The sequence below is a fragment of the Atractosteus spatula genome, chromosome 5, assembly GCF_055471065.1.
Source record: "Atractosteus spatula isolate fAtrSpa1 chromosome 5, fAtrSpa1.hap1, whole genome shotgun sequence".
Classification (NCBI taxonomy): Eukaryota; Metazoa; Chordata; class Actinopteri; order Semionotiformes; family Lepisosteidae; genus Atractosteus; species Atractosteus spatula.
In genome coordinates, this window is record NC_142710.1 from 7,262,433 (window position 1) to 7,334,521 (window position 72,089).

The 72,089-nt window shown below is 40.5% G+C and overlaps 3 protein-coding genes and 1 pseudogene across 4 annotated transcripts; 3 read left to right on the forward strand and 1 right to left on the reverse strand.

Moving 5' to 3' along the window:
- The first annotated feature begins 779 nt into the window (after positions 1-779).
- On the forward strand, positions 780-2,374 carry LOC148833904 (aerolysin-like protein). The gene is made up of 2 exons (XM_088915702.1): positions 780-918; positions 1,424-2,374. The coding sequence occupies exon 2, from the start codon at positions 1,430-1,432 to the stop codon at positions 2,372-2,374; it is 945 nt and encodes a 314-aa protein (XP_088771828.1). The 5' UTR covers positions 780-918; positions 1,424-1,429.
- Positions 2,375-9,561: 7,187 nt separating this feature from the next.
- On the forward strand, positions 9,562-10,525 carry LOC148833905 (aerolysin-like protein; annotated as a pseudogene).
- Positions 10,526-15,138: 4,613 nt separating this feature from the next.
- On the reverse strand, positions 15,139-17,356 carry LOC148833906 (immunoglobulin lambda-1 light chain-like). The gene is made up of 3 exons (XM_088917965.1): positions 17,288-17,356; positions 16,528-16,887; positions 15,139-15,476 (listed from the first exon to the last, which is right to left on the reverse strand). The coding sequence occupies exons 1-3, from the start codon at positions 17,328-17,330 to the stop codon at positions 15,139-15,141; spliced, it is 741 nt and encodes a 246-aa protein (XP_088774091.1). The 5' UTR covers positions 17,331-17,356.
- Positions 17,357-58,004: 40,648 nt separating this feature from the next.
- Positions 58,005-60,663, forward strand: LOC148833907 (aerolysin-like protein). Of its 2 annotated transcripts, none has more exons than XM_088916005.1 (2): positions 58,005-58,191; positions 59,636-60,663. In XM_088916005.1, the coding sequence occupies exon 2, from the start codon at positions 59,642-59,644 to the stop codon at positions 60,584-60,586; it is 945 nt and encodes a 314-aa protein (XP_088772131.1). In that variant the 5' UTR covers positions 58,005-58,191; positions 59,636-59,641; the 3' UTR covers positions 60,587-60,663. The 2 variants fall into 2 exon arrangements, with proteins under 2 accessions (XP_088772131.1, XP_088772130.1); XM_088916004.1 differs by having other exon boundaries at positions 58,005-58,113.
- Positions 60,664-72,089: the final 11,426 nt, after the last annotated feature.

Genomic DNA, 72,089 nt, shown 5'->3' on the forward strand with positions numbered 1-72,089 from the left:
GCAATATAGAATGCCATTGCTAAATACCAGATTGCTTGTTGTTGTCTTCTATCATGAAGCACTAATCAATGGCATGGTTATGAGATTTAATGTAGTAGCTGCAGTGTACAGCTCGGTTTCAACTGAAATATCGCCCACCCCTCAGAATTTCAGATGTCTCTCTACAGATTTTTTTTTCCCCAGGGCGCTGGCTATGATGGGCACAGGTTGTCCAGGAAATGATATAAACTTTTCTTGAGAAAATAGAAAATCTAGAGGCATTCAATCATTTTGCAAAAAATAATTTCAGGCAGGTAGCAAGACCCCCTCTACAAAACCACTATGCAAAGCAGTATAAATTACATACTGTAAATATAATTTACTTCATACACTATGCAGATTGTGGTCATACTCCTAGTTGCTGCACACATGCTGTATTGGAGGCATTGTTAGATATTCATAAACACTACATCAAAAAAATGTTATTGTGGTTGCAATTCAATGTTGATTATACATTGTGGCAGTGTGTATATATATATACACATATAGCTGTATTTTCACTGTGATATGTGTATTGGATGCATCACTGCCCACTGGGGTAATTGGGGTTCACCCCAGATTGTGCCTGTAACCTTTTTGCAGTCATGCTTGTTTAGAAATGTTCTAGGTTCCTAGACTGCCCTTGTATTGGGGTCATGTATAAGCCATGGATCACTACTGGAATCTCCATTAATGCCTAATTACTGGTTATGCAGTAATGCATTTTGGGTCACTAATGATACCCAGATAATTGGGGCTTAGACCTTTTGCCTCTTCACATGTTCCCTAGTAGGGTTGAAACTGCTACACCTCACTTGTTCTTAACTTCTCTTCCTTAAAATAAAGGCAAAACCACCACCATCAGGACCATCCCTCCACTGAGCAGCCGGAAAACCTTCTGTAAGTATTGCTGAAGCCACAGGAGCTTCTCTTGGTTATGAAGTTGAGGGATATAATGTTAAGCTTGGATATGAAGATGCACACTAGCATTTTGGGTTCAGCACAAGTGCTGTAAATGTTGGGGCTGAATATGGTTGATGGAAGTAGGTAGCAGAGCCCCACTAACTGCGTCTGAAAATCTCATGCAGCGAAGTGGGGGACTTGAAATTGCAAGAAAAGACTTAAATTGATCACAAGAAATGCCAGCTGGGCTTAACTGGTGTCTTGTCCTAAATTACAATCCAAGTCTTGATGTCTGTAGGAGCCCCTTTAAGTTGATGCAAGGATTGTACAGAAGGCCTTGTGCTGCCCAGTGGTTTTGAGTTGGCAGATGTTTCTTAACAACATGAAGTGTTTTTCCAAAGATGCCTAGGTCTAAATGCTGTGCAAAATTTCTTGCTTATCCCAGGCCTTGGCTATGCTCTCAATATCCTCATGCAGTAACAATGTCCCTTCTCCTTTCCAGGTCTACATGGCTTACCCAACAACTACACATATAATTGGTGGTCATGGAGGCAATGCCTTTTCCTTTGATGGCCAGAATGATGGTGCCACGCTGGAGAAGATCGGCGTGTGGGTAGGGGGCTGGCAGGTGAAGGCTGTGAAGATCTGGCTGACCAATGGGGAGGTCCGACAGTTTGGCGCACCAGGTACAGGTTACCAGGAGTTCAAGTTCGAACCCGGCGAGTTCTTCGCCTCCCTCTCTCTGTGGGGGAACGGAGCCGGGACCCGCCTGGGAGCCATCAAGTTCAAGACCAGCCGCAACCGGGAGTTCTTTGTGAAAATGACCGACTGGGGGCTGAAGACGGAGTACCCCATGGATGTGGCTTCTGGGATCTGCCTGGGGGTCATCGGGAGGGCTGGCTCAGACATTGACAGCATGGGCTTCATCTTCATCAATTCCATCGAGTCCACAGTCATGACCGATATCGAGTACCCCACTCTGAACCAAGTCATCCCCCAGGTGAAAATGGAGGAGATCAAGTCCATGAAGTACACCAACAGCTCCTCTGTTGCCCAGGAGTACACCCTGGAAACCTCCAAAACCATAACCAAGACCTCCTCGTGGTCCGTCACCAACAACATGCAGTTCACCTTCAACATGCAAGTGAAGGCAGGAATCCCGGAGCTAGCTGAGGTTTCCACTGGGTTCAGCTGGACAGTGGGAGTTCAAGATACCTATGGGGTGGAGAACAAAACGGAGACAACGGAGAAGTTGTCATTCAAGATCCAAGTCCCTGCAGGGAAGACCATGGAAGTTGCCATCACACTCGGTCATGCGAATGTTGATCTTCCATACAAGGGAATTGTTAAAGTCACCTGCAGGAATGGGAGTGTGCTTGAGTTTGATACCAGTGGTGTCTACAAAGGCCTTAACTACACCAAAGGGTCAGTAGTTGTGAAGCAGGGACCATAAGAATGATGGATGAACCAGGTCTTCCTGATTGTCTGGTTAAAGCTATGTGCTGGAAAGAAAAATAAAACTTTTGGTTAATCATGCATTGCTGAGCCGTCTTTAATTGTGAACTAGATCCAGTTTCACAGCCTGGACTAGTAAGTGAATGGTAGTGACCTATTGGCCTCTTTGATATACTCCAGAAGTGCACAAGGTTATTCTTTCACTACGAGGCACTCATTTAGCTTGTATGTGGTGGTTGTGTGACAAACAGTCCTGTTTGTGTTGCCTCTGCGTTTGAAGCTTCTATTTGGTTGAGCTATAGCTGAGCAGACCAACCCAAACTACTTCTCCACAGACTACAATGCATAAACTAGCACCTTCCTCATCATGGCACTTAATTGATCTGTCCCATTCTGTAGTAATCTAGCATTCAAATAATGGAGTTGCTTACTTAAGATCACTGAGTGAGCGTGATGATGTTTATCCAGCAATTCCATCTATGACTCTTGCAGGAAGTTTTATTGATGGAGTGAGTAATGTATGGTTGGTGGCTTCTGGCAGCTGATGTTCCTTCATTTGACCTCCCTGGTGTTCTCATTGGTATTAGTGCTATTCAGCCACAGGAGGGGAGTGTGCACACCAGTTGTGGACACTACCCTCATGCACACCATCAGCACTGATGGACCCAGGTCCAAAACTACTTTCCCAGCAGGCCAACAATATAGTTGCTAAAGTGGAAGTTTCTTTAATGGGTGGAGGTGTTCTTCCTGCAAGTAAGTTAAGTGCTACACTTTTTCTCCAAGTGCGTAAGTGTCCTGTTGTGCAACCAGTTCATTTCCAAGGACTAGGCTGTTCTACCACAGCCTTCACTGGTCCTCTGTTTTTCAAACTGGTCTTGCCCAGGTACTATAGTTCTAGATTATGCTCAAAAGAAGTTAATTTATGCCTAAATTACATATTCCTTTCTATTAATTAACTAATTTCCAGGCTAGGGTACAGTACCACCTTGCACCCTGTGCTTTTAACATGGATTCTAGGTTGCACAACCTTTAGAGTAATAAGCTTTTGGATTAATATGTTTATACATAAGTAATGCTAACACTTAAATGGATGTAGATGCACATGCTTGAATTCTGTCCATTATTGCTATGTACTGTAGATGGGTTACCTCTGCTTTAATAAAGCTCCAAGATGTTTGATTTCCCTCTCCTAGTATCTGTGCAGTCTGTGTGATTAAAGCAGAAATAGTTGGTGCTCTCCTCATTTACAGTGAGAAGTTGGTCCTTGGGTATCCTGGATGATACAAATCAATCTGACACTGCAGACGATGTATAGATCTCATGGGAGAAGTGTGCATTTCCCACCCTTGGAGAATCTTTTCAGCTGTCAGACAAATCCAATTTCACTGACATTATCACCCCTAACTGAGTGCTTCAGAGTGACAGGTTGTCCTGGAGACTCGGGGATAACTGAAGGAGACTTGGAAAAAATACCTCCTTAGAAAATGGATAGTAAACCTAGCATATACAGATCCAGCCATTCAAAATGTGCAAAGTACTCTGGGTCCAAACGCGGTCCAAATGTGGCGCTTCATAACACATCATATAGCGTGTTATGATAATGGTATCCAGGAGCACCTTGTAAAACCGCCAAGTGGAGCAAATAAAGCTTAACGTGGCATGTACAGTATTTGAGCTGTTGCCAGAAAACACCCGGTTTTGAATCCCTGGAATCTTTTTCTAGTTAAGAATTTAAGCTGTATACTCTTTACACTTAATTTTAAACAGTGTATTACAGCATGTTAATCTTTAAACATTAAAAAGTCAGTATATTTTGTAAGAGCAAGATTGCTCAGTTGGACAAAAGTACACAACCTTCCACCTTCCTCATAAATATTTTAATTATGCAAGAATATTTCATGCATTAAAGTCTGTATGGAAGATATTAATAGTTTTAGTAATTAATGGCTATGGACAGGCTGTAAGCTCAAAGTATTACCGTGGTCCACATTCTTTGTAACTGTCTGCATCATTCACCTGTGATTATGTGAAGACATTCTGCCTGCCCTTTTCAGTCAATAAGCAGCGTGTTGGTGTAATGGCTGAGGTGTGTGCCTTGCGCTCTGGACTTTGGGGGTTCTAATCCGGCTGTCACCATGAATTTTCTTTTAATAAATAAACATTTCTTTGAAAAACTAAAATAGTAAATATCGACACTATATTGAATTTGTTGGTATTTCTAAATATCACATGTTTAAAGTTAAATGAGTTAAATGATTAACCTTTTCTATGAATACTTGCACGTTATTGCAGTATAAAACCTCATGCTTTTTAGATAGATACTTTATTGGACCTGTGAGGGAAATTGCAGAATAGAATCCACTAAATACGGAATTTAATATGGAATTGCTTGTCAAAATAAATTAATAATATTAATTTAATGATCTAAATATATGTATTTATATAGCTGGTAGTATTACTGTAATCCACTTTCTTTGTAAAAACTTTTTATTTTTAATTTGACTCATTCACACATGATTACTTTAGAAACATTTTTAAGCTGTTCCTTCTATGTAGGTGATCTGAGTTCAATACCGGGCTCGGGCACAAGTTTTTCTTCTAACAAAGACTTTGTAAAAAATAAAATGTAAATATTATGTATACTTTGTGAACATTATTTTGTGTTTTTCATATTCAATGTTAAGTGATCCAGTATTAATAATTAAATAAAATAGTGAATGACACAGAGTCTGCAACCTACACCTCAAAGCTTCTATTTAAACAATATCTAGTACCTGGTTGCATTTTTAGAAACCTTAGTTTGAATAAAGCAGATCTCAGGTGCAAGTGACTTCATAACATGAGAAGGCATTATGCTATATATTTTATATCAGTTAAAGCCTTCTGACTATAAAAAAACAGGGTTCACTTTTTTCTGTCTCTTCCTACTCTCTTTCTCTCTCTCGAAAACAAATGTGTTCCCAAAAGCATATACTGTACAATTATTGCAAGATTTGCAAACATTCCCGATACATAACCACGTTATGTACTTTACTTTGTACCTTGACAGGAGAATACACACTGTACAATTATTGTTGCTGCTGGGCTTCAAGTTTTGAGTCACCTACTTACTTCTTCAACTAACTTGCAGAGAAAGTCATTGCCCTGTTTTTTGCCTATCACTTAATAAAAAAGTCAATGTACAACACGTTATTTATTGCTATGTGTTTATTTTGGGGCTTTACATTTATGTTCATAATGGAGAGTCCTCATTACCCCCAGGAGGCAAGGAGGAGAAGACGTTTTCATACTATTTACATTTATTTTTTATTAATATCCCAAACGCATGTTAAATTAAATGCTTTTATTGATTCACAGTCTGACAATGCAACACAGAACAAAAGCATCTGTCAAATGTCCCCCACTGCGCTCGACAATCTTAGGAAGAACACAAAACAGCCCGTTAAAAAATTGTTGCAGCTTTGTTCTGTCAGCTCTTCCTCCCAGAACTTGTAAATCGCTTTGATGAGTTTGCAATTGGCACTCCGAGATTCTGACTGATTTAATTCCTCTCATTTACCTGAAATGGATAAAAAAATTCTGCAGTAGTTATATGTATTGGAATATGTATTAGTGCATTAGTGCAGCAGTGCATCAGCTGGTCAGGTCACTGGGGGTAACTGACATTCTTTCCCACTGCATTCTGGGGAATGTAGTTTTGACAAGAACCTCCATCTTGTCTCCATCTATCACTCTCTTACAATTCATCATGCGTGAATTAGTCAAATTAAAACTAAAATGTGTTTACAAAGAAAGTGGATTACAGTACAATTGGGTATGTATTATTAGCAACAAGGGGTCATCGTTATGATTTCTCTATTTCTCTTTTTATGCTCAGCTAATAAAATTTCCCTTTAGTTGTAAAATTCCATATTAAGCGGATTAAAACACGCACAGTAAAGACATTAAATGATTAAATCATTTCACTAACGGGGTTTTACCGTGCATTTTGAATGGCTGCATCTGTAACTAAAAATGACCTTGGATTTGCACCCAAATTGGATGGTTTTTGATGACAATTGATTGAGATGCATGGAGTGAGATCCTACTATTGCCTGACTGAAATTTTAAATCTTACTTTGGCCTTTGAGCTTTTGAGCTAGCCTTTGACACACCTATTATGCTGATATTATTACTCTTAACTGAGCACTTCAGAGCAACGAGACTCAAGAATACCTGAAGGAGACTTGTAAAAAAAAATCCACCTTTGAAACTGTGGGCGGTAGAAGCAAGAAGAGAATTAAAGAATACCTTGGATTTTAGTTTTACTGGGGGGATAGCTTATATATTGCCCGATTGAAGTTTCAAATCTTCCTTTGATCAAGAGTGTTTTAAATCCGAAATTATCAAACTGCGCAGTCAACACTATTTTGTAATTTACAGCGTACAGTTTATAGCTACTGCCAGGCGGAGCAAGCGGTACCAGGTGCGTCTAATTGTGTTTAACAGGCGGTTGTCTTCTGTCGATTTAAATACCTCCTTTCAAATCCCCCTACCCTCCAAAATCAGGTAGTCTTGCAGGTGAGGCTTTCGAGGTTTCAATTTTAGTCGGCATTTACAGGATTTAAGTCTCTGATTTGGTCTCAAGCGAAATATGTAGTTGCTGTTCTTTCGTCAGGAAGTAAGTATACAGTAGAATTCTTTTTAGTCGCAACTAAGTTCCAGTATTTCAGCACCTTGAGTCTGCCAAGGCAATGTTCAAGGATGGAAATATTATCCAGTGCAGGTAGGATTTAAAAAAATATATATATCTAATGGTTGATCAAGTAAGCTTGAAAAAGCGATATGAACTTGTTCATGAGTTTGGAGAAAACATAGCTCTTTCCTCCGGTGGACAGAATGCGTCTCTTACAGGATTTTTTTTAGCGCTATAGTTCTGAATTGTTAAAACAGTATTTTTTTTTTCGTGCGCTGGATCGACGCACTTCATTATCTAACTGATGTGAGCAGGGATCTACACTTGTTTTGTGGGCGCCGTATTGAAACACTTCATTATTGGACTGTACTCATAACATTATCTCGACTCTGACTGCGCCGAGGTGTTCGTGAAGGTTCCAGAAAGCGCTGTACTCTCTCCACGTCCCTCCGATTTGACAGTCTTTACCGAAGCGAAATGCAGTCGGGAGTAAACTGAACGTAAGTCTTTGCTTTGCTCTGGTAGTTCTGTTAGTCTTGTATTCTGGAAAAAAAAAACAACACAATCTTTGTTCGGTTGCAGTCATTTCAGTTCTGACTGCTGAATATAAATATAAAACCGTAATTTCAGTCTTCCCTCCCAATCATGTATTGTAATCAATCTGCTTTTCTCGTTCTGAGTGATGGGGGGGGACTGCAAATAGCCGATCACTGATTTAATCAAGTAATAACACTTGAAGTCACTTCTATTGTCTTTGTCTCAAAGTATTTAAAATTGTCATATTTCGGGGTTAGAAAGAATCCGCATTGACGAGTACATTTCAAACCGCAATAAAAGTAAAACATCCTCTAATTGACATCACAATATGCATGGAATTTCCATCTACTATATGTGCAGCACCATGTTCTGTGATTCGAAACGAGGCTACGAAACTTCCGGTAAGGTGAAGCAGCCCCACGACATTGTACACCAGCAGCTGAATACACTTCTTTTAATCCAAGAGAAATATTGCTTTCGTTTTTGTGAGGGTTTTTGGGAAACTCTGCATGGAGATCACGTTGGAAAATGTCTGCATTAATTTCCTTTTTTAAAAAATTATATAATGTTAGCATGCCCAAAGGGGTTGGGCAGCCAGTTGACCCCAGAGTTTTTTTTTTTGGTTCCTCTCCTCCGTTGTCTTCTGTTCTGTATTCACAAAATGTATGATTACTTGCATTGTTAAGCACTTTGTACTTATTCGATCGTACATCACATTGCCTTAGTTACCACAGTGACTAGTGAGCAGGAAGGGCCGCAGCTCATCACAGGTGTTGGGGAAGTGAATGAGAGTTGGAGTACTAGTGCTTTCAGAAAGTTCATGATTTTGCATTTATTTCAAGCTGTCTTTTCTATAACGTCAGTGAATTTATTTTGTTACTGAGATTTAAATAACTGGCCTGAGAAATTGGAACTTGAACTGTGATTTTTTTTTAGCATTTCGTGGGATATGGGGAGTGATCGATGATATGAGAGCGGAAAACTTTGAAGCCTGGTCACCAAAACAAAAATTCCTCTGAACTTGAGGAATTCAGAAAGCTAGTATCGGGTATGGGTTTTAATGTTAATCTCTCCGAAAATCGAAGCTTCATGAACCTGAGTTCATTAGGGATGACAGACTGAAGGCCAGAGGGAGTACCTGCAGGACTGGAGAGTAAGTACCACAACCTCAGAGCTCATTGTCTCCGATATGCTCCTTTTTCTACAAGAGTGCCATTACATAAGTGACCCTAATGGGAATGGTTTGAACTGGTTCCAGATCCATACTAGGTTTAGAGGTACCGTGATCTCGATCATCTTTGTGTGCGAGTACAAAATGCATGGAAAAGTTTTTCTACACAAAGCATGGTGTTTTTTAGCAACACTCAATCCTAGCTAGAATGAACCCCTGTGCATTATACTAGAAAGCCCCCCCAGGACAAGGATTAGTGGAACCCCTTGTATAGAGGTGGTGTTGACCATGGTCCAGTCAAGAAGACCAGTGTGTAAAGATTCCATATAGAGGGTGTTTAATACTGTCCCCTTTCTGAGACCACACATCCACCCTCCCTGACTCAAGAAAAAAAATGATTTTTACTTAAATGCAGAAATTGCACACTGCTGTTCTTGTGTTATCCCAATCTGCTGAGAAATTTGAAGTCCTTTGGGTAGGTAGTTCCCCAGTTAAATGCTAAAAGAGCCACTAAAATCTTAATTGATAGTCTGCTACACCTATTGCAGCTCCAATGTATGGTGCGATAGTTGCAAGAATTGTTGATCAGGAAGAAGTTCAAAGCCTGACCAGTTCTTGTTATGGTAGCAGCAGCCTAGGTCTTCCTTCCTTCTAGTACAATGTGGTATAGGAGAACTAGGTGCTTTGCTCTTCACACACCCTTTAGTCTCCACTTTTAATACTGTTTTAATGGTACAGTCAACTAACTTCATTTCTCTGTTTGGCTTTATTTCATGTTTCTCCTTGAGGAGCAGCCCCTTGGATAGGTACATACATCATGGCTTACTCAACCACAGCATGCATGGTTGGTGGCCAGGGAGGAAATCGCTTCTACTTTGATGGCCAGAATGACGGTGCCACGCTGGAGAAGATTGGTGTGTGGGTAGGGGGCTGGCAGGTGAAGGCCGTGAGGATCTGGCTGACCAATGGGGAGGTCCGGGAGTTTGGAAATCTGGGCTCAGGTTACAAGGAGTTCGAGTTCGAACCTGGGGAGATCTTCACCTCCCTCTCTCTGTGGGGGAATGGAGCCGGGACCCGCTTGGGAGCCATCAAGTTCAAGACCAGCCGCAACCGGCAGTTCTTTGTGAAAATGACGGAGTGGGAGCTGCAAACGGAGTACCCTATGGATGTGGCTTCGGGAATCTGCCTGGGAGTTATGGGACAGGCGGAGGTGGACATTGACTGCTTGGGCTTCATCTTCATGAACGCCATCGAGTCCACGATCATAACCAATGTGGAGTACCCCACTCTGGAGGATGCCATACCCCAGGTTACCACGGAGGCCATCCGGTGCATGATTTACGAAAACCCTTCTTCTGTCACCCAGGAGTACGCCCTCGAGACCTCCAAAACCATAACCAAGACCTCCTCCTGGTCTGTCTGCAACCGGATGGAGTTCACCTTTGACATCCAGGTCGATGGGGAAAGTCCGGGAGATCTTGGACACCTCACCTCGGTTTAGATGGACCCTAGGAAGCAGACGCAGGTATAAGTTGGTGAGTGAAATGGAGACACAGGAGCAGCTGTCGTTTATGGTCCAGGTTCCTCCAGGGAAGATCATGGATGCTGCCATCACCATCGGTCACGCAAAAGCGGATTTTCCTTATTCCGGCATGGTGAAAATCGTCTGCAGGAATGGAAGTGTACATTTGTTTGAAACCAGCGGCACCTACAGAGGCCTGGCTTACACCAAAGGGGCAGTAGTTGTGAGGAGTCTTTGCTCGTAAATGCTAGCTAGATGAACAAACAAAAAATAAAGATTGGTGATGCATGCTTTGGCTTTATTCATGTCTGTGTAATCATAACCAAAATTCAGGTTTGGTAAAACTTTAGCAAGGGAGCAACAGTGCCTGCTCTTACATGTTCAACATCCATCCCTTTTCTAATTGCTTCTTCCAATTCAGGGTTGGTGAGAGGAGCCAAAGCCTATCCTGATAAGCAACTGCCACAAGGCGGCGCACACCCTGTATGGAATGCCATCCATTACAGGGCAGGTACACACACTGACATTTAGGGCCAGTTTTCCCAAGAGATTAATTAACCCCCCAAAAAGACATGCTGGGAGGTTCTGTCCAACATATCCTCTCAACTGTGCAAACGGGATTTAAAGCTCTTCTATCTGGTCATTACTTTTTCAATAGGCAGTCCTGTTGCTGTAGGCTCTTGGCTTTCACCACAGCAGGAACAGCTCAAGCCAAATTGGTCCTCAAGTGGACCAGGCAAGGACTTCTATAAAACAGAGATGGGCACTATCCAGTAACTGAGTACTGCAAGATCCTTCTGTTTCTTCATAGATCTGGTTTTTAGAAGCTTATTCTGAAGTTGGGTAATCATATCTAATCCATCATGCTGTTCCATGAAAACAATATATAAGTGCTTAGTGTTGTGCTACCCTATGTTAACTCAATTATTTTCTTTCCCGTTAATTACTAGCTCAGGGTAAAACAATTTTAATTTTTTTAAATTATTTGTTTCACAACACTACTCGTCATTGAACGTGAGCTGCCGGCAGTGATGTAGCTGGTGTGAGCATTAAACAAAGATTAGCAGGAGCCCAGTGATTTCAAAGTAAATGTAACATTTCTGTGAATGTAGACATTTTAAAAGAAAGGTGACCAAATTGCGAAAGGAGATTCCCCTACTTCGATAAAATGTATTTGTCCGAGTCTGCACTTTCTGTTCATGTCATTCAAAATCAGTAAAGACCTATGACCAAAGAAAATTAGAGGGGAAAAAATATACTTTTAATGCAAAGGGATTGTAAATACAACTTTGCTCATTTCAAGTCATTTGAAACAAATCTCAGCCCTTACGTGCAGTAAAATCTTAAAGTCTCTGTAGCATTCAGGGTCCACCAGGGGGCGTTCACTACCCGAGTGGACTAATGCATCTGACTGGAGTGTTTGTCTGGATTTGTGCTTGGCAAATCTGATGTGGAGCAGGTGAGTCTCGGTTCACATACTCTCCAGAAGGTGAGGAAGTGGGCTTCAGGTTAGTGTCCAGTCAAGGATGTAGTCCCAATTGATACGCTGTGCTTGTAAAATGGGGTTAGGGTAACATAGTATTCCTTGTAACTACTCCGCCTTGGGCCACTGCGTATGGTAAAATAAAAAAAAAGCTAGATTACATTAATTACTTTTCTGGGCCTGAACTCTAATTGGAGTATATACTGGTGGACTGAGCTGCCTATCTGATCGAAATCTTAATTTTTACTTTGATCAGCGTTTTTTGAGGAGTTTTTGTAATATGCGCTTTAATTTACTCCAGCCTTTTTATTTCCCGGTGTTGTGAATTTGAAGTTACCTCTTTGTGTATTCGACAGTATTTTACATTTTGTATTAGTAAAATAACGAACTGCTTTGATATTATATAAAGGTGATACCAGGTAATTTAGAACAACATTTTTACTTAAAGCGTACAGTTTATATTGTAATCTAATTGCCAAATACATGCAAATAAGGAATATACAGCGTCAGGCGTTTCTAACTATATGATGAATTGTGCTTCGTCGCCTTATAAATCAGGTTCAGAAAATCTGAATTACGTGTAAGAATATTTCATTCTTCCGGAAAGATCAGTGTTGTTTTGAAATAAGGCTTTCCCTAGTGAATATGTCACTATTTTCTTTTCCCAGTTGCAAATAAGTATAAGACTGTAGCAGTTTATTTACTGTACGTGCATGAAGAAAGTTCGAAGGTGGATCGCTTGAGAATTTGCTCTTCTTTGGGACTACAATGGTGGATTGTGGGTTCAGGATAGTCTAGTTTTGGAAGCCGTATTGACATACTTTTTGTATGGGTGGAGATCTTCAGTCAAACCTCATCACTATGACTTGTTAGAGTACATATGGGGATCTGGAGAAAACAAACGGGGGTGATTCCCCTATTTTAACTGCCTTAACTCTAGAGAAAAGCAGTCATAGTTTATACAGCATGATTGTCTGTGGTATCATTTGTGGATTAGTTGTGATCTGTTTTTACTAAAGTGCGCTATAATTTCTGCAGTTCTGTCAGCAGTCTAATAACCCTATCCTTAATTTCACACTCACTTCAGATCAAATACTGAAAGTAAATGGCTCTTCTCGGTCTGTGGACTAGAAGGTTATATTCCAAAGAAATAAAACCTATTTTATGTCCGTTTTCTAGATAATGGTTCAAGTGTTTGATTTCTGAGCACTTTAGGCGTCTGACGCTTGTTGAATGAGCTTGGCAGGGTGCGCTATCACTCAAGTTGAATTTGGTGGTTGAATGTGGAGTTCAAGGAGTTTAACCTTGGCTTACACTTTACCACTCACCTGTGTGCCCCTCAAAGCTGTAGGCGGAGAAGATAATTTAATTTTGCTCTCCCTTGCTCTGTTTGAATTGATTATATTTTGCAAGCTATAATCTCTCTTCTGTTTATTTAAGGCTGCATATGTTCTCTGGTGAACTGCAGCAAAACTCTCCATTACTAGGCAGCCAGAAAACCTCCTGTAAATAAGATAAGATCACTTTATTGGCCATATGCAATTTCTTATATTAGGAATTTGTCTTTTTGCATACCCCAGCTTGCTCTCCGTGAGATGCACAGACAGGGAGAGAAGTTTGGGGTCAGCGTGCAGAGTCAGCCATTTATAAGGTGCCCCTGGAGCAGTTGGAGTTAAGGGCCTTGCTCAGGGGCCCAACAGAGTAGGATTCCTCTGCCGGCCATGGGATACGAACTGGCAACCTTCCAGCCACAGGTACAGATCTTTAGCCACAGATTTGAAACCTGTGGCACAGACAGAGGTCTCGCTTACACCAAAGGGACACTTGTTGTGAAGGAGCTATTGAAAATAAATACAAGCTAAACTAATGAAGGTTCAGGTTTTATTTTGACTTCATCCCCAGCAGCTTTTTTTTTGGTGTGTTGGGGGAGGGGGAGATGCTGAAAATAAATTAATTGGAAACATGCTTATTGTCCAACCAAGGTCCTGAATCTTTGTGGTCATTAAAAATCCCAGGACGTTTCTCAAAGTAGGGATGTTCCCCCAGTGTCCTAGCCAAATTTCCCTTTGGCCCTTACCAATCACGGCCTCCTAATAATCCCCATCTGTGAACTGGCTTCATCACTCTGTTCACCTCCTTACTGGTAGCTGATGTTTGGTGATTTTGGTGAGTATGCCAAAGATAGTGGAGGAACTTTGGCTGCTGTCGCATCATCCAGGTGGGGGCCACACACTGGTGGTGGTGGAGGGGAGTCCTTATTACCTGTAAAGCGCTTTAAGTGGAGTGTCCAGAAAAGAGCTATATACTGTAAGTGTAAGGATTTATTATTGCTTAAACATTAGAAAATGAAAGGCTGAATTAATTAACATTGAGTATTAAATACGTCATCTATCCCTTTATGTATGGAATGTAAGGATTTACTTTAAACATAAGCAGCAACAAAGTGGAAGAGTTATAAAGTTAATTGGCTCAATGTATTTTATTCAGCTGGACCAAAATCCTTACATTTAATAAATCGGACATCTGTTATGCAGTAGGAGTGCACAAGACCACTAATTGTTTTTGGCTCGAAAGTAAATTAATATAGCAATAAAAATATTATTCAGCTTACCTACCTACCAGAGGACATTATTAGGTGTTTCTTCCTTACTGTTTTAGTGATACAACTGGTGAGCAGATATATGAATAATACCAGATAGTGCAACTTTTCGATCAAAACTAAAGCAATAACTGTGTTATGATTTCAAAATGGAAGGTTCTCTATAGAACAGGAGTTCCCAATTTGTACCTCATCACTGAAACATCATGTTAAGTGATTGGAAATCAATAAGGAGGGGGTGTATAAGTTAGTATTAATTAACCATTAACCAGTCCATATCCAGGGGTTTCCCATTATGTGCCAAGTGCTTGTGTTTTATTTGTATAAACGTATGCAACATATGTCCCGAAAGGCCATAGGCCAGTAGATTTCACATTGACATCTAGGAACCACCACCAAAACAAGACACAGTCGAAAAGTTATTGTTTCCTAGATAATCTTTTTTCTAGATCATTTGATTATGCCTGAAAAAATACGATCTGGATTGTGGCCTTTGGTACTAAAATTGAAGAACTGTGCCAAAAGAGTCTGTAACAGTTCATGGAACCAAACACTCTACTGTTTCCCTTTCATGGTTAAAGTTGTGCATAAAGCAGCTTGCTCATTCATAAAATATTAAGCAGAAAACTCACATTAGTCTGGATTCATATGTCTTTATCGTTCTATACTTGAAGCGATACATTAGAAGAAAGCATTTTAATTGCAGAGATCTTACATCTTGACATTTGCGTTCACATAGCAGCATGCTGAAGCCTCTCGAGCCACCAGGGGGCGCTCAGCAGCCCTGCGGGGTGATGGATTCTATGATGGGCGTGGGGCTGGACTCGTGCTTGGCGATGCAGGAGTAGAGCGCGTGAGTCTGCCACTCCGCCGCGGGCAGCCTCATGGAGCTGCTGGTGACGTAGGTGTTCTGGGCGGCGTTGGCGCTGTCCAGCCACACGGGGGCGCTGTGCACGCCGCTGGTGACCGGGGCGCCGTCCACACTCCAGCTCACATCGACGAAGCCGGGGTAGAAACCGCTCACCAAGCAGGTGACCGTCACCGAGCCGTTAGCGGAGACCTCTTGTGTGGGCGGAGGGAAGAGCTGGAGGACAGGAGGGGGGAGGCCGCTCTCTGTAGGCGCAAGGAAATGGAAAATAATTCTCTTTACCTGTGTGACTGTACTATGTGGTGTGTTGTAAATTCAGGTTTGTTGTGGTGAGCGAGCTGCTGCCTCTTAGCTATTGGATCGTGAGTTTGAATCTATATTGTTCTTCAAGGTGGTGTTTGCACGTTCCTGTGGATTTTCTTGTCCGATCCATAGACATGTTGGTCGGGTTAATTGGCATCTTTACATTGTGTGGATGTGAACCCAGGGATGGAGCATACCCCTGAGCCAGGTTGCCTTGACCCTTACCAGGGAAAAAAAATAGCATATTCCTTATAATGGAATAATAGAGTTTACAATAATTAATTCTGCTTCGTTATTATTTGGGGGGAATATTCTTAAACAAAAATATGATTTATCAACTCATTTTTGTGGTGATCTTTAAAATTAAAGTGGGATAACGTGATGAGCTTTTTTTTTTCAATCAGATGCTCTTTCTTAATTAGGATTAATATTTTCAAAAACATGGGTGACCATTTTCTTCGGTGAGCCTTGTAGTAGATACCCAGTTGTTTTAAAATATTTTCATCATGACCATCATGATTGCAAAGTATCGTGATTCTCATCTGGACAAGCAAAATGGAAGTGAATGGATTGTTGGAGTATTATAGAGTTTTAACATCAGAGTATAATTAGACTTGAGATGTTTTACAACATTAATCACTTTGTTTTGTTGAGAAAACAGCATAGGAATTAACCAGAGCATTTTTATTCTGTGGCAGCAGGTAAAGGAATGTGAATAGTTTTGAAAGCTACACAATGATGTCAGCATGTATACTGTATAATTGAAATGTTTTTGATTTCTTCTGTTAACTTCCTAGTGTGCCAAACACAGCTGTTTTTTCTCAAGTTTTTAAATATTATTTGGCTTTTTAAAAATAATTGTACACATTAATGTCATAGAGCATAACCATTAGTGACCGTGAATATGCAGTAGAATATTAAGCATATGATTTATATGGATTTAATATTCTCCACACTTGTGTTTTTGCTGTTTTAGAAAGTTAAGACACTTACTGAGAACTTTGATGCGAGTTCCTTCTCCCCATGTCTGTTCGCCAGAAGTATAGTACAAGAAACAGAAATAGACGGAGTCGTCTCCCTCCTGAATGTTGCTCACTGTGAGAAGATAGCTGTTCTTGGATTCATCCCTGGACGGCACAAACCGATCGGGGATCGCAGAGGGTCTGTAGATCTTTTTATCAGAAGAAAATCCCACTACCCCTTCAGGTTCTTTCCCAGGGGTCTGACGGATCCAGCTCATACTTAATTTGCTGACATCACCACCCTTAGCTGAGCACTCCAGAGTGACAGATTCTCCAAGAGACACAGAGACGACTGAGGGAGACTGGGAGAAAACTGCTCCTCCTTGGACAACTGTCGATAATAAAAACAGTTTAACATTTTGCTCTACAATACTGTGCACATTTCCTAATTCTCTTTAGAAATGCTGGAGTTGTGCAAAATCCCAATGATTTTTCAGAAATGTCTTTTTCTGATGCACCTGCTATAAGACACCCTTTTCAAATTCAGGCTTGAGATTTCTGTAATTTGACAACATGGCAAAAACATTTTATTGCCACTCATAATCCACATATTTCTCGAGTTCAGTATTGCCTTGGGTCATTGTCCTCAGTTCGATTTTTTCCTGTTTAAGACATTCCATTGATTTCTTTCCGTTTCAAGAAGTTTTTTCTAATGACTGCTTCTCTTGCTGGAATCATATACTGTTTGAAAAAAAGGAATGTGAGTTTTCTAGTTAAAAAATAATACTTACGGGTCACAGAGACCAGAGCAACCAGGACTTGTACGGTAAGCATCTTGGACGTCTTCCTCAAGGTGTTACAACGCTCAGTGCCCACAGCCGTTATGACCAATGGAGCTTATGAAGGGCTGTTTATGAGGTATCCGTGCGTCACTCAGAGAAATCAGGGACATTTATGTAAATCAGCAGGCTGTGATTGGCTATGGGAAGGTTTGTTTTCTCCTTTTCCGAGCATGTTTTTGACCAGCTATTTTTAGAGGTAAGGTCAGGTGTTTCAAATGACCTCATGGGTTTTTCAAGACACGGAGACAGAGTTTTGAGAACATTTGCCAGGAGAAAGATTTCTGCTTTGAGGAAAGATTTCTGAAATGAGCTGTTGGAGGATAATTCTATGAAGGCAGAAGATGGCCCTTCCCTATTGATCTGCATGGAAATCATAGACATACACAGTAGGTCTCCAGTGCTATGCTGATGAACAATAGTCTTCTAAAAGGGTCAGTAAGGCCTGTGAATTAATTGTAATTAATCTACTTAGCTAGTGCTGTCATCCAAGATGTTCTGCCTACACTGTGGACAATCAGTGATCTACAAAAAAAACAATACTAAAATACACCATGAAGAAGGGTTTAAACAAAAACAGCCATGGAAATCTCATCTTAATCCAACAGCTGAAAGAATATAGGAGGCACAAATTACTGTAATGTTGGAACATATCAAATGATCTGCAGCTGTATTTTGGACAGGTAGAAGAGGGGTGGAAAGAGGACAGAGACATGTGGATCTACCACAGGATGTAAAAATGCTGCAGAAAATGTTGCAGAAAGAGGAGATGGAACAGCTGAAAGACCAGGAAACAAGGAGCAGAGTAGGAGAAAAGAGAGGAACTGGAGAGAGAACGGAGGAAAGTGATGAAGAGACCTTCCACAGTGGTTACAGAGGGGAAAAGGAGCTGTACAAGAGGCAGGAGAGGGAGAAGGAGCAGCTGAGAGACCAGCAGATGAGAGGAGACCAGGAGATAATAGACACTGTAGAGAAAGGAAAAGGAGCAGCTGAGAGACCAGCAGATAAGAGGAGACCAGGAGATAATAGACACTGTAGAGAAAGGAAAAGGAGCAGCTGAGAGACCAGCAGATGAGAGGAGACCAGGAGATAAAGAGACACTGTAGAGAGAGGAGAAGGAGCAGCTGAGAGACCAGCAGATGAGAAAAGACCAGGAGATATCAGAGACTGTAGAGAAAGGAGAAGCAGCAGCTGAGAGACTAGGGGAAGAGGAGCAGAGTGGAAGAGAAATGAAGAGATGGAGAGAGAAGGGAGCAGAGTGATGAAGAGACCTTCCACAGGGGTTACAGAGGGGACAAAGAGCCGTACAAGAGGCAGGAGAGGGAGATGGAGCAGCTGAGAGACCAGCCGATGAGAAGAGACCAGGAGATAATAGACACTGTAGAGAGAGGAGAAGGAGCAGCTGAGAGAGCAGGAGACGTAACTGCAGATAAACAGGGAACAACAGCGTGGTGAAGGAAACCTTAAATATGTGATTTGTGAGATCAGTGTCAAATAACTGCTTTGAAATACAGTTTTTTTCTATTATTGTATGGTTGTCAAAAGAATGAAGATAAATTTAGGGGTTTATCTCAATTTGTTGAAATACTATATATACTATATATATAGAGTGATGAAGCCAATTTATAGATGTAGATTATTAGGAGGCCATAATTTGTAAGGGCCAATGGGAAATTTGACCAGGACACTGGGATAACACCCCTACTCTTTTCAAGAAACGCCCTGGACTTTTTAATGACCACAGAGAGTCAGGACCTTAGTTTTATGTCTCATCCGAAAGACAGTGCCTTTTTATAGTATAGTTTCCCCATCACTATACTTTGGAATTAGGACCCACCTAGACCACAGGGTGAGCGCCCCCTGATAAGACCTGATTGATCTACACAAATGGATTCTGAGGCATAAATCAGGCTCTTACTTCAAGATAGTTTTTAAGTAAGTGTAATCTTAAAGTTAAATCTTAAACGCTATGTGTAATGTGCAGTAATCAAATCAAGAGAATCAAAATAGTTTCAAAATTGCAAAATCTTCTTTTGCATAATGTTATGTCTAGAACTAACAGTCCTGCTGCCTGTGAGTTGTCTGTGATTAAATTTTAAGGGGATAGTTGTGTGAAGTCATCCCTTTGTCATCCATGAACATGGGTTTATGTCCCAGCTGGGTCACTGCTGATACACCCCAGAGTCCCATATTAGAGGGCTCAGTGAATATAGTTACTGCATATGAGAATGGTTTAATCATTTGAGTTATCTGGATAAATATAAATATATATAAATATATAAAAATAAATCAATTACTATATCATACATTTTACAAGCTTTCCATGTGTCAGTGCTGATATATCAAGACTCTTACTCCCCCACCAATGGATAAAGCCCAGGGCTCTATGATAGAGGGAGAAGACTGAAAGTGAGACTTTGCTTGCAAAGTACCCAGAAGCGCAGGATGGTCTCAGGAGAAAATGGTCATTGCAAACTCTCTACATTCCAATGGAAAAACACAGAAAAAATTGAAAGAAAAAATCCCCGTTTTGAAAATCAGGTCTAATACGTGTGGAAGCACCACCTATTTAGTTCCAATGTAAAAGCCGAAGTGGTTTTCGTTTAAAGTTCAGCATTGAAAAGAATTTAAATTGAAATTCTAGTTTAATAAACTATGACAGAGCTGTCCCTGGCCAAGGGCAAGGGGGCAGTCCCACTGAGGACAAAATAATTACCTCTGTGTCCCTCTGGAAGTGAGACACCCCATAAAATAGATTTTTCAAAGTTTGAACAGAAAAGAAAATAAAAAAAATGTTGTTTTGGAGAGGGAATGATTCCCTCATACTGTATATATATTTCCTTAATATATATAAAAAAAATTCACACAAATTGTGAAAAGCTGTTGGTAGAAACCATTGCACATTGGTAATTCGCAATCACCAAATTTTATTTTTTCTGGGTTTTCTCCTCTCCATCTATGGGGTGAATATAAACTCATTACCTCTTTTCCTCTTTCTCTACCTGTCTGTCCCTTAGGAATTAATACCTCCCATTCCCCTTGAGTGAAATAATCCGCTGTGTTCTTACAAATGGGACTTAAAACCATGTAGCAGGTCTGGCACTTGTCAAGATCTGCAGAAGACTCCTTTGACCCAATAGCATTGCTTAATGGGATCTAAGAAAACCAGATAGTAAAAATGTCAGGGGTTGCTTGCTAAGCCCTACTTTGAGTTCGTTTTGACGTTTGACAAAGCAAAAACCAACCGACCTAAAAATAAATTACAACAATCATTTTGATGGTGTTAATTCTTCCAGAAGAACTCAAGCCTTGTAGGCAGTGCTGAAGTTAATTTTGCCAAATAAAACATGATTTGGGAGGTTCATTTGCTCCCATATATTAATCACAGGAAGACACAGATACAGCAAACTCTACATAGGAAGTGAAGGAAGGTCCCGCCCACGCTTCCTGTTTTGCTGAAGGTCCCGCCCACCTTCTGTGGAAGCTTCCTGTTTTGCTTTGTTTATGAGTTCTGTTAGTATATTTCTGTCCTGGGGTTTCCCCATCGATGCCTTTTTGTTCCAATTAGAGAGCGTTTCGTAAACAGATTCATTTAGATGGACTTCATATTCTCAAAAACAAAGCGAAATACAAATTTAGTCTATTTAATGTTGTGTTTTGTATTCCTACACCGAAAGAAACTTACCCATACACCTGTATGGATTTTCTGAGTGCATTTACACAACAATGAGTGAAAAAAAAAACATCATCTGACCGTACAAAGAAAATATATTGATTTATTTAGTAAGAGTCAGACGGTCTGTGGTTCAGAGACAAAGAGTGTCGGACAGGTCGGTTGCTAGCCGCGCGTTAAAATGAGAATTAATTTATCCTAAATGAACTAGTACTGCATATATTCTTGGAATAAAACGTGCAAATATGCCAATTTAAGAGAGCATAAATCTACAACTAGCTTTATAAATCCCCGCGTGAAAGCCCAGTGTCTTAAGCGTGTTACTACAACCCACATTAGAGAAAAGACTGGAGAAGTCCGTTTTTTTGTCTTTGCAAATGATGTACAGTACCGAGTACGCAGAAGGTCCGGCTTCAATGCCAGGCATGCTTTGAACGCAAGGATGAGTCTGCTTAGCAACTTTTAATTTCACTCATAATCGTTTGTGTAATCTAACGCTATGTGTCCATTCCATCTTGACTGGATGCATTGATGAAATGGGACTGATTCTCGAGGGCTTTTTCCTTACAGTAGAGTACAGATTGATTTGACTTGTTTGCGCATTTAAAAATCACAGATAATCTTTTTTGTAGCATTCTGTGGGCATGTACTGTATATACTGTATTGGTTTGGACGCATTATGGAGGAGGAATTAAGATTTCCAATGGGCGTGCTGAATTGAAATATCACCGGCAGTACACGTGTGTGGATACGGTGTGTTGTCTGATTAAAGTATTTGGTGCTTACGTTTGTATTTCCACACTATTTGTTTTTGTCAGGCTTGGTGAACGCGGTGGACTGGTTTTGTTGCCTGCTTCATCAGTTTGCGTCTAAACTGGATGGGATGAAAACGGTGTGCATATTTTTCGGTTAGTAAGAACGCTGAATTGTTTTGCATACCTTGGTGAAATAATTTGTCCTATTGTCCGTGTTGAATTTGCATGTTCAACACACAGATTTTCTGCAATCATGTGGTTTAGTGGTCTGGACCCTGATTGGCCAGAGCCTTGTGCTGATTTGCGTATTATCCGCCCTGGATCAGCTTGTGGGCATCAGCTGTGTGTAACTGAGTTTGAGTCACATTAACAGAGCAAGGAGTTTACACTAGAAGCTGAATAAAAACACATATTAAAATGCAGCTTTCAAGCCTTTTAATGTTTTTACAAGTGTTTATAACGGGTCGTGAATACATGTTAAAAATAAAGAATTAATTTAAAGCATTACTTTTATAAGGGTGATAAACGTTTTCATTGGTTTCTCAAGAGCTCAATGCATCACTCCTACGAAGTACCTTTGCTTTCCTTAGTATGATTGTTTAAGCTATTAAACTGTATTCACTTTTGGTAAGGTATTATAAATAAATACAAAATTAATGTTTATTTTTATAATGCTAATAGAAGATTGAATCGATTATACAAGACCTCACTCCTACTAAGTAACTTTGATTTCTTTAATATTACTGTTGGAGTTATTCAATTGTATTAAACAATACAGTAATTAAAATGATGTTAAAAACAAGGTCTGAATTGTACTCCAGATATCATGTAAGTCTCCTGATGTTCCTGAAAGCGTAGTGTCCTGACGATGACCCCTGAGAGACTGTCAGCAGGCTCAGCTTTCTGAACGATCTTGAGCGTGAGTGAATATCAGGGAACCGAGGTCAGGATATTAAACACACCCCCAAATAAAATATTAGCGCATCGATTCCGAATAACGGGAGGAACTGTGCAGGCAAGTCTCTTCTCTATTTCTCTTGGCTGTCCTTACAAAGACCAGAGTTATTGTTGTTATTACAAAATGAGGCTTTTAGAAAAATGAACAAACGTGCTGAATTTAATCGTGCTTATGGTAATCCATACACCAGTGTTACTGTACAGATGTGTGCTTACACTTCATCACATTCCTATTGTTCTAATTCCAAGCAAACCTTTTCCAGTTCATAATTGTTCTGAACAATTTACCAAAAGTGGCAAACAGTTGTCATATACGGTACCTAAAAGCAAAGAACACTTTAACTGTAGAGAAATTCTCTCACTCTCCATGACCTGCAAATCCAACCACCACTTGGTTGATATATAAAATATAATCTAAATATTAATTTACATTATATATAGTCAACAAAAGTGCTGACTGTTGTTCTGTGTGCCTGATTTAAATTGAGCTCTTTTAACCTTAACCACCCTCAATATTAATTATTTTTTCTGGCTATATGTGCATTGAAGGTATTTTATTTTTATTTTATGTTTTATGTTTACATAATAAATCAATGTGTTTACATGTTAACGTTCTATGTATTTACATTATTTCTATACCTTTAATAGTTCATACAGTGTTGGCTCAAATGTGGCTTTTTAAATTTGACTTTGTGGTACAGTGTTCAGAAGGCATTTTGATGTCTTATATCACGTAAAGCACATGCTGGTAATGTTTTGGCTCTATAAAATGCACGTGAAACATCAGCATCACTCTTTCCCTGACTGAGCTCTCCCATCAGGCCCCATTCATACAAACTCAGAAACTCAGAAAAGGCGTTTCATTGTGAGTCTGAGCCTCAGCCTCTGAAATAGTCTGTTGGATCTGGGAGTGTGGTGATAATACAGTACATCACCTGCAAGAGAGAATAAAGAAAACTGGTCAGTCAGGGAGTGAGGCAGTACCCATGAGTCCATGTGCAGTATAAGATGTAGCAAGAGTCTAATAAACATATTTCAGCCTCTTTTACTGCTTAAAGCTTTTGTATTTAAATTGTTATCATGTACACTATTGTCACAATGCAACACATTGTATATGGTGTTGATAATGGCTTGTTTAAGGGGTGTATAGTTCACAGTGATGAAATGGAAAAACTGTCAAGCCCGAACAGATAGGAAAATTGCTAAGAGAAAGGGTTTGCCCCCAAACCATCTTGCCTGAGTTAAGATAAACTCTAGTTCTCTGACATTTTTTACTTAAATTATATTTAACCTTAAATCTGATCATATCATATTTTAGCCTAAAAGGTGTGCATGCCAATAATACATTGAATTATTATTACACATTATTATAAAGTATTACATGGAAATATGCAATATATTAATATGGAACATACTTTATTTTAATTACTGTAAATGTTAGTAACAGAACCCTAATCCAGACCATAGCCTGAACATCACCTCTTACCCCTAGAAGTTAGCTTGTTCATCTCTAATATTTTATAAATGTAAAAACAACTGGCTGACCCATTGATAAAGAGAATTTAAAGTGTTTAAGGATGTGTTTAACACTTTACCATAGCGGCTGCAAATCCAAATACAAACACCTTCTTTTATTTGCACTGCGCTATTGTTAAATTGTATTCACTACGATTTAACGGCTACTGGGTGCAGTGTATTGTGTGACATATTCAATCACTTTATTAATAGCTACTTCAGCATTAACAACTGCGTTTTCCCTGCATTAATGAAGTGTCATGCTAAGACTATTTTTTAATTCTTCCTAAAGCAGTGTGGTACAACCTGAAAAAGGCTTGTATGTCCAGGGCTGAGTCATTTTTATGGACAATCGACGAGTATCTTACTTATATTCGTTTTAACTTTCTATTAACTATTAACCTTCTATGGTTACAGCAATGTTGGTAGCGGCTCCTGTATTTTGAAGCGTGTATGAAAATCGACATGTAGCAAATCGATTAATTTATTATCTAAAGTAAATTCATTGTTAGATGATACATGCTCACTGAAAGAAGGAAAAAGGGTTGAAATGTTCTAACTGTGCCCACCGTGGGACAGATAGGATGCAGCTGCGATCTAATTTCAGAAACGCGGCAATGTTCAGATCTGGCTTTCTAAAAAAAAAACGTGCGTTTGCATCGCGATTAAAAAAACAATACGTACCAAATTATTTAATTAAAAATGTACTTAATATTACACTTGACCCAGATTCTACAGGATATGGGTTTTACCGTTGTTTTTTCTTACTTTTATTCACTGCGAGATAAAACCCGTCAGGGTTTCAGGAGATTTTGCAGCTGCCTCTTTCAGCTTTGTGTTTTTTTTCACTAGTGCATTTTATTCAGATCATCTGTAAATTGCAGAACTTTTTTTTCAACATTCACGGTATCACCTCAAGCTGGCACACTCATCCTGTGCTCTTTCGGTGGCTTAGAGACGCCTCTCAGGCTCACAAAGAGAAGCGGGCTGCCCCCCCCTGCGGGCGAGGGCCGGAGACCCGCTGTTTCCAGGAAAGAACCGGCCGCGCCGCGTCCCTGCTCTCGCCGTCCTTCACCGCGGAGTATCGGTTTCCAGGCTGGAAATACCTGTCCCAGGAGAGACGAGCACAGCTGGCAACATTCAACCGATCACCGAGTCTTTATTTTTTATAGTGATGTCTTTTCTTCACGGTGAGCGTCGTCCGAAAGGGCACTACCTCGAGAGCCTGTCTTAAAGTGCAGATTCTTGCAATGTTTCACTTGACGAATGATCTCGGTATGAGGAATTATTAATGTGACTTTACCCCCTATGCTTACACTTTCTGTTTTGTGTGTCTTTCAAATGTTGTTTTATACTTTACAGTACCTCCACCTTTCCCATGTTTTTCCCTGTCACTACACTTAATCCTCACCGCAAGAAATACCGACCTGTTGTTGTATTTGACATGTAATTAACCGCTTTTGGTAATGCAATGTTGGACAACAATAGTTTAAAAAATACTGCAGAAAACCGTGTTTTTTTTTCTCCAATTCAGACATTGATGCAATAGCCTAAATGTAAACATATGAGATTTTAAACACAAAGATCGTCTTTATTTTCAGGATTGCAAATTCCATTTTAAATCCTGTACAACTTGAGTAGATCATTAATAAACATCAATAAACATTTGTCGGGACCATCAATGGCAAATCAAGAATTACTAGTTCACTTGTAGGAACTACCGGTGATTTATTGTATGGTTATTAACACAGATTGATCCGATATGTACAGCATTTTTACTAGTCTTTATTTCAGTTTCTATATATCGTAGCACATAATTGGCAGCTTGAAAACTGAAGTATTTTCAATGCAGTAAATTTAGCGCAAACCTGAATTTATGTTGAAGGCTTTCCAGTGATCGGGAGATCAGAAATCAACAGCATAACTAAGGCCAACATGTATGAAAGTGATAATTTTATGACATTGCTGAAATATAGTGACTTTATGGATCCGAACCAGGCAACATGACGTTTATATTGATGGACATTATGGAAAATAAAACCTCTGATTCTTATAACATAAACTGCTGTTCAAGAACGCTGATTAGACAAAGGACATCTTCTTGGTGAGGAAAGAATGCTGATTTAAAGGGAAAAAAATACTTTTCAGTGAGTTTGGAAATATTTAATCGTTCCTTGGAATTTACTCATTATGGAAGCGCATCGCTACCATCAACGAAAAAAAAATATTTCAAGGGCATTTTGCAATTACTATATATCATGAATTGAATTGTTGTGTAATTTATTCGTTAATCACGAAACGCCGCGATTGTCATACAATACCTATATTATCTTTAGATGGATTTCAATTTTAAGCAGCGGAATCGATTGCAAAGTACAGTCTCTCCTGTTTAAAGAGAAGTCTGAGAGTTTGCATGCTTTTAAAGAATGTGTTAAAATTAGTTACTGTACTGTATAAAGTGTAATGTGTCATTATGACTTAACCCCAGTGGAAAGTCAGTCCGTGCGCATTCTGCGGTGCTGCACATTGCCAACAGTTACAGCTGAGCTCTCCACAGCTTCTTCTGTAGGCACGGCATTGCACGATTTTAAAGTTTCTTCTTACACGCCGATGATCAACTACGAGATTCATGTACTATCCCGTGCTTTTCTTCAACAAGATCATCTTGCAATTACGAGATAACACATTAAATATTTTTTCCCTTGATGGAATTATGCGCTTCCGTTACTTAGTGCTCCTGAGTGAAGATAAAAGATCTAAAGGGCAGGAAATTCCACATGGACGTTCCTTACTGTATTCAATATCCAGTATACAATAGTCTGAATATTAAAGAGAAGTAACGAAGACCCGCTAATGATCAGTTATACCGTTTTTAAAAGCAATTAGAATGTTCTCAGTTTATAAATGTTTCATTAATGCATTTTTGTCACTTGAAGACCCTAAAGCTTAAAGCAAAGTTAAAAAAACCGAATAATATTTATGACGGTATTTTAAATGTGGCAGATAAAGACGACCAGCACTTGGACCTGTAGCAGATACACTACAGAGGCTGCTGCAGTTCCTCTTAATTAATAACCCGAATCAGACTGAGCACAGGCCAAATGAAACGGAAGATGTTGGTCCTGGAGAGGTTCCATTGACAGAGTTCTGTCGGATTTTACCTGAGCCTGCCTGTATGTCTTTATCTTAAAAAGTAAAAATAAACAGAAAAGAGCAAATCCTCATGTTGGGAAATGTTGTGTGTTTTCTTTTATCTACATGTGAGAGGTGTTAAAAGAGAAAAAATAAAAGTTCTGTTTTTGGAAATCAAGGTATTCATGTGAATTAAAGTTTTGTAATTAAAAGGCTAACGAATACTAAGGATGAGTGTTAATTAAGACTTGTGAAGAAACAGACACAGCTTCATTGACATTCTCCATGGGAAAAATACATAAGCAACACCATCGCTTATTTTTTAATCATCATTATTACAAGCTGGTGATGTCTTTCTTGCTCGGCTGCGATCTGGAAGGGCGTTGCTCTCTGAGGAAGTGGTTCAGCTCTGATGAAGGTCACTGTTGTGTGAAGAGGATGCACCTGCATAGCAACTGACTCTCATGACTCTATCTTTAGTTCACGATGGGGACGTACAGTACAGAGTCTTCTGGCATTTGCTGAGCCTGATCATTTTAATGATTTAATCTTGAAGTAATGGTGCAAGATCACCGAGTTATCTTTACAGCAGCCACACGTTAATGTTTCTTTGATAAACGCCTTTTTAACAGAATACAGGTGCCAGCTGGGGCAATTATTTGAGTTTTCAAAAATGTTACATATCTGATGCACATACAGTATCTATCCATTTTAGCAGTGTAAGGAGATTGTATTGAGCCCATTACAGTATATCCATGCAAATATATATACATACAGCATATTGTAGAAACAATAGTAAATAACCTTGAGAAACTATTTAAGCTCTCTGTTTGAAAATCAACCATAAGTTTAATAAAAAGGTTTTTGGAAGCTTTACATTTTACCAAGGTATTTTTTCACAATCACCTTCAGAGTTCAAATGATCTTGTCCCTGTGAGTATCAAATGATATGTTAAAATTCCACCTAGTCTGATCAGCACTGTACTCTCTGATGTTTTCCTTTACTGCAAGACCATTGTGCCTTCAGCCACACTGTGCATTTAGTTTACATGAAGTAGTGGAGAACTACTGCCTATTTCTTACACTCCTTAATTCATATTGCTGGCACTTACCTCTGGGCTTTGCCACATGGTCCTGTTCTAATGCCACTGATTTATCTGATTTATTGTGTCAAATCTGTATTAATGCTTGGGTAACATCGAGCTCAAACTTAAATACCCATAGGAAAATTCAAAATGTTATTGTAACAGGAGGTTGAGGTCATCATTGTATCCAGTAATGATCTATATATAGAAGTCTCGGAAGGATAACTTAAATGTTGTCAGCAATAAAAAAATAATCCAATAACTCATGGTAGCTTGACAGTGTTCAGGGGAGAAAGCTTGTGAGGCTACAGCTTCCCTGGAAGAGACAGAAAATCACAGCTGGTAGGAGCTGTCCCCCCACCCACAGCAACCCCTCGGACACCCCAATCTCATCCCTCCACTTTCCTGCCTGCTCTGTGTTCGGATCTAGATTTTGGAGCCGAGATAGGTTAGATCTCTGCTGGAATGCATCCTTCCAAGTTTTACTAACACACGCAGCATAAATTATTAAATTTAACACATATCATGATTGCACTCAGAAAAAAAATCTTGATTGCATCAACAGGACATGAAAATTTCTCATTGTTTTTAAATACTTCAGCAGCTCAAGAAAAGCTTTTTGGTTCATGTGTGACTTGCACTCCAAATCCAAAACTCCGGCTACTTTTATTTCCATCAGTCTTCCGACATTAAAAACATCTTTCATATTCACATGATCTCCGGATAAAACTTCACATTGAAGATTTAGGATGACACTTAGTTCAAATGAGAGAGCGGAAAGCCTTGAAAAACATCCTCCAAGCTTAAGTTGCTCAGTCAGGTAGCTCGTATCAGACTCTAGTGTGTTTTCTCTTGGTTAACTGTGAAACAGCAGGGAGGAGGAGACACCTGGAAGGCATGGGCTGAAACTGAAACAGTTTGCTGAGGGCTAGTAAATGCTTATCACCGGATGAGCCTTATTAGTGATAAAGGAGGTCTGTGTGTATTTTCACAGGGGTATTCCAACATACAGAATTTGAAGTGCTAATGTACAGTACTGTATATGCATAGTGTGTGCACAATGTATATACAACTAACATATGACTTAGGAGTGTGTCCCATTCTAAAGCATTACAAGAAAAAGACCTGTTTTTAAAATCATTGAATGTACTTGACGTGTGTCTGAATGTATGGATGTAAACCCTAGTAGATTAGAAGCTTGCAGTGTCCTTTAAATTAGTCCATTCATTAAATTATTAATCTTTGTGATGTTTGTATGTTTTCCCCGTGTTCACAAGGGTTTCCTCCCACAGTCCAAATTTTTTTTTTATTACAAAAGTACAAAAATCAACAGAACAACATACAGTACAAAATCAGGACCCCAACAGAAATAAACCCTTCCATCTCTCCTTGGCTGCAGCAAAACCCCACCTTGTGATGTCCCATTTCACCCGTCTTGTAATATCAAACACAACTTTCCAAATAATAGAATCTACTGTGACCTCCCTCCCATGCTCAATAAGTTCTTTGCGAGATGCCCAAATTTGAAACTTAACCAAACTGATCAATAACAAAAGTAAAAAATTACGGTTCCATTTCTTTGGCTTCGACACCCCCTTCATGACTTCCCACAGTCCAAATACTTGACTTGATGGGTCAATACACTTCTGGGAAAATTGGCCCTGATGTGTGTTCGGTCTGTATCTGTCCTGTGGTTGACAGGCATCCCATCCAGGGTTTAATAGGCCTTGTACTTATTGTGTACCAGCATTGGCTTTTGGTCCCCCATGACCCTGTACTGGATAAAACAGTTACAAAATGGATATAAGCACAGTACAGTATTAATAGCCAGCATTTATAGAAACTGTGTTGCTGACAAATCTTTATAGATCATTATAGATCCATATACTGTATGTTATTTGTCATAATGAAAACAAATGACAGCACCATCAGGATCAAGAGTGTCAGGCAAGGAAAGAACAGAAACACACTTAGCCGGGACCTGTTTGCCACAAAATAGTTTTGGATTGTTTAGTAGCCTGAGCAGCCTGGTTCAACCAGATAAATCACAAACATGAATAAGTACTGTATATTCCAAACCAATAGAAAAGACCTTGCAGTGTCTTAAGTAAGACAGTTCTGAAGTAGGGTTCACCTGTTTGGAAGGAAGGCTCCTATAAAGTTGGTGTGCCGAATGAGAGAAGATGTAGGATGGGAATTCCTGAAAAAACTGAAATGAGGTATTGGAATGGCTAAAGATATATCCCATGGTCCATGTGAGAAAGAGGTCTGTAGCCGGGAGTATTGTTCTGAACTCTGAGTTTGTAGTTTGCCACCTGGTGTCAACTACAAAGAGCTGCCAGCATTATGCACGATCACATTAATGCGACAAAGGAAGATCTTAACTTCTGTGCCATTACAGGTGTTCAGTCAACAGAGCAGTGAAGGGACCAAGACATTCTTTAGCCAGCATATCAAGAGAGAAGCAGTACTACAATCACATTCATAATCTTCTATAACTTCCTTTTTCAACATTCAAGAGATGGTACTATAGCCTCTAATCTGATGTATTATTATGAATACATACTGTGCACACCAGGTGTAAAAGTCATGGTGGATGGTATTATAGCACTATATATTGGTATTGCTATGAAGGTGTTGTGCTGTTTAAGACCACATCCAAAAGAAATGTGACCAGATTAGGAGCCGGCTAGTAATAGTTTAAATTGTGCATTTTACATTTGACAGCTGAGGTTTGCACAGGTTTCACAATTGCAGATCAGTGTTTTAGCTTCACTGGTGTCCACCAGAGGGCGGTGTTCTCCAGAAACAGCAGCAGTAACAGAAGTACCGTTACTGCCAACACAACAGCATATTTTTACTGACTCTTGCGTTTGTAATTGACTTTGCATGAAACATTAGATATTTGAAGGACAGCTAGTTTTTTGTGGCTATATGATGAAGAAACAGAGTTCTTAGTGGAGATATCTGACAATATTCTAACCACACCAAAACTGTGAAACTAATATACTGTATAAATTATAGATAAGATCACTTTATTGGCCATATACAATTGATTGTATTAGGAATTTGCCTTTTCACAAACCCCAACTTACTCTCCATGAGACACACAGACAGGGAGAGAAGCTTGGTGTCAGAGCGCAGGGTCAGCCATTTATACAGCACCCCTGGAGCAGTTGGGGTTAAGGGCCTTGCTCAGGGGCCCAACAGAGTAGGATTCCTCTGCTGGCCACAGGATATGAACCAGCAACCTTTCAGTGACAGATGCAGATCCTTAGTCACTGCACTGCAGTATATAATTATTATAAATTTTTAAATTATTACATTCAAATACGTTTTGTCAGCCCTGCAGCTGTGACATGCAGCTTTGCCATGTTAAATTGTAAAATAATAGCAGATATGCTCAATCTTGTAATTTGCTGATATGCAGTACTTGCCTGCACACGTGGTGTTAAGGGGTGTGATGCTCGATTTATGAAAGGCTGCTACTGATGCATTTTGCAAAATGTGCTGTATGAAGACAATAACTGGGTTTGGCCACACGTGGGCAGATGATGCAAAAAACTTCACACCCTTGTCCACAATAAAACCACAGTGCTGAGAACGAGCGTGGCTACAGCGATCGCCAGCTGCCAGAGATGATGTTCCTCCTCACGAGTCTCGCTCTTTATCTGTGGGCACACTGCTCCCTCTGGACATGTGGGTATCAGCTGCAGGGCATTTCCTCTGACTGTCGTTATTGTCCTCAAGGCTTCGCCAACGCTTACGTTAATTAAGGGGGTGCTGTGTGGTTTTATTTCTACTTATTGTCCTTCTGTACCCCCAGGTGCTGACTCCAGCATCGTGCTCAGTCAGACGGCCTCAGAAGTCCCGAGGCCGGGAGAGGCTCTGAAGCTGTCATGTGAAGTCACTGGGTTTGATGTCAACAGCTATTGGATGGTGTGGGTTCGACAGACAGCCCCAGGGAAATCCTTGGAATGGCTGGCCAGTGTAGGCGCTAGTACTAGTCCAGAGTATCACTCTGATGCCATCAAAGGCCGTTTCAGAGCCTCCAAAGACTTTTCCCGACATATTTTCTTCCTGCAAATGAACAGCCTAAAAGCAGAAGACACAGCCGTCTACTACTGCGCCAGAGAGTCACAGCGAGAGACGTTCATCCAGGAACTGTACAAGAACCTCCCCAGTGACACAAACTGAAAGCTCAGCATGGCGAGGCAGCATGTGCCAACACTGCTATACTGATGACTCAGACAAGGGCATGTAAAACTCCTTACTGGACATCCACACAGTCCAGCTGGGTTGGCAGAGTAGATGTTGCCTTCAGCGATCCGTGCCATGATGATGCAAGCGAAAAGTCATGATTACTGTGCATAAGTACCCCTGTTACAGTACACTGCTGCTCTGGAAAAAGGCTGGTTATAAACTGTAGCATGTTAAAAGCACACTGACATTATAGCAAAAGCAAAGTAAGATCTTGGTTAAAAGCACAGTGATGGTAAAAGCACAAACGTCCAGCATCACATTCTACCTTCGATTGCCCCTCATTGCAGCATTAATATAACTATAGTTTTAGCTCCTGTGTTTCTAAAGTTTTCTCTTTGTATGTTTTTTGCTTAGTCATGGTCATATTCAGAGCATCCATTGGATGAGGAATTAACTGGCTATTCCACACCTGCACAGCAAAAGGGCTTCAGATGTTAGTGATGAACATCAAAGTGATGTTCATATTATACCTGAAAGCAAAAGCAAACTATTCTTGTTTTGTGTCTGCTCTTGGAGCAGAGTTTGTGCTTTGATGAAATCAGAAGTGAAACCTGCAGCCCCAGGGGCCTAAACCAGGGATTGTGGGTTCCAGTCCCATCTGGGGTGCTTGCCTTGGGGTGGTGTGGTGGCTAAGGATCTGTGCCTGTGGCTGGAAGGTTTTCCTGCTCATATCCCATGGCTGGTAGAGGGATACTACTCTGTTGGGTCCCTGACCAAGGCCCTTAACCCCAGCTGCTCCAGGGGTGCTGTATAAATGGCTGACCCTGCGCTCTGACCCCAAGCTTCTCTCCCTGTCTATGTGTCTCATGGAGAGCAAGCTGGGGTATGCGAAAAGACAAATTCCTAATACAAGAAATTGCATATGGCCAATAAAGTGATCTTATCTTGTCTCAGTAAGAATTGTCACATTAATGGAACAGGACTAGGGGGCAGCATTGTCCAAGACTTCTTTTAACATTAGTTCAGGTGGGGAGCTGCGTCAGCATGCGTAGGCTGCAAAGGAATGGGTTTATTCCATGTTGAAAAGAGAAGAGAGAAAACACAACGTTTTGGATGTGGAGCCTTCTTCGGGTGTGAGGAACCCGAAGAAGGCTCCACAGCTGAAATGTTGTATTTTCTCTCTTCTCTTTTCAGCATGGAATAAACCTATTATTTGTTCCTTCTTTTAACATTGTTGTTCAGAACAGAGAGAGCCTTTAATAGTATCCCCAGGGAGCAATTTGTTTCAGAGAACACACACCATTGGAATGGTTACATATGATTGAATGATTCTATCAAAACTGTAAGCGAAAGTAAACAATAGCTTTTTTTTATCAAGGCTTTTTCTCTTCCAAGAAAATCATCTGATACTATTCAAAGACTTATGCTCAGCCTCACGTCTAATGTTAATCACCTCATCTGACATTTGTCTAGACAGAGATTCTAGTATGATGTCATCATGTGCTAGTATCCCAGCCTGACGTGGTAAACGAATCATCTCTTCCTGAATATCTGAGCTCCTCTCTGCAGAAACCACTTTACCCCTGAGAGAGAGCTCATGGTTGCCGACTCAGGAAGCCGTTAAACTGCCATACAGGGGCCAGTGGAGAAGTGAAACACAGACCCTCAGTCACTTTCACTGGAGAACAGAGGAAATTTGCTGCAGAAAATCTGTAACCTGCAGTAGTTCTCAATGTTATAGACCTCATGTGCCACAGCAGACACCTTGGCAGAGAAGCAACTGTGTCAATAGTTAATTAAAATTAGCACAACTTGAATATAAATGATCAGAATTAAAAGAAGTGTTTAATAATGATGTATCATAAAAATGTCCTTTAACAGCAGGTTGAGGAGAACAGAGAAAGAGCAGACGATCTCTAGGAAGATCTTCAGTGCAGTGGTGTGACTTGACATTCATTGGTTACTACAGGGACATAAATCTGCACAATCCTGGTCCAGTTGCTGCTCATGGTCTTCAGTGCCTGTTTGTTCTGGGCTTTAATAAGATCTTCTAAACATCCTGGAGAACCTTGTCCTCCATTCCAGGTCCAATTCTCTCTTGACTTCAGTGACACAATACGAGCCCATCTCTATGGTTTTATTTCATTCGTTCTTAAAGCTGATGTGTACCTTCATTTGTCTAACTATGGGCTGAACTGTTCACATTTAATAGTATTCATATTTCTTCACAAGGTTGTTATTGTTAAAGACATACAGTATGATAATATATTATTTGCACTGTAGCCAGGCCCTCAGAGAGAGCAACTGTTTCTCCTCATCGACTGAATAAAGAAATGGGGCAAGACAAGATAGGATGAAATCCATCCAAAAATCTTCAGTAATTGCCTTCTAGAAACATTGTAACATGACCTAAAGGCCTGGCTTTCTATTTGCAAGGACCTCCTCCTTGGTATGTGTATGCAAACTACAGAGCTCTCATCCTGTTTAATACCTGTACGCTGACATGCTCACTTAGGCACACTGGGTTGGGATATTACCAGACAGGCGCAATTCTGAACTTGTCCACTGAGCTGCTGAAAATGAGGATCCTTCCAGTGTTCTTACTGTTCTCTCTGAAGTGTAAGTCAGAGACATTTCATAGTTGAACTCGGATTTGTTTCTTTTCCTTAAGCTAACTGATTTGTATTTTTGTAGAAATGTGATCCTAATACCAACTTATTCTTTGTTTGGTTTCAGATGTTCGCTCCGATGTGGTGTTGACCCAGTCAGGCCCAGAAATAAAAAAGCCAGGAGAATCGTTCAAAATATCCTGTAAATCCTCTGGATTCACTTTTACTGATTACAGTATGAACTGGATTCGACAGACTCCTGAGAAAGGATTTGAGTGGCTAGGGTACATTAACAATGCCCTTAATACAGGCTATGCAGATTCTGTCAAAGGAAAAATTACTTTAACCAGGGACAATTCCAACAGCATTACATATTTACAGATGAGCAACCCAACATCTGAAGACACTGCTGTGTATTACTGTGCTCGATATGCACAGTGAGAGAACTGGAGCCTGAGCCCTGACAAAAACCACCAAACCACAGTGTCATGGCTGCATGGCTGAGCCTACAGCACTTTCTGTTCTTCCTATTTTTATGAGTGAAATACCTCCCCAGCTTGAAGGCCCAACTCTTACAGGAGCTTCGAAGGCCTGGTAGGTGTCACATATGTTCGAAAGGACGAACCCTGGAATGGCAGGAGAGCGACAGAGACCCTATGCGTAGCGGCAAAACGGGGGTTAGCCCGGGCTCAGCTGTTCAGTAGAAGCAGTATAGAAACCTATGCCCTCAGGCCAAGGACAGGAGTGACCTGGTGCTAGGCGGGTCTCAGGGCAACTGAACATCAATGCTGAGTGAGTGGTAGAGCAGGAGCAGGAAATAAATAGGCTACACAACAAGACACACCAGAGAGACATGAATAATCACAGGGAACTAGGAACAGGAGGAAAATAAAGCGCCCTCTAGGTGTAGTGAGCATGACATGCCATGAATTGAGAAGAATCATGGTTACTGTACATACAGTAAACACTCCAGTGCAAATCACTTCTTCACACACCTCTTCCCACTTACACTGCTTCCGTGGAAAAAGAACAGTGAGATCTTTCTCATACAGCTACATACCATTGTGAAAGCACACTAACATCCTTGTGAAAACAAAGTGATGGTTAAAGCACCAACATACAGCCTGGTATTCTACCTTTGATTACCCCTCATTCTAACATTAATATAACTGCAGTTTTACCTCCTGTGTTTCTAAAGTTTCCTCTTTGCCTTTTGTTTCTGCTTGCTGATAGTCATATTGAGAGAATCTTGTGGATGGGTATTCCACAAATGAACTTGGTATTCTGCACCTGCACAGCAAAAGGGCTTCAGATGTCAGTGATTTTACAGTGTGACGTTCTCATTATACCTGAAGACGAATCTAATCTGTTCTCGTTTCATGCCATCTTGTGGAGCAGGGTTTGTGCTTTGATCAAATCTGAAATTAAGTCTGCAGGTTTCAGCGGTGTTCCAGTGAGAATGCTCACATTTATGGGCTGTGATTGCACCACCAGGGGGGCAGCATTGTCTAAGACTTTTCTTTTTCCCAGCATAAAATAAAGCAGCATTTCGTTTTGCTGAACACACACCACTGGGATGGTGAAATATGTATGGATTATTTATTCAAAACATGGTACTGTAAGTGATGATAGTTTTTTTCCATCAAGACTTTTACTCTTCCAAGCAAACCATTTAATAATGTTTGAAGACATTTATTCTCAGTTCTAATGCTAGATAAAGGGGCTAATTGATGCTAATAAAGGGACGTAGTGGTGGCACTGTGGCTAAGGATCTGCACCCACGCCTGTGGCTGGAAAGTTGTCAGTTCAAATCCCATGGCTGACAGAGGAATCCTAGTCTGTTGGGCCCCTGAGCAAGGCCCTTAACCTCAACTGCTCCAGGTGCTGTATAATTGGCTGACCATGCACTCTGACCCCAAGCTTCTCTCCCTGTCTGTGTACCTGTGTGTCTCATGGAGAGCAAGTTGGGGTATGTGAAAAGAAAAATTCGTAATACAAGAAATTGTATATGGCCAGTAAAGGAATCTTATCTTATCTTAATGCTGCTCTGACATTTGTCTAGGCAGAGCTTCTAGTATGATGTCATCAAGTGCTTGTATCCCAGTCTGACGAGATAAACTAATAATCTCTTCCTGAGCAACTGAGCTCCAGTCTGCAGAAACCACTTTACCCCTGAGACATTGCTCATGGTCACAGACTCAGGAAGCTGTTAAACTGCCATACAGGGCCAGTGGAGAAGTGAAACACAGACTGTACTCAGTCACTTTCACTGGGGAACAGAGGAAACTGGCTGCAGAGAATCTGTTACCTACTATACAGAAAGTATCAATGCTACAGACCTCATACGCCACAGCAGACACCTTGGCAGAGAAGCAGCAGTGTCAATTGGTAATTGAAATTCGCACACCTCAAATATAAATGATCAGTGTAAGTAATGATATTGTAACGCAACGGGGGCTCAGGCGGGCGCCCTTGCCGCATCAGGTCGGCCCCGCACTGTCCGGGGCTCGAACCCGGGACTTCCGCGTCTCTCTGCAGCGACCTAGCCCCGTGAGCTAAAGAGAGATCTCTCCACAGCCCAGTAGCTGTGGTCCTGCTATCACAGGGAAGGGCGGTGACGTCACCTGCTCTGGTACGCCGGCTCTTACACAGTACCTGTCGGCCGTAAGCGTTACACTCTCCCCCGCTTAAATCGCCGTCCCCGGCGAAGGGCTATCCCATCCCGCTTCTGACACCAATGTAACGCAACGGGCGCTCAGGCGGGCGCCCTTGCCGCATCAGGTCGGCCCCCCACCGTCGGGGGCTTGAACCCGGGACTCCCGCGTCTCTCTACAGCGACCTAGCCCCGTGAGCTAAAGAGAGATCTCTCCACAGCCCAGTAGCTGTGGTCCTGCTATCACAGGGAAGGGCGGTGACGTCACCTGCTCTGGTACACCGGCTCTTACACAGTACCTGTCGGCCGTAAGCGTTACAATATATTATAAAAATGTCCTTTAGCAGCAGGTCAGTGGGAGAGCAGAAGGTCTCTAGGAAGATGTTCAGTGCAGTGGAGTGGCTTGATGTTCATTGCTGCTAGAGGGACACGGGTCTGGCCAATCCTGGTATAGCTGCAGCTCATGGTCTTCAGTACCTGTTTGTCCGAAATCGTCGAAACTTCTTGGAGAACCCTGTAGTCCCTTCTCTGCCATCCATTCCAGTTCCAATGCCCTCTTGACATCAATGACACACCTGGATCGTTTTACTTCATGGCTTCTTAAGGCTGATTTGTACCTTTAATTTACCTGATTTGTCTAACTATCAATATATCTTCTAAAAGTTGTTATTGTTGACGTATCAATATTGTGGGGACGGTAGGCAGGTTCTGACAGAAAGCAATTGTTTTTCCTCGTTAACCGAATGAAGAGATTGGGCAAGACAAGACTGGAGGATAAAAAACAGCCAAAAAACTTTGGTATCTGCCTTCTTTGAACATCTCAACATGACCTAAAGCTGCGTTTCTATTTGCAAGGACCTCCTCCTTGGTATGTGTATGCAAACTACAGAGCTCTCATCCTGTTTAATATCTGTGCACTGACGTGCTCACTCAGGCACACTGGGTCTGGATCTTCCCAGCACAGGCGCAATTCTGAACTCATTGAGAACACTGAGTTGCTGACAATGAGGATCCTTCCAGTGCTCTTACTGTCAATGTTCTCTCTGAAGTGTAAGTCAGAGACATTTCTCAGTTGAACTTGGATTTATTTCTTATTTATTTATTTTCCTTAAACTAACTAATTTGTATTCAGGGGAAATGTGATCCTAATACCAGCTTGTTCTTTGTTTGGTTTCAGATGTTCGCTCTGATGTAGTGTTGACCCAGTCTGGCCCACAAATAAAAAAGCCAGGAGAATCATTCAAAATATCCTGTAAAGCCTCAGGATACACTTATGATAAACACACCATACACTGGATCCGACAGTCTCCTGCGAAGGGATTTGAGTGGTTGGGATACATTACTAGCAGCTACAGCACTGGCTATGCGGCTGCTGTCAAGGGGAAAATTGCCTTCACCAGGGACAATTCCAATAGCTTGGCTGATTTACAGATAAGCAAACCAAGTCCTGAAGACTCTGCTGTGTATTATTGTGCCCGAGAGCCACAGTGAGAGAACTGAAGCCTGAGTCTTGACAAAAACCACAATGTCATGGCTGAGCATACAGCACTTACTGTTCTCCCTTCACTTAAGAGTAAAAAAACCTACTGCTTTAGTAGGATTTGTGTTCAGCTGTATAGAAAATATACAGTACCAGTAGAAAACGGAATCAACAACTTTTTTTAAAGTGCCCTTTTACCTCACTCCCACACTATCTAATTGTAGAGTTTTATATGAAAAAGGAAGACATGCAACGACCTAACTCTACATGTCATTTATGAAGCCTCCCAGCAGTTTACCCACATCAAAGCAAAGTTAACAGCTGTAAAGCATGGTAGAAACAGATCATACAGACGGTTGATTTTCTGTCAGTCCCTTCTCTCACTAAAACACGTAACAAGCAGAGGAGAAAAAAGAGTGTTGTTTTACAAACAAGAATTCTTCGTGTACTTGAAAACAAAAACAGTGTATTGTGTTTTGAACCGTTTGACACAAATTTTTCACGTCCCGCTTGCTGGAGCTACTTTACCCATCGCAGTCAGTTCCAATGTTCCCTTGACTTCAGGGACACCTGGATGGTTTTATTTCGTTGGTTACAAACAACAGTCCTTATGGTACTTGAAATCAAAACCAGAGTATTATGTTTTTAGCCAGTTGACAGGAATTCACCACAATTTTTACTTCCCTCTTGCTGGAGCTACCCGTCACGATCAGCCTGTGATGTGTCGGTTCCAAAGGTTTCACCACAGGGGGCAGCATTGCCTAAATGATTGCAACTTGTCCAGGCAATAAAGAGGCAGAGAAAACACACATGTATACAGCTCAAAGGTCAAGAATAATAGTAATAATATCAGGGCCTCCCAGTCCTGTTCCCGGAGATTGTAGTGCCCATCGGGTGTTGATCCTAATGGACTGTTCGTTGGTTAATCAAGCTCTTAATTAAACTATTTGCCACCGGCAAAATCACCCTGCAACTCACAGCTGGCAGCCCCACTGCAGCTCAGCAGGTGTGAGCCTGGTCAGTACCTGGATGGCAGATCTCCTGTGATAAACTAAAGTTGCTGTTAGAAGAGGTATTACAGGGCCAGTAGGGGGTACTTACCCTGTGGTTTGTGTGGGTCCTAATGCCCCGGTGTAATGACAGGGATACTATAGTGTAAAAAGGTGCCTTCCTTCAGATAAGGTGTAAAACCGTCTCTCTGTGGTCATTAAAAATCCTGGGGCATTTCTTGAAAAGAGTAGGGGGCACCTTGACCTAATTTCCCATTGGCCTTTACCAATCATGGCCTCCTAATAATCCCCATCTTTAAAACTGGCTTCATCACTCTGTTCTCTTCCCCACTGGTAGCTGATGTGTTGTGAGTGTACTGGCACATTCTGGCTGCTGTTGTTTCAGCCAGGTGGACGCTTCACATGGAAGGGAGTCCCCATTACCTGTAAAGCACTTTGGTTGGAGTGTCCAGAAATGCTATATAAGTGTAAGGAATTATTATTATTATTATTATTATTATTATTATTAATCATTTGATTGCACTATTATCACTGTCTACAGATTTTTCATCTTTCATATTTGCATATTTCTATAGGTGACCTGTTCAGTTTCAGAATTGACCTCAATAAGATCATTAAAATACATTTGCAGTTGAATTTCAGGGTTCAATTGAATAATTAACAATCCAGCTGGGATAAGCTGTGCAGAAACCACATTTCCCCCGAGACCCTAATGTCAGAATGTCGTTAAACTGCCATGATGATGCCTATAGAGACGTGAAACAGAGCTTTCATTAAAAGCAATAGAGAATCACAAGCGTGAGCCCTGATGCTGTGTCACAGTTATCAAGCTCCTAATTAAACTAATTATTTAATTGGGCTATTGTCATTGTCTACAGATTTAGCATCTTTTGTATTAATATATTTCTGCAATTTATATTTCATATTTTTATTAGAGTTAATACATTATGGAAGATTAGAAGAGTAGAATATAAAGGTATGTTAGTTTTAAATCTCAAATATTGACTGTATGACATTCCCAGAATTAAATTAAATACTGAATTTACAGAAATTGGTACCATAAGAAGAAAGACAATATTTGTTCCCCCAGTTAATAATAATAAGTGTATAGGAAATGCTGATATGAGCAACAGGTTTGTTCACTGTAAAAACATGATTTATAGTTATTGCACATTCCACATTAAGCTTGTCATATAACTGTGCTTCTGTTATCTACTGGAACCAATAAAAGTATTGAGCAGTTTCTTGTTTGTTTCCCGTTCCACTAGAGGCAGGGCACTTGAAGAATGGTCAATCAGAATTACATCCTGCTCCTGCTGGGAGGATCACACATGCAAATTGAGACCCCATATTTATGTGGAGCTGCTGTTAGTACTGAACTGAACTCAGCTCACAGCCTTCAGGATGACAGCAGCACTGAAGTGGCTCTTGATCGTGCTGTGTCTGCCTTGTGAGTTCTTAAAACCGCACTACTCCTTCATCAGTTGAGAACATCTGAGTTTGCTTGCGTACAGATGATTTCATATGAATTTGATGTCTTTTTTATTTTGCTCAACAGGTGTAAAATGTGACCTGGAATCTATTCCTTCCAGTCCAGAGGTGAAAAAGCCTGGAGAGACTCTCAGTCTCTCTTGTAAGGGATCTGGATTTGACTTCAGCAATGCTGGCATGCACTGGATTCGACAGCCCCAGGGAAAGCCTTTGGACTGGATGGGAGTTATATGGTATGATGCCAGCAAAACCGTATATTCTGAGGCTGTGAAAGACCGGATCACAATAACCAGAGACAATCCCAAGAACATGGTGTATCTACAACTCACAGGGCTGAGACCTGAAGACTCAGCTGTGTATTACTGTGCCAAACCCCACAGTGAGAGGGTTGTATAGCAGAGCTGTACAAAAACACAGCAGAGCATCAAAGTTAGCTGACAGCTGGGTAATGGTCTGCTTTACTAAAGTGAAAAAATTAAGTCTGGTTTGAAGTAAGTTTTTCAGCACGTCAAGATCAAATAATTGTAGGAAAGCAGACTCTTTTGACCATCACACACTACCCTCCATTTTACAGGGGTTGCTATAAACCTAACAAAAGTCCAGACAATCCCTAAAGGTACAGAATTTCGTAATTATATGATTTGATTTTTTTTTCTGACAAATGTGTAAAATCCATTTACATTTAAGTGTGTGAAATAAAATGCAATGCATGAACTGTATTTGGTCAAATAAATTCAGAATGAAATCACAGAAATGTGAAACAATGTTACTGATACCATACAATTTAATTATTTGTGCACATATAGATGGATGTATGAAGACAGGGGGTCAAGTAGTTAAGGTGTACAGCCTGTTGTGAGGACATTCACTGTCTGAGCTCTGTCACTACTTCGCTCTCTGTCCTCCTCATGCCCCCTGTCATCAGAAGGACATCAGAAATAGGGGTCCTACAGTCAGGGGTTTAGGAGAGACTCTGATGGGGCTGGCCTCCTGATGGACAGGCCACTCTCTAGCCACTCTGGACATGAGTACTCTCTGCTAAATTATTGTTATCTAAGAAAATTACAATAAGATGTACAATAAAAGTTGAATAAATGTCATCCCTGGTGGACAGACAGACTGGTCACTCTTCCTGTCTCAATAACATCTAACTTCAATTAAAGCTTCTAAAAAGACATCATGCAAAACACCTCCACCCACTGACATACACACACACCTTCCTTCACCTTTATATAGAGACTGAGAGCTCTACAGGGACTCACCAGACAGCAAAACTGTCTTTACCCTCAACATCTCTTCACTCCTCACTTCACCAGCTTGGGCAGTAAACATGATTCTTACATGTCCTGTTCTGTTGGTGTTGCTTCCCTATAAGTGTGCGAACTTAGCAAAAATCAAGTAATGAGCACTGTTAAATTGAAGGAGAAGCCAAGAGATCTTTTTACAGTTAAAAAAATGTTGAGCCATTTTTCTTCATTTTTACTCTATGTCTGTTTTTCATTTTAATTAGCTGAGATACAATTACAAGTTATTAATTTTTTAGTCTCCTTCAGTCTAGATAGTATACAATTCTGCTTGTCCAAAGGACCTTCTCTTTTGTTGTGCTTTACGTTTCTTTACCTCTGTCAAAGAGAGGATTTCGGAGAGTTACGTCTGATTGGTGTGTAAGAGTGTGCATGCTTATTTACAAGCTGCTGTACAATTTGTATGTGAAACACAACACCAAACAAAAACAAATTAAGAAAACAAGTGTGACACTTTAAATGAAATGAATACAGTTATTATAGGAAGAGATCCTTCAGTTTGCAGTCACTTTCTATGGAAAAATAAGACATAATATATGATTTAAGTAGGACTGTGTTTTCATTTAGACTTCTCCGATAATGATGTAACAGGCAGTAGACATATTAAGTGACTAATTACACAGCCTCAGGATTCACCGTGATCAGAAACTACATTATATGAATTGGATTTGCCAGGCTCCTGGGAAAGTGCTGGAGTGGACTGGTGCAATGGGAACAAGAGCAATTTACTCTGATTCACTTAAAAGCTGGGTGACATCACCCGTGACACCTCCAGCAGCACAGTGACACAGTCAAAGTGACAGAGTCATTGCACATGAAATATGACATTTGTATTTTAATTTTCTACTTTCCTGACTTTCCAGATTCTCAACTGCATGACTCTGACCCCATTGGATCCTTAGGTGAAGAGGTCTGGAGGCTCTGTGCAGATATTCTGTAAAATATCTGTATCCTCATAACCAGTGATCACATACTGGATACGTCAGCATCCTGAAAGTAAAATGGAATGGATTAAGTTTATAAAGAATAATAGAGTCAAGACTTACCAATAACGATGGGGAGAATGCAGACACCACCCCAGGGAACTGAATCTAATGACTTTGAAGTGTGGGAGTAAACCCATGCAAACACAGGGATCAAATACAGACCCACACAGATAGCATCCCAGGAACCAAACCTAGGGTCCCAGCACTGCAAGGCAGCAATGCTAACCAGCGCACCACCATGCCACTCTTTCAGTTGATCAGTGTTATTTTAATGACTTTAAAGGCAATTAATTACTACTTTATTATCTTGTAAGGGAGGGCTAATAATTGATCTTCAAATATAGCTTTTTGTTGGTTTTATTGCCATGTAAATATACATTTGAAAATAAATCAGTGAAGTAACAAGTTTTCCTCGCTTTAGTGTGTATACTGTAATAACAATGTAATAACTGTACACTTATTAATTTCTAAACTTTCCATATTATATATAATCTATAATATATAGTGCAGTACATTATGTGATGGTATAAGGGTGGTGTTGGTCACATGGGAATTTGGCATAAAACACTGTACTGTATTTCCCCATTTATGATTGAATACATCATAACCTCATTATAGACATTATATAGTCATAATATTACTATTATAACCTCATTTAGTAACATTTATTGTTCTTCAAGTTTCTGTTAAATATATATCTAATGTACAGCACAAACCATACTTTCAGCTTTCTTTCTTTTTAAAATTCAGTCCTGCTACAGACTTCGCAGTGTAAAATCAGAATGTGACAGTGACATCATTACCCAGGTCTCACTCAAACTCTCCATTGCAAGAATAATCTGTCTAAGAAGTGCTCTTTTAGTTAAGGGCCTCAAACTGACGATGTTCAGTTTCTGACTGGGATGGACTGCTTAGTTAAGACATTAAGATGTCTTTTGAAAAGAAAGACAAAAACTGAAAAGAAAGTGAAAGTATCAAAAGAAAGTTCTATTTTCTTTGTATTGTGACTGGAAAAAATATGCACATAAAGTCACTTCCACTCTGGATCCTATTTATTGTAGTAACTGAAGGTCTTCATGCAGAGCAGCCCAGAGTCTTCCTGTTATAATACAGCTGCTGTCTGTGAGGAGAGACACTGGGGAGGCAATCAGGCTTTACTGTTGGTGTCTGTACTGTACTATACTGTTGGCGTTCGTTCAGCAGTTAGAGTATAACCTCTGCAGTGATCATGATCTTCAAGTACTCCATTTGTTTGGTTTTATTGCCATGTAAGTACAGGTATAGCTTTGAAAATAATTCAGTATATTAAACTTCAGGAAGTACTGTATAATAACACTGACATAACAATAATAGCAATGCTATTAGATTATTGGTTCTTTTCTGTATTCTATTTCACTTTAATTTGATGATCACTTAATCAATTATCAAGTGACATACTCCCTGCTCTTGCTTTCAGAAAATGCAGTGTTATTAATACTTTTAAAATGTCTACTTTCCTGACTTCCCAGATGCTCACTGCATCATGCTGACTTCGTCGGATCTGCAGGTGAAGAAGCCTGGAGACTCTGTACAGGTGTCCTGTAAAATCTCTGTCAGGTCAGGTAGACAGGGTGTATGGATCCTGTGCAGGACTCAGGAGAGAGAAATCACCAAGCCGAATCACTAAGCGAAAACAAAAACCAGGAAGCGAGCAAGTAGGTCTGTACACGGGAGAGACAACGAGAGGGCAACAATCCAAAATGAAAGGCAAAGTTGATAACGAGGAGCAGGCTGGATGATCAAATACTGAGGTTTAGGTTTAGGTTTAGAAGAGAATAACGCACACTTGGGAGCTCTAGGAGTATCCGCTATAGTGAACGGGGAAGTGAGGAAAGAGGAGAACTAAAATAGTGTACAGTGTACATACAGTAGCAGGTGTAGCTTCCGAATTTCCACCGTAAGAAAGGCAAGCCTTTGGCTGACTGTGCCTCTGTAGACTCCACAATAAACTCACAATAAACTTCGTCGGGTTTAAAAAATGAAACGCATTGTAGCGCCCTCGCCAGGTGACGAAGCGTAGACACGGTGCAGGCTGGGAACTGTAGCCAAGAGATCGTCTGAGGGCCCGCTCAGTGACTACTACATCACTCAGCTTATGGGAAATTGTTACTATGACATCTAATGTAAATAGTAGTTGTTTACTTAATTGTTTACTCCTATTCTGTCCCTTGTGTTTAACCACCCTACACAGGCGTATATGTCTGATTCACAGCTTCTGTGTGTGCATGTGTGTATGTGGGTGTGTGTGAATCCTAAGATAGTTGATGTGTTTCTTGGGATTTGACAGTAGAATAGCTGAGACAGGTTATGGAAAGCTTACAGAAAGGGAAACTTCCAAGTGCTGCTGGGCTCCTAAAATAATTTTATTGCAGCTTTTGGGATCTGCTTAAGGATCTGCTACTGCACCTGTACGAGGAATGCTTCAAGACATGATCGCTGCCTGGTTCTTTAAGAGAAGGCACTATCTCTCTCTTGTTTAAGAAAGGATTATACAGAAAATTATATAAAGAATTGGAGACCCCTCAACCTGTTAGTCGTGGACTCTAAGATCCTGTCTAGAGCCCTTTTCCTGAGCCAACAAAATATAGTGGCCTCGCTAGTACGGATAGAACAGACTTGTGAGATAGCAGGACACCTAATGAGTGACAACCTGGCCTTGTTGAGGGATGTCTGTCTGTACTCAGAGGACCCTCTCTTCCTTTATGCATTTTAAGTTTAGAAAAGGCTTTGACTGCCTAAACCGGCAGTACGTAACATGTGTACTTGACCATATGAAGTTTGGCCCCATCATTAGAAAATGGATTAACCTGTTGTACACAGGTAGCAACTGCAGGATAATGGTTACTGGCTATAAATCACGCCCCTTTGAAGTCTGTTCTGGGGTGAGGCAGGGCTGTGTGCAAAAATGAATAAATCCAAGAGTGAGATGTTTTATCAGAACTGGAGGGAGCCAAAAGAAGAACATGATCTCAGGCTGCAAGAGAAGAGAATTGAGGTCCTGGGGGTGTATTTTGGAGAAGAGATGGAAAAAGTGAATTGGCAGAACAAACTGCCAATCTTAAATAAAAGAACTGATGCAATGGAAGGACAGAGACCTCACCATGACAGGGAAGACGCTGGTTATCAAAGTCGAGCTCTTGCCTGTCTTAATTTCTAGCTTCTACCTTCCCAATCCCACACAGTTTTGCGGCGGTGCCGTGGAGATTGATGTTTCAATTTCTATGGAGTGGGAAGCAGGAAAGACTCAGGAAAGAAATAATGTACAGGCCGCTAACCTTTGGGGGGTGGCTCTGTACTGAGAGGTTTTGCGACAGAACCTGAAGTGCGTACCTGGACTTATTTCGCCAGGCTTTGGGTAGGTAGGGAGGTGTTCAGAGTGTGGGGTATCAGACCCAAGCTGGATATCCCACTCTCTGGCGCATGCCCTGCAATTTATGGGACAGTTACAAGTCTTCTAAGATCTCATCAAATATGCCATATTCCCTTCCGAGATGTCAGTGTCCAAAAACTGGAAGACGTCATTGTACCTCAGAACAAAGGGCAGACCCCTGTGGGCATTTTAACACCAGCCCAAACAAGAAAGGTGGGGAAACACACAACCTCTAAGTTTCTGTGCAACGTTCACAAAGCCTGGAGTGTCGTCCACCAGTACTTACCGGTCCGAACCTTCTTGTACCGCAGGGGCCTCACCCCCAGCCCTCGCTGTGTGAGGGTGGGCTGTGGTGAGGAGGAGACTGTGACCCATCTCCTGTGGTCCTGCCAGTTTGCTAAGGCTTTCTGGGCCCAGTTTGAAGACTGGTTGCAAGCCCTTTCACCCCACTTTTCCCTGACTGCTGCTTTCGTTATATACGGCTTCTCTCCTGCCAAACTTCCTTCTGACGTGTTTAACAGGATTTGGGCCATGGTGAACAGTGGGAAAGACGTCCTGTGGAGAGTGAGGAACATGGGGGTGTTCAAAGGCATTGAGGTTCCAGTCAAGGCAGCTGGTAGCCTGGCCCTGCCTGTTATTAGAAATATTACCTCCATCTCCATAGATCTGTGGAGAGGAGGGAGGAAGCAGAAAATCTGTGGAAAATAGAGGGCACAGGACTGTACCTCAAGAGTCTGTGATATACTCTAGATTATCATGTAAAGGTAAACCATGGGATTTGTCCTGTTTTGTGATGAAAATGACTAGGAAAAAATGCACCTGAACAAGATAAATTATTGTTATGTAACTGTTACTTTGTCTAACCTTATTGAGATGTGTTCATATACAGTATACTGTTTTAAATATTTATATTAATGTAAAGCTTTCTATTTTGTGATTATCTGTATTTATTTGTGAAAAGAAAATAAAGTTCTTAAAAATCAAAAATTCAAAAAAAAACGTTGTTTCCACATTTCCTGCACAAACCTCACAAATGTTACAGTATTATATTCACATTGGTTTAGTTAACAAAACAAAAGTGGAAAAGGAGAAGTTTTGGGCAATACCAAAACTTTTCCACAAACCTCAAATAAACTGAACACACACCAACACAAGCAACCATGCGACTCCAGTTTCTTCTTTCCAGTGAAACAAATACTTCTAAATTTTACGTACTGTATATGATCAGTGATTGTTTAACATATAAGGCTGTCTTGAAGGCATAAACGCAATTTAAGTAAAAACAAACAACGTGGTTTTCAAATAGCAGAACATCAATGTATTTATACTACATACTTAAAGGATTGTTTTTAAAAGAATACGACCAAAAATTAAAACACCACATGACTGCTACAGCAGAACTGGTCAGCCCAATTTCCAGGGCTGGATCATTGCTCATATACTGTAAGACACTGCCTTTTCGATGGTTTTGTGAGAACAGCGGTATGGATCCCTTTCCATTTTGAATGCGCTTGATACGAAATATTTGAAAGGCAGATTGCGCCGAACTGTTTTCTGCCTTTTGAGGTTTAATTCACATTGGGGAATATTATCATGTTGAAGAGTGCGAAGTGGATCGCAAGTGTAAATATAATGTAAGCATACTGTATTTAATCCTTTGGAAAACCGTGTTCAAATCTTTCCCTCTCCTTTTTCACAAAGAGTATGGGCAAAGAGACAGACACAACCCCTCGTTGGTCTAGGGATATGATTTTCACTTAGGGGTGTGAAAAGTCCCTGGTTCAAATCCCAGATGCGCCTGCTTTTCTGCTCTGTGTCTTAAGAGTTGTGAGAGGGATTCCAGCTTGTGCACTGCCCATATTGAAGACAAAGTTAAGGCTCGTCCTGGTCCTTCCACTTTAAATCTTTATTATTCGAGCCCCTGGAGGTCTTCATGCAAATCAGACCCCTGCCTTCATGTTATAATACAGCTGCTGTCTGTGAGGAGGGACATACAGATGCAGCCATTCAAAGTCCGCGGTACAAACCCGTACCGCACACAACTACACACGAACCACCACGCCGTACCGCGGTAAGTGATTGGCTGGCCAAAATGACCGACAGGGGTACTCGAGGTGCATTGGTCGGTAGTGGAAAGATTTAATCATTTAATCTCTTTACTGTGCACATTTTAATCCGCTTAGTATTGAATATTTCTATGAAATTTTACAACCAAAGGGAAATTTTAGTAGCTGTGCATAAAAAGAAGAGGAGCATAACGCATCTGAAGGTCATGAACGATATTAATTTAGGAACATAAACATATTATGTAAACTGTATATTGCTGGTCTTGGTAGTTTAAAGAAAAAATACACACCAGTCTTCCATTTCTCCCTAAACATTTTAAGCATCAAAGTCTTACATGCGGTTATTTCGGAAACATTTTTACGTGCTCCTTCTGACCATATTGCTGTACATTTATATTGATTGTTTTAACCTTTTCTGCAAATATGCTCGTTATCAGATTAAACAAAAGCATACTTTTAGAATTGGATCAATAGGGAATATAATAATGATTTACGTATCTAAATACATTAATAACGGTATAACTATATCCATGTACTATTGCACAAACAGTAGTATAAGACTTTCCATTGATATGTGTATGGCTGTTTCAGTGCTTATCACATGACTTGCCTTGGTGGTATGACAGCTTAAGTGACATATTTATAACTCTGAGGTTGGGTGCTTAAACCCAGCTGTCGCCATGAGTTTTCTTTTAACAAATAAACATTTCTTTGAAAAACTAAAATAGCAAATATTATTGGCATTATATTGACATTTTTTATATTTCTAAATATCACAACATGTTCGTACTGTATGTACACAGCGGTACCGTAGGGTGTAGGGCACAAATCCACGTGTGCCCGAAAGCCCTACATTAATGTTGTGCATTCGCCTAGTGCTGCACAGTTTTTGCATCTTTCTCTCTCTGCGGGAGTGCTGGCTGTGCCAAATTTCACTCTACAAAGTCTGAGTCTCTGTGTCTACATTGTAAACAAACCAGTTCCACAGGTATTTTCAAAGTAGAATAGGGCAAGTCTTCCAATGAAAGACAGTCCACCTTCTCCCCACTGACAAATGTTTTCTTAGAAAAACAGATTCACAACATGAAGCTGTGTCAGTTTTCTGAGTAAAAAAAATCGGTTTGAACACCATGCCGTTTTTAAGAAGCTGCTGAGTAGAGAATAGGAATTTTCCTGCTGTCAGCAGTATTGTGTATGTAGTTGACCCTTATCTGAATGAAAACGGGACATATAGAAAGGGTTTCAGAAATCAAACAAAGCTTTATTCCCGTGCTTACAGTCTTGGTAATTGGACACTGCGCTATTCTGCTTCCTATGGTGATATATGGCTTTTCACACGAAGCCGTATTGAGCAGTATTTCTTGCGTTGTGAACGTGTGTACACAGCAGTCCCCCCGGCTTCCAGTTAGTGCTTAATTACGCATCGATGAAAAACCAGAGGTTTAAAAAAAGAGAATTAGCTCACTGATAGTTTTATGTGGAGGCTGTGAACATTTTCACAAGTTGTGGTCTTTAAAATGCATTTGGTTAAAGGCTTTATGTGTTTCCCTTGCGAAGTTATAAACAAAAGAATATTCGAGTGTGGTAAAAAAAATGGCTTAAAAACGACATAGTGAAGGCTGTGAAAACAGTCACAATGTACTTCGTACACACAGCAAGTGTTTTCGTAACTCTAGGAGGTTTCGTGAAAAAGCTACAGGCGTGCCAAAATCATTTTCAAACTTCAAGCTAACTTTACCCCGGTGTGGGCACCGCATTGTTATCTCAATCACCTGCTAATTCATTTTACACAACAGGAAGACAAGAGAATGTGATTGTACTGTATCTGTATGGAATGTGTGTTGCGTTTTCAAAATTAAAGTGTTTAAAATGTATAAGTAAAAAAAAAACTTGCAGCTTCCTCAAAGATTCTAAGATGATCATGAGGAAGTGTATTGCATGTCTAATGGTCTAACAAAAACTTAAGAGTTGCTTAAGATGTTGTTTAAGATTTGTTAAACCGTTTTTTTTTTCGGCACAGCCAGCTGGCCCGAACCACACAGACACCAGCTAGCCTGCTAGAGTGTCACAATTCACACTCAACCACATCACAGATCACGGATCAGTCCCAGAGTATGAGATATTGCTGTTTGATCTTTGATCTGAGCTTTAATAGAGAGCTTATCTCTATTAATATAACTATCGAGTGGTATTAAATGCAAGTTTTTTGTTTAAACGACACTTTTCTAAAATTTATTTAAAAAATAAAAATGATTACAATCTAATCTTTCCACATTTGATCCCATGAGGAATTACTAAACATACTATATAGTACTATACATATACTATAGTTATATAGTTATACCGTTATTAATTTATTTAGATACGCGAATCCATATTATATTCCCCATTGATCCAATTCTAAAAGTATGCTTTTGTTTAATCTGATAACGAGCGTATTTGCAGAAAATGTTAAAATGATCAATCTTTAAAGTATATAAATGTACAGCAATATGGTCAGAAGGAGCACTGGTGTGTATTTTTTCTTTAAACTACCAAGACCAGCAATATACAGTTTACATAATATGTTTATGTTCCTAAATTAATATCGTTTATGACCTTCAGATGCGTTATGCTCCTCTTCTTTTTATGCACAGCTAAAATTTCCCTTTAGTTGTAAAAATCCATATAAATATTTAATACTAAGTGGATTAAAATGTGCACAGTAAAGAGATTAAATGATTAAATCTTTCCACTATCGACCAATGCACTATGAGTGCCCCTGTCGGTCATTTTGGCCAGCCAATCACGTACCGCGGTATGGCATGGTGGTTCGTGTGTAGTTGCGTGCAGTATGGGTCTGTACCGTGCACTTTGAATGGCTGCATCTGTAGGGCAAAGAGTGCAGCCTAAATATTGGTAACTGTTCATTTATCAACAAACTGTACAGCAAAAATGTTCAGATATTCCCTTCTGCTTCCCTTACCACCATGTACAGTAAATATATCTTTATCATTTTTAAAAAACAAGGAGAAGCACTAATAATTGCTTAGAAATTAGTAATACAGATTCTAAGATGTAAGTAGTAGCAATATTGATGCTAATATTTTAGTGCTCGCCATTGATTGTATTAAAATTGAAGTTTAAAGGTAATAATTTAAGGTAGCAAAGCTCACTTTGTCTCCTGCTGTTTTTACAGATGCATACAGTGATTCACTGACCTCATCAGAACCCCAGGTAAAGAAACCAGGAGACTCTGTGACAGTGTCCTGCACACTCTGGATTCACCATGATCAATTCAATTCAATTCAATTTATTTTTATATAGCACCTTTCACAACAAGGTTGCCCCAAGGTGCTTAACAATGCAAGTGACCAAACATGTTGTGAATACAGAACAGAAAAGACCAGAAGACAACAGAGGATCAGAAACGATATGCACTGGATTTGCCAGGCTCCAGGGAAAGGGCTGGAGTGGATGGGTGCAATCTGGTATGGTAAAGACACAGTTTACACTGATTCACTTAAAAGACACCTCCAACACTGTGCTGTATTTTGAGCTGAACAACCTGAGCACCGAAAGACTGGCCTCTGATGTTAGAACTTTGACAGCTAGGAACAAATGTGAACTTGAGTCACTTTTTTACTGTTTTAGGATTTTATATGTAAAATGTATCTTGTGTGTCAAGATAAATGCTTGTACCTTTAATTGTTTTGTTGCAAACCTTAAGAAAAATGCAGTATGGTTTACTACATACATGTACCACATACAGTACACACTTTGGTTCACTACACAGTACACAAGCACTGTACCACATGTGGGACCTGTGTCAATTATTACTGTTTTCAAAGTTTTTTATACAAAATATAATAGTATTTTGACGTCTCACATTTCTTGTGAGTCTTGTTAGGCCCTTTTTTCAGTAAAACACACAACTCTGGAAAATCAAACTGGAGATTTCTTTATTGCAATAAAGAAAGGAGGACAGAGGAAGTTAACAGGTTAACTTCGTCTCTCACTCACTTTCCTAAGGACACCAACAGGCTGAAAACAATTTTCATAAAAAAACATGCATTTATGATTGGCCAGTAGAGGTTTCTTACCATATACAGTAAGGTAACAAGACCAGAACAGCTGGAGTAACCTGTTAGGTTACTCTTGGGCAATCAACCAAGATCCTAGTCAGATAAGAACCTTGTTCCCTTTCCTGTTACTAAACACCTTTAGGATACATAAGTTACAACTCCTCTCAAGATACCTTGAATAAACCTCAGCCAACTGGGAGTGTACAAAACAGTAAAACAGTTATTGAGGACTTAATTGTTAACTCTTAACAGGCATAGCTCCCTTCAGTCTAAATGAAATGTATGCTTATACCTTTAATTTTTTTTGTTGCAAACTCAGGACAAATATATGAAGGTTCCAGGACACCCTTATAAACAAAGCAATGTAATTCATACAGTATACTGTAAATAGCACCCTGATGAATTGAACCTAGGGCCGTGATGCTACCAGGCATCAATACTAACAATTGTTTCAGCATACCACCAACAATTCTCAACAGAAAACCAGAAAACGAACCTGTGGCTCATTAACAATTCAAACACTTTCTTTTTTTGTTTCACTTCCCCAAGAAAAATAAAAAAATATCTTATTTTAAAAGCTTGTTTACAACAGTGCATTCAGGCTACCATTGACTGACATTTCAACTTTCTTGATTTTTCAGATGCTCTCTGCGTTATGGTGACTTCATCGGATCTTCAGGTGAAAAAGCCTGGAGACTCTGTACAGGTGTCCTGTAAGATCTCCGGATACTCTCTAACCAGCGATCACACAGCCTGGATTCGTCAGGCCCCTGGGAAAAGGCTGGAGTGGATTGGAATAATATATAATAATGGAGGCACAGCTTTTAAAGATTCCCTCAAGAGTGGGCTCTCCATCACCAGAGACACCTCCAGCAGCACAAGCTGCTGTACAAGCCTGTGACAAGCCTGTACAAGAACTAGCTGTGCACAAAATCTGTATTGCATTTATATTTAATTTTAAATGCAATACTTTAAAGTAACAAAGTTCAATATGTCGTCTGCCTTGTTCACAGATGCTAGCAGCTTTTCACTGACATCATCAGAGCCTCAGGTGAAGAAGCCTGGAGACTCTGTGAAACTGTCCTGCACAGTCTCAGGACTCTCCATGGACAGTGTCAATATGCACTGGATTTACCAGGCCCCTGGGAAAGGGCTGGACTGAAGTTCTCTATTACGACGAAGACACAACTTACTGATTAACTTAAGAACCGGGTCACCATGAGCAGAGACAGATCCAACAGCATGTTGTACATGCAGCTGAACAGCCTGACGACTGAGGACACAGCTGTGTATTACTGTGTAAGAGAGTCACAGTGATTTAAAGTAATGACAAGCCTGTGCAAACATTAGCTGTGGCGAAAGACTGGCCTCTGATGTTGGAACATTGACAACTAGGAAAGGAAGTATACAATAAACATGTAGGACATTTTTTACTATTTTAGGATTTGTTTTATAAAAAGTAATGGCAATTTTGACATTTCACACTTATTTTCCTTGCCGTTCCAAATTCAGGCTTATACAGTATCCTTAATTGTTTTTGTTACAAACATAGGAAAAGTTCACTAAGAATTAGTAAACAGTACACAAGTTCACATGTAGGACATGTGTCATTTATTAATATTCATGTTTTTTTACACAAAAAGTAAAGTAAGAAAAAACAGAACATTTGATTGCTGGTAACCTCATATTTATTTAAAAAAATGAAAAAATACAATGACATGTTCCTGCCTAACTCAAACATTGCGTGACTTTCAAAGCTGTAAAAAATGGTTTAGATAGCAGAAAGTCACCTTGCTCTTACAAGCGGCTGTTAAGCATACTGTAATTTTTGTTAACACAACACAACTTTGTCTGTCAATGAAAAAAATGACCGCAGGCACTTTTCCTTCCCCCTTATATTCTCATGTATGAGTAGAACAGAGAAAACTTTCAAAGAAAAACAGGTTCCTTTTGCCCAAGGGCAGAAAACTGTCGAAACTCGCCACACCCAGACTGTTAACTCAATCAACCAGTTTGACATGTTCCTTTTAACTACATTGCTGTTGATATTGTAGCAATAGACAAAATGAAATACTTGTAGTTTGTAATGTAGGGATTTCTATATGTATGTCTTTAGTTAGTGGTTTTATTAGTGACAAAAGCTAAACTTTCTTGGGAAAATGTCTTTAATGTGTTGCAAATAACATTTTTCGGTGCCGTCGTCTTTGCTTTAAAAGTACCCCCCTTGTGGAAGAATTTGACCTTGAATGTTTGCCCAGTGTACGAGTCCCCCTTCCCCCCACGGACAGACTGACAAAGCAATTAAGAAATGTTAACTATCCAGCCACAAATAAATAAAAACATAAACCTTTCTTTCTCCAGATGGTAACTGTAACAAATTGTCACGTTTCACATTCTTGTGAAACAATCATGAAGTTCTCATCCAGTCAAAGGTTTGATGTTTTTGTTTAATTTGAAACCATGATCTTGACTTGCAGGTGTGAAGTTGAGTTAACAGCTTAAGATTTTAAAGGTTAATGTGACGCATGCGGCCAACATTACAGGCTGTGCGAGCTGGCTTGCCAGTGCCATTTTCCGTAAATAGTGGGGACCTGAGCCACCAGGCTAAGGGGAGGTCTCCCTTTAGCTCAACTGGCTGGTTTCCGGTTGAGTGATGCTAAAAGCCTGGTTTGAATTCCCCAGCAGTGTAGGGCGTATACCCATGTGAGTCTGAAAGCTGTGCATTATTAAAAATATGTTCTGTGTTGCATTAACATTGGAATGTTCTCTTTTACAAGTGTAAAAAGAGGCAATACACAACGTGTCTCTTCTATAACTGTAATTATACTATAATTCTAATTATTAATTATACTATAATTAGTGTAAAACACTATAATTCTGCCAGAGCCTCACAGCATTGACCAATAATACTCTTCTTGTGTCAAATTTTTAGTTTAGCAGGATTTGCGCAATAAGCACATTGTTTAATGGGGATGACATTACCCACTTCTATATCACTGTACAACACTTGTTTGAGTCGGAGTGTCTGTTAATAAAACAGAGCGCTTTGCAATACATATACTGTAACTACTTCAGGTGGGTGGCTGCGACAGCATGCATAGTCTGCAAAGGAACAAGTAATAGGGTAATACCTCACACCTGAAGAAGGCTTCACAGCCGAAACATTGTGTTTTCTCAATGTTCTCTTTTTAGCATGGAATAACCCTATTACTTCTTCCCTTACTGTACTTACTTATCCGTTTCAGCTAAATGAGGGGAATTAAATCAGTCTGAATCTTGGAGAGCCAATTGTAAAAATAACCCTTCTACTTTCATTTGTTTAACTCAAAGAATTTCACGAAGAAAGTTTGTAATGTAGGACGCTCTAAACGAGTTAAACTTTGCTGCAGGTCAAATAAATGTATTTCCCACATTCTATACTGTAATGGCAGTACAGTAGCAGTTTGAAATTATTCGTTGTTGTTAATAAATCACTTTCTAAATAAACATTTAGAAAATCTAAAAAATTTCAACATAGTGTCCATAATATTTGCTATTTTTGTTATTCAAAGAAAAGTTTAAAAAAAATCTCATGGGGAAAGCTGGGATCAAATCTCTGACTTCTAGCATACAAGGCACATCCCCAAGCCATTACACCACACACATAATAACAGGAAGGAGTTAAACTGATTCAGACATTTACAAAGAAAGTGTACTCCTGTGCTAATTTATTTGAGCTAAATGAATATAATTATATTGTTATCAATTTCTTTAGATATGAGATTCCATATTATATTCCCTATTAATCAAATTCTAAAAAGTTTTTTTACTGCGAAAATGAGCAGAAACATTCATAATAAATATTAAAACATGTTAAAACATTATAAAGCCTGAGTTATCAGCCAAAGTAACACACTCCTTGCACCTGAAAATGTCATTTTATTTGTAATTTCCACTTTGTTGTAAGGAAGAATTTTAGCATTTACCTTTTAAGTGTACAAGATCGTAACTATTTGTTCTTGCTAACATACAGTACCTTTTCTGTCTAGTGACAGCAAGAAAGAATAAATTGCAGACACATGCTTGTGCTTGTGCTATAACCACAAAATGTTTAACTGAACTTTGCATGTTCTGTTTATATACTTCCTTCAGATCAAATTAAAGTTGAAGTTTAATTTCTTAAATGAAGTGGTCAGTTACAAAGCAGTATTTGTATGAGGAAAAACAACTCCTTATATGGAACTTTATGCAACGCTACCACAAACCTGCTGTATAAAACCCATTATCTTTGACATCATCATTCACAGGCTGCTCTCCTATCTGTATGGTTGTTTCCTTTCCATGCGCATGAATAAAGGACTCTGCTGAACCACACCTAACCTGAGTAAAGAGTTTTCTTCGACACAGGTCAGTACTAAAACCCTGAAAAACAAGAACAACATCAGTGGGCTGCTGTATTGTAGCATTTTGCTGGTTCTCTGTGAGGTATGCATTGTCATCACTTTGTTTCAAATGCTTTCACGCAGTCACTCCATTTTCCTCTTATGAGTCTAAATCATGTTAAAGCTCTAGATTAGTGGTTCTCAAACTATGGTACTTGTATCACTTCTGGAAATTTCTTGTGTGCACGGAAAAATTGGGACGGGTTTTCATATTTTCTATTTTAATAAAATTAGTTTGTGTCGAATACGTACTACGATACAGCGTGCGCTAATACTTGAGAGGACACAAGAGCTACAGTGTAATTCTATACCATTGTATAGGAATGTGTGCTATGAATGCAAGTGACCAATTGTATTTTAAAAAAAGTTATCTCCATAAAATAGGAAAGTAGGAGAATGTGCATGATTTTGGAACAATGCCAACCTTGTAAGCACGGGAAAGCAAATACATACTACAAATGCAAGTAACCAATTGTATCTTAAAAAAAAAAGTTATCTTTAGCAAATAAGGAGGTAGGAGAATGTGCACGGTTTTGGAATACTGGCAATCTTGTGAGCACAGGAAAGCGTGATAGATAATAGAAAATATTTAAGGACTGTTCTAGGTTAATTTGAAAAAAAATACTCCTACAGTATGTGAGTGTGTGCACGCACGTGTGCTCATGTTGGTTATTGAGATTTTCTGGGGTTCCTACGAGAAGATGACTTGTAGGTGGTACTTGGATGCTTTGGTTTGATCAGGGGTGGCATTTGGTCCAAAAAGTTTGAGAACCACTGCTCTAGATTACATGTGATCACCTTGGTAGTTTTTGTTCTGCAGCACATATCTGTGAAACGGAATTATATTTCTATAAACCTTCTAGAGGCAATACTGTATACAGACAGTTTATCTGAAATTGTCTCTTGCACTGAAAAATATAGCAAAACAAATAATGAACACAATACATGGAGAGAAAATTGGTTTATTTATAAAAAACAATCTCTCCAAATTTACAGCAAATAAAGTTATTAATGAAAAACTAATAGAGAATAATCAAACAGTAACCTGGCTCTTTTGAATTCTTATTTCTGAACACATCAAATCAAAGTAATCAAAAACAAAAGTCCAATGATGGTGAAAAATGAATAAAGCAACATCATTTCACATTTTCTTATTCATCTGCTCCAGGCAGTCACATTCTAAAGCATACTAATTTATGCCTTATTGAAACATTATTAAAGACATTATAGTGCATTCCTCTTCTAGTAGGTATTGCCTTTTCTGGTATTATTTGATTTAATTTGTAAAGTTTTGGAAAGTTGAAATAAACAGTAAAAATGTTTTTTATGCACAACTCTGAAACTGATATGGCATTAATGAGAGGTATCCATATTATTTTGTTGGCTTGACAACTCATTAAATGCTGCACACATTTTCTTGTTTAACCCAGGCATTGGCTATGCTCTCAATATCCTCATGCAGTACCAATGTCCCTTCTCGTTTCCAGGTCTACATGGCTTACCCAACAACTACACATATGATTGGTGGTCATGGAGGCAATGCCTTTTCCTTTGATGGCCAGAAGGACGGTGCCACGCTGGAGAAGATCGGTGTGTGGGTAGGGGGCTCGCAGGTGAAGGCTGTGAAGATCTGGCTGACCAATGGGGAGGTTCGACAGTTTGGCGCTCCAGGTACAGGTTACCAGGAGTTCAAGTTCGAACCCGGCGAGTTCTTCACCTCCCTCTCTCTGTGGGGGAATGGAGCCGGGACCCGCCTGGGAGCCATCAAGTTCAAGACCAGCCGCAACCGGGAGTTCTTTGTGAAAATGACCGACTGGGGGCTGAAGACGGAGTACCCCATGGATGTGGCTTCTGGGATCTGCCTGGGGGTTATGGGACGGGCAGGCTCAGACATTGACAGCATGGGCTTCATCTTCATCAATGCCATCGAGTCCACAGTCATGACCAAAATAGAGTACCCCACTCTGAACCAAGTCATCCCCCAGGTGAAAACGGAAGAGATCAAGTCTATCACGTACACCAACAGCTCCTCTGTTGCCCAGGAGTACACCCTGGAAACCTCCAAAACCATAACCAAGACCTCCTCATGGTCTGTCACCAACAACATGCAGTTCACCTTCAACATGGAAGTGAAGGCAGGAATCCCTGAGCTAGCTGAGGTTTCCTCTGGATTCAGCTGGACAGTGGGAACTGAAGACACCTATAGTGTGGAGAACAAAACAGAGGCAACTGAGAAGCTGTCTTTCCAGATCCAAGTCCCAGCAAAGAAGACCATGGATGTAGCCATTACACTTGGTCATGCGAATGCTGATCTTCCGTACAAGGGTACCGTTAAAGTAACCTGCAGGAATGGAAGTGTGCTTAAGTTTAACACCAGCGGTGTCTACAAAGGTCTCACCTACACCGAAGCGAAAGTAGTTGTGAAGGAGAGAACATAAAAATGATGGATGAACCAGGTCTTTCTGATTGTCTTGTTATAGCCATACTGCAAATAAAACCTTTCAAGTTAAACACACATTTCTCAGCTGTCTTTAATTGTAAACTAGATCCAGTTTCACAGACTGGACCAGTAAGTCAATGGTAATGACCTACTAACATTTCTCCTCTTTTAAATACTCCAGCTGGAGTGCACAAGATTACACTTCCACTACAGGGCATTCATTTTAGCTTGTATGTGGCTGTTATGTTTTCAACAGACAGTCCTGTCTGTATTGCCTCTGGGCTTGGAACCTTTGTCTTTGTTTGAGCTATAGTTGAGCAGACCAACCCAAACTACTACTTTTCCACAGACAAAAACACTTCAGCTAGCACCTTCCTGATCATGACACTTAATTACAGATATATCCCATTCTGTAACTATAATCGGTATTCAAATAACAAAGTTGCCTAATTAAGATCATTGAGTGAGCATGTTGTTTATCCAGTAATGTCATCTGACTCTTGCAGGATGTTTTTTTTTGTTGTTGGTAGAGGACTGACCAATGTACTGTATATTAAGGAACAGTCAGATCTTCATGCAGTTAATGGCTTACCTCCTGGTGTTTTCATTGGCATTAGTGCTATTCAGCCACATGGGGACAGTGTGCACACCACTTGCACACATCTGCACTCCAGCTCACACTGAACCAAGGTCCAAAACTATTCCACCAGCATGTCAACACTTCAGTCCCCAAAGTGAAGGATTCTTCCTGCAAATAAAGGCCAAGTGCTAAAATACATTTTTGTTCCCTAAGTGCATAAATGTCCTGTGTTGTACCACCTGCTCATTTCCAAGGCCAAGGACTGGGCTGTTCTACCACAGCTCTTCACTGATCCTCTGTTTTTCAACTGATCTTGCCCAGATACTCTAGTTTTTGCTTATGCTCCAAAGACAAGTTAATTCATCCTTAAATTGCATGTGTTATGGATGTGGTCTCTAGTCTGTGTCGGGTCTTGTAGTAGACGCTATGCAATGCGCTAAGAGCTGGAGGAAACAGGAGGCGTGGTATGGGAAAACACACGAGTTTAATGGTGCACAAGTTAACAGTGACAGTCCGTGAGACACTGAGTGAGGGAGACAAAGAATGGCATCCAAATCCAAACAGGTCCAAAGGCAGGTCAGGGCACAGTCCAAGAGTCTATTAACAATTAATCCATCCTCTGACGCAACAAGGTTAAAATCCCCGGGAAAGGGAAAAACACGAACACTCGTAAAACATGGAGGTCCTAGAATGATGGGGCAAGTTCCTCCAGACCCTGGGCTCAGGAAACGGGAGGTGTCGGGGATGAGGCCTATGCCCTCAGGAGACGGACGTAGGGTATCCTGGTTCTAGGTGGGCCTCGCGACATCTTTACCCTAATGTTGAGCCCCGAGGAATGGAGGAGCTAGATTTTAAATAACGGTATGTTAACAGGCTACACCTGGGGAACACAGTAACAATCACGGGACTAAAGACGGGAGTAGTGGAGCGCCCTCTAGGGGAGGAATGTTGGGTGTGACAGTATGTCCCTTTCTATTAACGAGTGTCCGGTCTAGGGTACAGTACCAACCTACACCCTGTTCCTTTAACATGGGATCTAGGTTGCACAACCTTTAGAGCAATAAGAAGCTTTTTGATTAATATATACATATATTTTATTTATACATGTATAAAGATATATGCCATCATAATCTTCGTTAGGTTGCAGTCCTTTCAATTTTGACTGCTGAACCAAAATATAAAACCCTAATTTTAGTCTTCCCTCTCAATCATATATTGAAATCAATCCGCTTTTCTAGTTCTCAGTACCTAACGTCACTAATAACATGGGATTCAACATGCAGGTGAAGGCAGGAATCCCGGAGTTAGCTGAGGTTTCCTCTGGGTTCAGCTGGACAGTGGGAGTTCAAGATACCTATGGGGTGGAGAACAAAACGGAGACAACGGAGAAGCTGTCATTCAAGACCCAAGTCCCTGCGGGGAAGACCATGGCAGTTGCCATCACACTCGGTCATGCGAATGTTGATCTTCCATACAAGGGCACAGTTAAATTAAGTGCAGGAATGGGAGTGTGCTTGGGTTTGACACCAGCAGTGTCTACAAAGGCCTCACCTACACCAAAGGGTCAGTAGTTTTGAAAAGGCATCATAAGAATGATGGATGAGCCAGGTCTTTCTCATTTCTCTTATTATTGGTGAAAGATCCTGAAAATAAAATTGAATGACAACATGCATTATTCTCACTGTCTCTTAATTGCGAACAAGATCCAGTTGTACAGACTGGTTACTGTTACTTACGAATTTAATTATCCACTCCATTGAAATTTTCCAATAAGAAGATTTGTCTAAAGACCAATCTTTAACTCCTTTCACTAAAAGATATTAGGTGTGACCTCTTTGTGGCTGTTAATTCGACATGCAATCCTGGTTATGTTGCCTCTGGGTTAAAGCCTTTGTTATTCTGTTAGTGCTATAATTGAACTGACAACCTAACTACTGCCATTCCAGAGACTGGAACATTATTGCTCAATTTAGCTTATGACACTTAATTTAGCAATTTAGTGTCTTTTTAACCGTCTTCAGCTCAAAGTCAGCAAAACTAAGGAAATGGTCATGGACTTTTGGAGGAATAAGTTTCCGTTGACTCTTGTTTCCATCCAGGGTGAGGACATACTGTAGAGGTGGTGCAGTCTTTTCTAATACCTAGGGGTATACCTCGATGATAAGCTGGAGTGGTCTGGTAACACTGACGCCCTGTACAAGAAAGGTCAGAGCTGATTCTATTTTCTCAGGAGGCTCAGGTCCTTTGGTGTGTGTGGAACCCTGCTACACATTTTTTATGAATCATAGGTGGCAGCGGCCATCTTCTACGCTGTTGTGTGCTGGGGCAGCAGCGTCATGACAAGAGATGTAAATAGGCTCAATAAACTCATCAAGAAGGCTGGCTCTGTGTTGGGGCTGAGCCTTGACCCCCTGGAGGCTGAGAGGAGACTGCTAGCCAGGCTCACCGCCATCATGAACAGTGTCTCTCATCTGCTACATAGAACTGTTATTAGACAGCAGAGCACTTTTAGTAACAGACTGCTCCAGCTACAGTGTTCAAGGGAACATTTCCGTGGGTCTCTCCTCCCGGCGGCTATCAGGGTGTATAACACTGCCCTAGGCTAGGACTGCTAGCCCTTCATTTGCTCATCTATGGATAACATGTTGCACTCATGTACTCATGTACCATTAATATAATGATTTTACTGTGGTATTTTCAATTTGTACATACCTATGCACATTTTGCACATTTTTTATTGTTTTATTGTGACTATTAGCATATTTTGCACACATCTGTTTTGCTAACTCTATTTTATTTTGTATTCTATATATTCTATTTGTATTCATTATAGTTAATTACTCTAATGTTGTAGTTTATTTTTAAATTTAGCCTTCTTGGCGTTATTTTTAAAATGAATTGCTTTGGTAGTTTTCTTTCTGCCACATTCTCCCACGTACAGTATCTCTGAAAGATAAGCAACTTGAGATCATATTTCCATATAACTTCTAGAGGTAATATTGCTCACAGCTCCTTTGAAGTTGTATCTTGCAGTGACGAATATAGCAAAACATAAATAATGACCAAAATACTGCCAAAATACACGGACAGAAAAATATGACTGTATTTATAGACAGACATCCTTCTAAATGTAAAGCAAACAAAATTATAATGAAGAACAGAATAATTAACCAGAAACATGGCAGCAGTGGCGGTTGCGGTCTCTCCTCACCGAGATCTGTTCACGGCGAGGTATGAGGACTGCACCCGCACAGCTCTCGTGCAGCATGAAATTGACACCGGGGATGCGGGGCCCATTCGCGTCCCACCCCGGTGGTTGGCCCACATCAAAGCAGACGGTTCGGCCAGGGTTGAACAAGCCCTCCACAAGCCTGTGGTCTGCCCGGCCGTCTTGCCGGCTCGTGGAGGTTTGGTGTCAATCACAAAAAGCTGAACGAGGTCACCCGGAAGGACTCCTATCCTCTACCGCGGATTAATGATGCCCTGGATTACATTTCCGGGTCGACCTGGTTCAGCTCGCTCGACCTCCGCTGCGGTTACTGGCAGATTCCGCTCCCCCCGAGGCTCGCCCGAAGACAGCCTTCTCCATCGGCCAGGGGCTCTGGCAATTCACAGTCATGCCTTACGGACAGTGTAATGCCCCCCGGCAACGTTTGAGCGGTTGATGGAGCGAGCGCTGGCATCGGTCCCCAGGAGCAAATGTGTGGTGTACTTGGATGACTTGCTCGTGCATGCCCGGGATTTCGTACAGGCCCTGGCGAACCTCCGGTTAGTGTTGGCCTGCATCCGGTGGGCCGGGCTGAAGCTCAACCCCAGGAAATGCGAGCTCCTGAGGTGGGAGGTTACCTTCCTGGGGCAAGGGCCCATCCCACAAGAGGTGGCCATGGACCCAGGGAGGGTCGCCGCAGTGCGCGACTGGCTGGTGCCCCGCACCGTGGTGGAGCTCCGCAGTTTCCTGGGGTTGGCATCTTTCAACCGGAGGTTCGTCCAGGACTTCGTCAGCCTCGCTGCCCGGTTGCACCGCCTCACAGAGATGGGGTGTCATTTCATGTGGGATGCGGAGTGTGAGGCGGCATTCCGGAGGCTGTGGGAGACGCTGGTGGGGGCTCCCGTCCTGGCCTTCAACGATCTGATGCTGCCTTATGTGTTAATTTTCTTAATGTTTTATGTTTACATAATAAATGTTTATTATGTTTATATAATAAATCAATGTGTTTATATGTTACCGTTCTATGTATTTACATCATTCCTATACTTTTATTTCTATTCCATTTGTGCGTGGCTCAAATGTGGCTTTTATTCACATTAAGCATATACCTGTAATGTTTTGTCTCTATAAAATGCATGTGAAACACCAGCATCAATCTTATAAGGGGAACACTGATTAATATAAATAAACTGGTTTGTTTCACTTCCCTGCCTCCCATCAGAGTCCTCAGGTCACAGCCTTTTTTCCTGACTGAGTTCTCCCATCAAGCCCCATTCATACAAACTCAGAAACTCAGAAAAGACGTTTCATTGTGAGTCTGAGTCTCAGCCTCTGAAATAGGGTGTTGGATCTGGGAGTGTGGTGATAATACATCACCTGCAAGAGAGAATAAAGAAAACTGTCAGTCAGGGAGTGAGGCAGTACCCACGAGTCCATATGCAGTATAAGAAGATGAAGTCTAATTAACATATATCAGATTATTTCTCTGATTAAAGCTTTTGTATTTAAGTTGTTATCATGTACACTATTGTCACAATGCAACACATTGTAAATGGTGTTGATAATGCCTTGCTTAAGGAGTGTACAGTATAGTTTTACAGTGATCAAATGGAAAAACTGTCAAGCCTGAACAGACAGGAAAATAGCTAAGAGAAAGGGTTTTTACAGGGTTTTTACCTTTTGTTTGGTTTTTGTGCCATGTAAGTACAGGCATAAATTTGAAAATAATTCAGTAAACTACCAGTTGTGTTCACTTTGGCAAATACAATAACACTGGAGTAACAACAATAGCAAAACTGTTAGATTACTGATTCATTTATTTATTTCACTTATTTAAAAAAAATACACTTTAGAAAGCAGCAGGCAATTATCAAGTGACATATTCCTCGCTCCCATTTACAAAAAATGAAATTGTCTTTTAAAATTTAAACTTATTTAAAATTTCTACTTTCCTGACTTTCCAGATGCTCACTGCATCACTCTGACCTCATCAAATCCTCAGGTGAAGACAACTGGAGACTCTGTCCAGATGTGAAGGATACTCCATCACCAGCTATGGCACACACTGGGTTCGCCAGGCTCCTGGGAAAAAGGCTGGAGTGGATTGGGGTTATATGGGGTGATGGGAGTACTGAGTACTCACAGTCATTCAAGAGCTGGTTCTCCATCACCAGAGACACCTCCAGCAGCACAGTGTTTTTACAGGGGAACAGTCTGAGCACTGAGGACACATTGGTGGTGGTGGAGGGGAGTCCCCATTACTTGTAAAGTGCTTTGAGAGGAGTGTCCAGAAAAGTGTTGCTATATAAATGGAAGGAATTATTATTATATTATTCTGTTTTATGTATATTCTCTGATATAGCCATTTCCACTGCCTGTCTTCATATAAAAAATGTTGTTTAAAATCCCCTATGCTTCTCACTTCAATTTCTAGTTTGAATGACAATGTGCTTTCCAAGCCTGTCAGTCTACTATAGTCATCTTCTGCATCAGGTTTCTACTTATTCACTAATGGCTGAAGCCTCCAGGAGCTCTTTCCACGGTCTGCTGTTCTCCATCTGCTGCTGTCAAATCAGTTTTTGTATCTTTTATTTTATGTCAGATTGTTCTACTTATTGGTCCTTCACTCAGGATGTCTACATGCACACTATAAAACACTACACACTACATTAAGTTTTGCAGTCCATGATTAACAATATTCCTTGCTAACATTTTTGTTTAAGAAGTGTTTTGCCAGCTAGCATTCACATCTATGAAATCTTTGAAACCTTTATCATCCTGAAGGTGGCAGCCTCGAATTACAGTGAACTTCAACATGACTCTTAACAAATCTGGGAAATTAACATTAACACTTTCCACAGCTTTACCTAAAAAAACAACTATGGATTTTCCAGATCACCATATTAATTTAGAATATATTTTATTAAATATACAGTAACTCTACACATGCTAACACAAACAATTATGTGAACTGTACTGTAAATGACAAAGTTATACTGATTATAGTACATAAGGGAAAATTGTTAGAATTTCTACAACTCCCAATGCTCATTTTAGTAGGTATTGTTAATATAGAAGCCTTAGCAGAAGGTAAGTTTTTACTGTATGTCCTGATCACATAAATCACTGGTATACAATTAGGCTGATATACAGGACGGATATCTATAGCAGAGACCTTCTGTATCCATGTCATGTCATTTACCAAACTGCTTTATACCATACGGTGTCGCGGGAAGCTGGGGCCTTCCTGGCAAGCAACGAGCACAAGACAGGGTACACCATGGACAGGACGCCAGTCCATCACAGGGCAAGTGCAAGCTAATCATACATGGGGACAATTTGGAGGCCACGGTAAAGGCTGAAGAGGGGGAATTTGGCCTGGATACTGGGATAACTCCCTACTCTTTTAGAGAAATACCCGGGGATCCAACCACTGAGAGTCACGACCTCAGTTTAACATCTCATCCAAAAGAGAGCACCCACTACAGTATAGAAGAGTGTCCCTGCTACTATACTGGGGCATTAGGACACACACAGACCACAGGGTGGACACCCCTTGCTGGTCCCACTACCACCACTTCCAGCAGCAACCATAGCGTCCCAGGAGGTCTCCCATCCAGGTACTGACCAGGCTCACCCCTGCTTAGTTTTAGAGGATGATATGGCTGCTGAAGCTTCTGTATATATAATGTTGAAAAAGAACTAAAATTTTCTTAGATGGGGGCTGCAAATAACTCAATGTTACTTCATCACTCTGAGTCCTTTTTATTAGAATCCCTGGAGGTCTTCATGCAAATCAGTCCACAGCCTTCCCGTTATAATACAGCTGCTGTCTTTGAGGAGAGACACTGGGGAGGGAGAGTGGCTGTACTGCTGGTATCTGTTTGTTCATCACCTGCAAACACCTCATCAAAAATGATTTTCATTTATATGATTTTTCTGATTTTCCTACCAAGTAAGTATATACAGTATGCACTGTATGTATATACAATACAGCAACTAAGGACAATATTATTCAAACTTCTTTGTCAATATTAGAATCAGCATTATTATTTTAAATTCCTTTATTTTTTGTAATATTCTTGCCTATTTTTACCACATTTTATTTGGGGTTTGCTCTACAGATGTTTACTGTGTTTCCCTGACCTCATCGGAGCCTCAGATCAAGAAGCCTGGAGACTCTGTGCAGGTGTCCTGTAAAATCTCTGGATACTCTCTAACCAGCGATCACACAGCCTGGATTCGTCAGGCTCCTGGGAAAGGGCTGGAGTGGATTGGAGTTATCTGGGCTGGTGGAAGCACTGAGTACTCACAGTCATTCAAGAGCCGGTTCTCCATCACCAGAGACACCTCCAGCAGCACAGTGTTTTTACAGGGGAACAGCCGGACACAGCTGTGTATTACTGTGCGAGACACTCACAGTGAACTGAAGCAGCGACAAGCCTGTACAAAAACTAGCTGTACAGCAACACATCACCTTTTAATACAGACTGAGGCCTCTACAGGAACCTCTACAGGGACAGTCACCAGACAGTGCGACTGTCTATAATCTCAATGTCTCTTTGTTCCTCACTTCACCAGCTTGTCAGTAAACATGATTCCATTATGATTACACCTGTATGTTGCTTTATTTTACAAATGTGCATCGCATTGCTTTAACCTCTTCAGATCCTTATGCTAAGCACTCTGGAGAGTGATGTGAAGACACTGCTGTGTGTTTTAATACCCCGATGAGGGAACTGAAACCTGAGCCCGGATGAAAACCACCAAAATGTTGGTGAATGATGCTTTCCTGTAAGTGTACGAATTCAGCAACAATACCATCACGAGCCCTGTCATATTGAAGAGGAAGGCAATGGATCTTTTTACATTTCAAAATATGCTTCTAAAAACACTGTTGTGCATTTGTTTTCCTTTCAGTTTGATATTTCTGTTCTTTGTTTTTTTTGTGCAAAATTACACTTGCAAGATATTACATTTTTGAGTCTTCTTCAGTTATTAGGAGTATACTCTATAGGGAGGATGTGCACTGTATTACTTAAACCTGTTCAGATCCTCAGGTCAAGCCGCCTGCTGTGTTTAACTGTGCTTAATACCCCAAAGAGAAACCTGAAGCCTGAGCCGAAAAACACCAAAAAAGTGTCAGGGTTCAGTGTACAGTACTTCCTCCCCTCCCTACCTTTATACTGTACATCAGCTCTCCCTGCCCCCAGAAAAATACTTCCCCAGTAAATGAGTAAAGCTGTCATACCATCTGTTACAGGAGCTCTGAAGTTCTGGGAAGATTTGTGTTCAGCTGTACTGAAGATATAACAGTAGAAACTGGATCAATAACTGTCTGTCCTCTCATCCTCACACCCCCACTTCCTAACTGTAATTTTACTAGAAAAGGGATGACACTCCTATACTTACACATCTTTTATGGACCTTCCCAGCAGTTTACCCTCATCAGAGCACAGTTAACAGCTGGAATATATGGTAGACACATTGAACACATTGGACATAGAATAAACCCAACATTACTTCAGCCCCTCTTCTCCCTAAAAAAGTAACAAGAAGAGGAAGAAGAGTGTTGGTTCAAAAACAAGACTTCCGTCTGTACTTGAAAACAAAATCACTATAATGTATTTTTAGCCATTTGACAGGAATTCCACACATTCTATTAACATTCCGCTTGCTGGAGCTGCCCATTGCGATAAGCCTGCGAAGTGTCAGTTCCTATGGTATTACCACATGGGGGCAGCATTGCCAAAGACATTACAGGTTGTCCTGACATGAAGACACTGCTGTGTGTTTTGATACCCCAATGAGGGATATCAAACCCGAGCCTCTGACGTCACTCAACAGGGACCCAGCCTCTTGAGCCAAAGGGAAGTCTCCCATCAGCTTGGCGGCTGCGGTCCCTGCTATACACAGGGAAGGGCGGTGACGTCACCCTTCTGGTAAGCCAGCTCTTGCAAGCAATGGAGGCCGTATGCTTTACAATATAATTATAGTGGACAAAGGGTGACTGAAAAATGGAATGACTTGTAATTGTAATTCTGCAAGTTAAAAATGAATAACAGAAATAACAAATGTAAAAAAAGATCTAAGACGAGCTCAACAAAAGGCACTTTCGTTGGTTCCGTGGTGTAGTGGTCAGCACACTGAACTTTCAATCCAGCAATCTGAGTTCAAGTCTCGGTGGAACCTTTCCGTTCCCGGTGCTGCTCTCTCAGAGAGGTTTTGAATTGAATGCGGCACTAAGAAAACTGGATGCAGTTTACACGCACAAAGCAATTGTTTTAATGCTCAACTGGAAAACGGCATTTTAGCTCAACTCTCATTATGCCGCACAAAGCAAGCGATTGTGCTGCAATTTCTAAAAGGTACAAAACCAATCTTCTCTTTGCCTGCTAGTCGGTATTGTTTCAAGAGTTCTCAGAAATCATTTAGACTATCACAGGCACATTAACCTAAGGTAAACATCCGTTGTTCAAATGACTGCAAGAGACCTGCATCTTGCAACACGAAAGCAGTGAAGAGGGAGTGCTAGGCAGGTTGGAATTTCTCTCTCAACTACGTTATAACGTGTCAAAGCAGAAAGTTGGCTCATCCGGGATTTGAACACGGGACCTCTCACACCCAAAGTGAGAAGCATACCTCTAGACCAACAAGCCACGCACAGAGGTATACTTGTCTCTTTGCCCATACTCTTTGTAAAAACGTAAAAAGTTCTTAAATACAATAATAATTTAATTGGTAAATTTTCATTGTATACAGTGAATCTATGAATACTGATGATGACAAGCTGTTTATGTGTGCAGATCGAATGCGCAATCGAATTACAAGAACACGCTCTGGCTGTAGAAGTGCAGCAATTCATTTTACCAGCACTTTCCCCGTGGACAAAAGCAGCTTAGTATTAAACTACTTTAGCTCTCGACACTCAGAAACATTTAGCGATCAACCTGCTAACTCAGTTCCTTTTCCATCCGTTGTCCGGATCTGTTCGATCAATCAATCAAAAAGAAGAACTCGGTGAATCAATCGATACTGCTGAAGCTGAACAGCTAATGATAGTATCGAAGAAAATATGTATGTCTTCAGGGTTAGTATACAAGTATGTGTATGAGGATTATGAACTTTTCAGATTCCCCACGTAACAAGCACTATGGCATTTAACATGTAGAAAATCAAACGACCTTTGCCATCCTAACTGGCAGCTGGTAGCTGTATTTTGTAATTGTATCGCCAGCATCATCTTTATCGCCATCTCTTTTGCTCAAATTCAATCTTTTTTTTTCATTTCATCCTGATAGAAAGTGAGATACACAAGAGCACTGACGTCAGCCCGATTTCCTATAAGACACTGCCTTTTCGCCAGTTCCGTGAGAACAGTGGTATGGATCTCTTTCCATTTTGAGAGCACTTGATACGAACTATTTCGAAGGCAGATTTCGCAAAACTGAATGTTTTCTTCCTTTGTGCTTTAATCCACATTGGGGAATATCATCATGTTGAAGAGTGCGAAGTGAATCGCAAATGTAAATATAATGTAAGCATACTGTATTTAATCCTTTGGAAGACCGTGTTCAAATCTTTCCCTCTCCTTTTTCACAAAGTGTATGGGTAAAGAGACAGGCACAACCCCTTGTTGGTCTAGGGGTATGGTTTTTGCTTAGGGTGCCAGAAGTCCCCGATTCAAATCCTGAATGTGCCTGCTTTTCTGCT

Coding starts and splice junctions, on each gene's coding strand:
- LOC148833906 (XM_088917965.1), bottom strand. CDS start 17,330: ATGCTTACCGTACAAGTCCTGGTTGCTCTGGTCTCTGTGACCC. Junction 16,888..17,287: donor TGCTCTGGTCTCTGTGACCC/GTAAGTATTATT, acceptor TATTATCGACAG/TTGTCCAAGGAGGAGCAGTT. Junction 15,477..16,527: donor AACTCGCATCAAAGTTCTCA/GTAAGTGTCTTA, acceptor TTGCGCCTACAG/AGAGCGGCCTCCCCCCTCCT.
- LOC148833907 (XM_088916005.1), top strand. CDS start 59,642: ATGGCTTACCCAACAACTACACATATGATTGGTGGTCATGGAGGCAAT.
- LOC148833904 (XM_088915702.1), top strand. CDS start 1,430: ATGGCTTACCCAACAACTACACATATAATTGGTGGTCATGGAGGCAAT.